Genomic DNA, 72,089 nt, shown 5'->3' on the forward strand with positions numbered 1-72,089 from the left:
ATGATACAAAATTCCAATTGGCTTTGAGGCATCTTTCACCTCTGAAAGGGGTCTGAGCCCTCTTGTTTCTCTTGTTTTCTCAATATACTTTCTCCCCAGTAAAGCAGAAAACTCACTACCCTGTAGTGAAACTCCACCCACCAAGGATCCCACAGTCAGGCCAGGGCAGCATGAAGACAGCACATGCAAGGTGCACATCATAGGAACAGAAGCGCTGATGCTTCTGAGGCAACAGTGATAGAACCAGTTCAAGTGACTGAAGCAGTTCAAACATTTAAAAGCTGCTGCTTCAGACTAAATTCATCTCCATGCCTTTTTCTCATTCAGCTGGGAACGTTTCATGGAGACAAATTGGCCACTTCACACTTCTGTGAATCTCCTAAACTACAGATGGATGTGGAGAGCCCTTTGCTTTCATCCTTCCTGTTAAAAGTCCTTTTTTCAATACTGGCAATGTCACTATGGCAAAAGCAATGTTTTTTGATTAATTTTATATAGTAGTACACTGGAGAACTAGACTTCCTATAGGTAGGCTGAAGAATTTCTGACTTCTGGAAACCTTTGGAGGTATTATATGTCTGGACACTTGACGGGATTATCTCAAATCTTGTTTCCTTTGGTAGTAATACACGAAGTGTTAAGAATTTAAAATAAAGGTTCCTGAAGCAAAGTCCTCTCAAGAGTGAAAGATATATAATCTATAAGATATCCATATCTATTTTCTATACATTTGTACATATGAAGATATGTATATATGTGAATATACATGCTATGGGATTTTAATATTTGTGTCTGTGTTTATATAAAATAGTTAATAAATTTTGCTTAATAAATTTTACTCTGTTTAACAGCCCAGTAACTCTGTCTACCTCCTTCCCAATGCTCCTCAGTTTATACAATCCTTCAGAGAGACAATTGGAACCACATTTTAAAAACTATTTTGGATAATGACTTATTATTATTTTGGGTGAGGAGAAGAAGAAAACCTATTCAGTCAGGTCTGATGTGATCCAGGTAGTTTAATTAGACATGTGATTTGGCCTTTACTGCATGCAGGCAGCGCATATTTCAGCACTACATATTGCACACATCTTTGAGGAAAAAGAAATAACATTATCAGCCAAAAACTATTGGTGCCTTGTTAAAATCTGCTCTGCATTTTATTTTTGGAAAAATAGTAAATGGAGAGAAAAGTAGAATTAAGGAAAGAAAAAAAAAATTTCTTCAGAAGATTGGTTTGAAAAGGTGGAAAAGAGGCATTTAAGGCTACACTATAGAATTTGTGGTTTACAGGAATGTCACTAAGTAGAAATGAATGTGAAAGGAGAGAGGACTGTAAAGGTGCTAAGTGGACAAAAGTAGAACATGTAAGCCTCGTTAGCCACAGAAGAGAGATGGTAGATGTCATGGATCACAGAAAGTCAGGGAAGTTTCCCAGCTCCACTTCCCTTCCATTCTTTGGGATCTTCAGCAATGTAAGTATGAAGCACAGCTAGATGGTGAGACTATCGAAATTCACAGGGGAGTTTCAAAACTTAAAACAGCTCTTCACAGCTGTGAACTTTCAAAACTCTCCACGTAATGGAGAGCAAGAGCTTGGGCCAAGGCTACATCCCAAGAAATATAACTGTTGAGTGTGCAGGTACAGAAAGTATTGTTTTCATGAACTCAAAAAACAAAATGGAAAGGTTTTGGTGAACAAGTTGACTATACAGAAAAATCAAGAGCAGAGAAAAAAAAACACCTTAAGTACACCTAATTTACATCTGCTGTGTCACACAGCTCAGGGTAAAAAGCCAGCCCTAGAGACATAAAAGCTGGTTGGCTTGGAACTTTACTTATGTCCTAATAGCATAAGGAGATGGTTTTAATTATTTAGAGCAGTCGAGCTCCTCTAAATAATTAATAAATTATTATCTGACCCAATCTGACCCAGAACGATTATTAAACAAAATAATGCTTCCAATAAAGTATGTTGTGGTAATTACATACATAATTTTATAACAGGCTACTTCTGGGAAGTGCATTTTCCAACTCAAAGCATTTAGCAGGATTCAGAAAATAACCTACTTGGTTTAGAAAAAAATATTTAATCAAAACCTCTGTATGTGGAAGCAGCATAAGGACACATTCAGATTTTAATTCACTGCTAAAAAAAAAAGTAAGTTTTATTCAGGGAATGTTACATAAGGGATCCAATAGCTTATTCATACTGCCACAGGAAACAGCACAATAGCAGATCATTCATTAACGGTATCCTGTAGGAAAGAGCCTAAAATTCTACTAACTTGTTGACTAAGAGGATTTGGCTTTTTGTAATGTGTTCAACATTCTTTGATACATTCATTAAAAATGGCATAAGCTATAAAATGTGCACAATATGGGAAATTCAGTTCTACACCTTTAATACAAAAGAAGTAACAAAATCTACATTTCCCAGTGTCATTTCTCCATCCTTCATCTGTGGTCACGCATAACCTTTTTCTTTCTCTCTCTTCAGCCCAGAAATACCAGCACTTTTGTCCCTATATCTACCTTTAAGCTGTTTCTGTAAGATAACCCTTCCTTGTTCTTTCTAGCCTCCACACACATACATGACAAAGAGCAGTGTGAAGCACAGGATTGCTCAGTTAGAAAGATATCTTATGTTTCAAAGAAATAGCATTGTTTGGTAGTTATGAATTTAGGTTATACAGTTTTTTGTCACTAAATATTGAAGAAAATTATGTTTTCGCAAACTTTCATCTGTCTGCCATAATTTCTTTAACTTCTTTCCGGAATCAATTCATCTTTAACATCTTGAAGGCACCCACTTATCAATTTTCCTGGACAACACCCTCATTTGTCACAGCACTGCTTACCACCAAAATTACCAGACTGCATCTTTTTGTCTTGACTGAGGTCTGACCTTTTCCTTTCTCTCTTCCTCCTGTGAGTCATTAGAATATGAGACAAATCTTCTGGTTTATACTCTATACAGAGACCTCAGTTTTTCAGTAGCTACTCAATGCACAGTGACACTGAGAATTGTTTCCCTTCTACAGGGAGAAGAACCCCGCTGCTCATGTAAATGGCATCATATAGATGGCCCCTTTAGATCTTGTGATTTTATTTCTGAGAGATGTTGCAAGGGTAACTTCATCTTCTGTCTCCATTACCTGATAGGAGTGGAAAACAGCACTCAAGCTGAGAATTGTTATTTCATTTATATTTCCTTTGAAAAAGCAGAACAACAGTAAATCCAAGAACTTTGGTTTCAAGAGGAACAGTACACATTTCAAGTCAGACTATAATATTTTTTCTTAGTTCTGACTGCATGTCAGTGCCAGTCTGTGAGTCATGATTCCTTACCTGTTTCCATCTTGTTTACTGGTGGAAATAATCCTATGCTGCTCCTTGTTTCCTCTGTACTCATACCATAAGAAATCAGTCTGTGCCTTTACTTTCTATCTGCTTGTCTAAAAAGCAAAGTTATATAAATAACAGCTTCCCAGAGCTTGACCTATGAGACAGTGTTAAGGGAGATTGAGAAGGATGATTAGTAAAACCAGCATAGGTGGCAGTATGTTCCAAAGTGTATGAGAGAGAAGAAATACACACATCTAAGCCTTTCCCCTGAATTTTGACTATTCTTAATACCCACTTCAAATCCTTGTCTAAACTCTCAGGATAATTCTTGTGTGATGAAAATTCTTATATGATGAGTGTTTCTGAATAATTCAGACTCATTATGGCTAGAAGCTAAACTGTCCTTGAAAGACAGAGTATTTTTATGAAGAACTTCTCAGGTCCTTGGCTGGATGCAAGGTGCCCACCAAGCCTCAGCAGGACAGGGAGAGAAGAAAATAAGACGAAAAAGACCTCATGAGTCAAGATAAAAGCAGTTTAATAAAGCAAAAGCAAAGGCTGTGCAGAAGCAAAGCAAAGTAGATTTATTCTCATCAGCAGGCAGTGTCCAGCCACTTCCCAGGAAGTAGAGCGTCAGCATGCATGGTGGTTCCTCTAGAAGAAAAATGACATAATAATGAATGATCCCTCCCCTCCACGTCCCTTCTTTCTTTTAGTTTATATTGCTAAGCAAATGTCCTATGGTATGGAATATCCCTTTGGTCACTTTGAGTCCTGGCTCTGTCTCCTCCCAAGGTCTTGCCCACCCCTCAGCCTACTGGTGGGGGGAATACATTGGAGAGGCAATTGCGATGCACTGCTCTGTAGTAGTTAAAACAGAAGAGTGTTATAAAGATCTTTCTAGCTACCAGTACAAAGCACCACACTTTAAGGGCTGCTATGGTGAAAATCAACTCCATCTCAGCCATACCCAATACAACTTCTTAGCGTTTGTAGAAAAAACAAATCATCTGTTATCTTGGTTCTAACGGTTTCTTTACTTGTGGTCCATTAATCCTTGAGGTCTTTTTCTGAGAGCTGCTCAAGACAGCAAGAACAGCCAACTTCTTGTCAAAAAGCTATTCACTGTCAAGGGGTTTGAGCCTCCCAGAGGATATATTGAGGAGTGACAAACCCTTATAATTTGCTAACAACTTTGGTATTTTTTTTTCGCAGTATTCACTGGTGAGACGCAATGTAACCCTGTGAATCATAGGGAATTCACATAAGATGCAAGTGCCTAATTTAAGATATTCTCTTAGGCTTCAGCAAATAAGGAATGCCCTTGCCACTTAAAAATATTTGTTACTTAGTTCATAGTATTTGGCAGGTTTCACTTAGAATTTCACATTTGGCATTTACCAGAACAGCTTTCTACTTCAATTTCCTGACTGTGAGACTTGAATGCCAATACATAGTTCAAATTTTAGCATTCAAAAGACAAAGTATACATAAAAAGAGAAGTATTTAGGAATAATTTTCTGATTACATTAAGAAAACAGCTGACCAGCCATACCCCTGTGCAACATCTGTTTCATGCATACACATATAAACTTAGCAGGACTTATAAAATGACAGACAGCTGCAAAAGGCTGTTTATAAACCAAAACCTGAATTCATACATTGCAAGGAATCAATCAGTGAAGCACTGCTTCAGTTCCAAAGGAGACTCTGAATAACGGCTAGGCTATGAAATTATTCCTGCCACCAGATGCTGTTTGTCTGCTTATGTGCTCTAATTGCTATCAATAATTAAACACAGGTCTCTGATTCATATGCACAGAAGCAGAGATTCTTAAATTAAATGTTTTAAAGTCATTATAGTAGATTTTATATGTTCAGCTAAACACTGCACTCAGGCTGATTACGATTAAATATACTGATACTAAATTACATATTGATTCCATAAATATCAGTGGATACCCAGAGCAAATAAGAAAACTCCTGGTAAATAGAAGGAACATTTTAATTTCAGATGACTAACAGAAAACAGATTATATTTATTTTATAAGTTATTTATAGTAGTGGTTTAAACCCTGGCCAGACAGCTTGTTCACTCACTCCCAGTAAGTGGTGCCAGGCTGAGAGCAATCGAGGCACCCCGCCCCCCCACCCCCCCCAGGCTCTACCCTACCCCTCTCCCGGAGGAATGGGGAGGAGGATCAAAAGATTGCAACTCCCATAGGTTGAGACAAGAACAGTCCAGCAAACAACGTACAACACAAATCACCACCAACGGCAACAATGATAAGAGAAAATAACAAGGGAAGAGAATGCAATACCACCCACCAAGAAACGAGTCCCACCTGGAAGGCCGTGTCCTTCCGGGTAACTCCAGAGTTACCCCCAACCCCAGGCATGACGTGCTGTAGTATGGAATACCTCCTTGGCTAGCCTGGGTCAGGTTCCCCATCTCTGTTTCCTCACGGCTTCCCCTCCTCCCTGGGAGAGCATGAGCCTCACAAAGTCCTTGGTCAGGGTAAACTTAGCACACTTAGCAACAACTGAAAACATCGGTATCACCAGCACTGTTCCCAGGCTGGAAGTCAAAACACAGCACTGCATCAGCTACCATGAAGGAGAAACATGACTGCTACTGCTGAACCCAGGACATTGTCCACCCCTTATTCCATACCATTCACGTCATGCTCAGATCCCACATTTTCAATACACCATCGCTCTCCCACATATATGCATCCATATACACACAGACCAAGAGAAAGAGATTATTTCCTTAGTGCATGGACCAATCCCTATAATGCTGCCGAATCCATTCTGTCCATGATGTCAGGTTCCATCTCTTGTAACAATCTTTCAGGGCAGGAAAGGCTGTGTGCCGTATTGGATCGTTGCCTGCTGATGCTGGTCGTTCCTTTACTGCGGAACTCATCCAGTTCTGTCAAAGTTCATTCTCTGTTGGGATGATGGTTGGAGGGAAGTCAGGGCCAGTCGCTGGTGACCTGGAGACATCTAGTTGATGGGCTATAAAAGTATTACACAGCAGGCAACAGCATACAATTAAGTTCATTGGCTGTTTTCCCCTAAAATCAAATCCCCTTGAAGTATACATCGGACTTCCCCATCTTCCTGCATTACCCACCAAGTATATCCGGGTCCCTGAGGAAAAGCAATCCCACGAGTGGGTTTGCCTTTACCTGAAGCAGGAATAACCCAGACTGTCTTCCCCAGCAAATTCTTCATCTGCACCACGGGAACTTTGTCCCCCTCTATAATATCACAGTATCACAGTATCACAGTATGTTAGAGATTGGAAGGGACCTCGAAAGATCATCTAGTCCAATCCCCCTGCCGGAGCAGGAACACCTAGATAATGTTACACAGGAATGCGTCCAGGCGGGTTTTGAATGTCTCCAGGGAAGGAGACTCCACAACCTCCCTGGGCAGCCTGTTCCAGTGTTCCGTCACCCTCACTGAGAAGAAGTTTCTTCTCAAGTTTAAGTGGAACCTCTTGTGTTCCAGTTTGTACCCATTACCCCTTGTCCTATCATTGTTTGCCACTGAGTAGAGCCTGGCTCCGTCCTCGTGACACTCCCCCTTTATATATTTATAGACACTGATAAGGTCACCCCTCAGTCTCCTCTTCTCCAAACTATAGAGACCCAGCTCCCTCAGTCTTTCCTCATAAGGGAGATGTTCCACTCCCTTAATCATCTTTGTTGCCCTGCGCTGGACTCTCTCCAGCAGCTCCCTGTCCTTCTTGAACTGAGGGGCCCAGAACTGGACACAATATTCCAGATGGGGTCTCACCAGGGCAGAGTAGAGGGGAAGGAGGACCTCTCTCGACCTACTAACCACCGCCCTTCTAATACACCCCAGGATGCCATTGGCCTTCTTAGCCACAAGGGCACAGTGTTGGCTCATGGTCATCCTGTTGTCCACTAGGACCCCCAGGTCCCTCTCCCCTACACTGCTCTCTAACAGGTCATTCCCCAACCTATACTGGAACCTGGGGTTGTTCCTGCCCAGATGCAGGACTCTACACTTTCCCTTGTTATATTTCATCAAGTTACTCCCTGCCCAACTCTCCAGCCTATCCAGGTCTCGCTGGATGGCAGCACAGCCTTCTGGCGTATCAGCCACTCCTCCCAGCTTAGTGTCATCAGCAAACTTGCTGATAGTACACTCAATTCCCTCATCTAAATCATTGATGAATATATTAAATAATACCGGTCCCAGTACTGACCCTTGAGGCACTCCACTAGTTACAGGCCTCCAACTAGACTCAGCCCCATAGACTACAACTCTCTGGCTTCTCTCCTTCAGCCAGTTCGCAGTCCACCTCACTACCTGATCATCCAGTCCACACTTCCTCATTTTAGCCGCGAGGATGCTGTGGGAGACTGTGTCAAATGCTTTGCTGAGGTCAAGGTAGACCACATCCACCGCTCTGCCATCATCCATCCACCGTGTTATTTCCTCATAAAAGGCTAAGAGATTGGTCAAACATGATTTCCCCCTGGTGAAGCCATGTTGACTGCCCCTCATAACCTTCTTATCCTTGATATGCCTTAAGATGGTATCAAGGATAAGGTGTTCCATCACTTTCCCAGGGATGGAGGTGAGGCTGACCGGTCTGTAGTTACCCGGGTCCTCCTTCTTGCCCTTTTTGAAGACTGGAGTGACATTTGCTTTCCTCCAGTCCTCAGGCACCTCTCCCGTTTCCCAAGACTTGGTAAAGATGATGGAGAGTGGTCTAGCAATGACTTCCGCCAGTTCCCTCAGCACCCGCGGGTGCATCCCATCTGGACCCATGGATTTATGGATGTCCAGATTGCTCAACTGGTCTCTAACCCATTCCTCATCGACTAAGGCAAACCGCTCCGTCGACCTGACTTCATCTAAGGTCTCAGGGGTACAGGGCTCTTCAGGACTGCCCGCAGCAGAGTAGACAGAGACAAAGAAGGCATTCAGTAACTCTGCCATCTCTTTATCTTCTGTCACCAGGGCACCCATCCCGTTCATCAGTGGGCCTACATTGCCTCTGGTGTTAGTTTTGTCTGCCATGTATTTAAAAAAGCTCTTTTTGCTGTCCTTGACCCTTCTTGCCAGGTTTAATTCTAAGGATGCCTTAGTCCTCCTAGCTGCCTTCCTACATCCTCTAGCAGCAGCCTTATATTCCTCCCAAGTGGCCAGCCCCTCCTTCCATGACCTGTAAACTCTCCTCTTCCACTTGAGCATACCCAGCAATTCCCTGTTTAGCCACGCAGGTCTCTTGGCCCTCTTCCTTGTCTTCCTACGTGTCGGGATGCTCCGATCTTGAGCACGGAAAAAGCAGTCCTTGAATGTCAACCAACTATCTTGGGCCCCTTTACCTTCAAGCAGCCCTGCCCATGGGATTTCCCCTAGCAATTGCTTGAAAAGGCCAAAGTTTGCCCTGCTAAAGTCCAGGGTTGCAATTCTACTTGGTATTCTACTAGTCCTGCCACACAAGATCCTGAACTCCACCATCTCGTGGTCGCTGCAACCAAGGCAGCCCTCAACCCTTACTGCTTCGACCAGATCCTCCTTGTTAGTGAGGATGAGATCCAGCAGCGCTCCTCTCCTGGTCGGCTCATCCACCATTTGCAGGAGGAAGTTATCATCCATACACTGGAGGAACCTCCTGGACTGTGGCTGGGTTGCCGAGTGGTCCTTCCAGCAAACATCAGGGAAGTTAAAATCCCCCACGACGACCACGGCCTGTGACTGTGAGGCCGCTCTCAGCTGCCTGTAGAAGGTCTCGTCAACTTCCTCACCCTGATCCGGTGGTCTGTAACAGACACCTACAACAGTATCCCCCCTGCCAGCCTGCCCCTTAATTCTCACCCACAGACTCTCAACTCGCTCATCATCTGTCCCTGGACAGAACTCTGTGCACTGTAGTTCCTCCCGCACATAAAGAGCAACCCCACCACCCCGCCTGGCTGGCCTGTCTTTCCTGAAAAGGACATAGCCTTCCATGACTATATTCCAGTCATGTGAGCTGTCCCACCACGTCTCTGTAATTGCCACCAGATCATAATCTCCTGACTTAACACAGGTTTCCAACTCCTCCTGCTTATTTCCCATGCTGCGCGCATTGGTGTACAGACATTTCAGGGAGCGAGCTGAGCACACCGATTTCACCCTAGGATTGTAGGAGGCCTCCCAGTCTTCATTAATTCTGGAGCGCTGCCCCACTGGGGCAAGCCCAGCTACAAGCCCATCCCCCTTCGAATCTAGTTTAAAGCTCTCCAAATGAGCCCTGCTAATTCGTGCCCCAGCATCCTTTTCCCTCTGTGAGACAAACCTTTCTCACTTGTCATTGTCCAGACTGGTGCCCTATAAAACCAGCCGTTATCAAAGAATCCAAAGCCCTGCCTGTAGCACCAGTCTCGAAGCCAATTGTTCATGAACTGAATCTTCCCATTCCTTCCCACATCAGTGGAAGATGGAAGGAGAGAGGAGAAGATCACTTGAGCCCCAGACTCTTTCACCATCCGCCCCAAGGCCCTGTAGTCTTTCTTCATCCCCCTCAGACTGCGGGAAGCAGCTTCCTCCCCACCTGTCTGGAAGACCAGCAGCGGGTAATAGTCTGTCGGGTGCACCAGGTTGGGGAGCGCCCTGGTGATATCCCTGATCCGGGCTCCAGGCAGACTACACACTTCCCTATGATGAGGGTCTACTCTGCATATCGGGCCCTCTGTTCCTCTCAGAAGGGAATCCCCTACTACAATGACCCTTCTTTCTTTCTTAACAGAGGCAGTCTTGAGGTGCAAAGTTGACTCCCTTTTCCTATGTGGCCTTGTGGGCTGGCCTTGCCCCACATTCTCACCTACCTCTCCTTCAAGATCCAGGGCCTCGAACCTATTACGGAGGGACACCTGGGGAAGCAGGGCAGGAAGGGGGGAGGGTTTCCCACGACGTCGAACTGGAACTCGCTTCCAACCCTCGTCGTCTTTTTGGTCCCCTACCTCTGCGCAACAGCTACAGGGCAGGGGCTGCCTCGGGCCATCCCCCTCTGTGTGAGAAGGCAGGGGGTCCTTCCCCTTTTGGGGGGTATCTCCCTGGAACCGTTTCGACTGGCCCGCCAGGGAGTTACTCCACCAGTCGATTTCCCTCTCACACTCCCTGATGGTCCTCAGTGTCTCAACCTCCTCCTTAAGTCTTGCCACCAGGCTAAGCAGATCTTCTACCTGCTCACACCTCACGCAGGTGGAATGCTGTCCTCCCTCCCCCGGCAGCAGCAGGCTCTGGCACTCCCTGCACCCAGAGACCTGAACAGCCACGGTCTGGGACGGGGTCTCTGTCTGAGTTGCTGTAGTCACCTTACTGCAAGCTCTCTTTCTGGAGGCAACCATATTGGTGCGCAGTCTGGGACACCAGCAACACGACCTGCTTGTTCCTCCCTGTGCCCGGTGGGCAGCGACCGGTCGCTGCCCTCTCAAAGGCTTTTTCAAGGCAAGCAGCAGGGGAGTGGTCGCCGTCACCGTGGAAACGCCCCCCGCCACGTCAGCCTCTCTCTCGCAAGGGCTGCTGGGGCTTCGGGGATCGGGAGATGTCGGGAATCGCGATGTCTCTGCGCTATCCCCTCTGATTTTCCTAATCTCCGTTGACCCTCGCGTCGCTGAAGCGTGCCGGCTGTGGCTCTAGCTAGGCTAGCTCCGATCAGCTGACTGAATGCTAGTAGCGAGTTTAGGCCGCTTTTAAATCTCCCGCCGTCACCGTGGAAACGCCCCCCGCCACGTCAGCCTCTCTCTCGCAAGGGCTGCTGGGGCTTCGGGGATCGGGAGATGTCGGGAATCGCGATGTCTCTGCGCTATCCCCTCTGATTTTCCTAATCTCCGTTGACCCTCGCGTCGCTGAAGCGTGCCGGCTGTGGCTCTAGCTAGGCTAGCTCCGATCAGCTGACTGAATGCTAGTAGCGAGTTTAGGCCGCTTTTAAATCTCCCGCCGTCACCGTGGAAACGCCCCCCGCCACGTCAGCCTCTCTCTCGCAAGGGCTGCTGGGGCTTCGGGGATCGGGAGATGTCGGGAATCGCGATGTCTCTGCGCTATCCCCTCTGATTTTCCTAATCTCCGTTGACCCTCGCGTCGCTGAAGCGTGCCGGCTGTGGCTCTAGCTAGGCTAGCTCCGATCAGCTGACTGAATGCTAGTAGCGAGTTTAGGCCGCTTTTAAATCTCCCGCCGTCACCGTGGAAACGCCCCCCGCCACGTCAGCCTCTCTCTCGCAAGGGCTGCTGGGGCTTCGGGGATCGGGAGATGTCGGGAATCGCGATGTCTCTGCGCTATCCCCTCTGATTTTCCTAATCTCCGTTGACCCTCGCGTCGCTGAAGCGTGCCGGCTGTGGCTCTAGCTAGGCTAGCTCCGATCAGCTGACTGAATGCTAGTAGCGAGTTTAGGCCGCTTTTAAATCTCCCGCCGTCACCGTGGAAACGCCCCCCGCCACGTCAGCCTCTCTCTCGCAAGGGCTGCTGGGGCTTCGGGGATCGGGAGATGTCGGGAATCGCGATGTCTCTGCGCTATCCCCTCTGATTTTCCTAATCTCCGTTGACCCTCGCGTCGCTGAAGCGTGCCGGCTGTGGCTCTAGCTAGGCTAGCTCCGATCAGCTGACTGATATGTAAAAGTTCTGACAGGACTGGGCCAGCCCTGTTGGCAGATCCTCTGGTGTTGCCCAACCAGGCTGCCTTTGGTAAATGTGTATCCCAATGCTTGAAAGTTCCCGCACCCATTGCTCTCAGTGTAGTTTTTAACAACCCATTGTACCGTTCGATTTTCCCAGAGGCTGGTGCATGGTAGGAGATGTGATATACCCACTCAATGCCATGCTCTTTGGCCCAAATATCTATAAGGTTATTCCGGAAATGAGTCCCATTGTCTGACTCAATTCTCTCTGGGGTGCCGTGTCGCCACAAAATCTGTTTCTCAAGGCCCAGGATAGTGTTCCGGGCAGTGGCATGGGGCACAGCATATGTTTCCAGCCACCCAGCGGTTGCTTCCACCATGGTAAGCACATGGTGCTTGCCTTGGCAGGTTGGTGGCAGTGTGATATAATCAATCTGCCAGGCCTCCCCATATTTATACTTCAACCATCGTCCTCCATACCAAAGAGGCTTTTACCACTTCGCATCTTTAATTGCAGCACATGTTTCACACTCATGAATAACCTGGACAATAGTGTCCATTGTTAAGTCCACCCCTCGGTCACGGGCCCATCTATATGTTGCATCTCTGTCCTGATGGCCTGAAGTGTCATGGGCCCACCGGGCCAAAAATAATTCACCTTTATGTTGCCAGTCTAAGTCCATCTGAGCCACTTCAATCTTAGCCGCTTTATCCACTTGTTGGTTGTTCTGGTGTTCCTCAGTGGCCCGACTCTTGGGTACATGGGCATCTACATGACGTACCTTCACCACCAGGTTCTGCACCCGGGCAGCAATATCTTTCCACAGTGCAGCAGCCCAGATGGGTTTACCTCTGTGTTGCCAGTTGCTCTGCTTCCATTGCTTCAACCACCCCCACAGGGCATTTGCCACCACCCATGAGTCAGTATAAAGTACTGGCCACCTTTCTCGTTCAGCAATGTCCAGGGCCAGCTGGATAACTTTCATCTAGGCAAACTGACTCGATTCACCCTCTCCTTCAGTAGTTTCTGCAACTTGTCGTCTAGGACTCCATACAGCTGCCTTCCATCTCCGATGCTTTCCCACAATATGGCAAGAGCCATCAGTAAACAAGGCATACTGCTTTTCACTTTCTGACAGTTTATTATATGGTGGGGCCTCTTCAGCGCGCACCACCTCCTCCTTTGGTGACATTCCAAAATCTTTGCCCTCTGGCCAGTCCATGATGACTTCTAGAATTCCTGGACCAGTGGGATTTCCTGTTCAAGTTCGTTGTGTAATTAGTGCAGCCCACTTACTCCATGTAGCATCAGTTGCATGATGTGTAGAGGAGACCCTGCCTTTGAACATCCAGCCCAGCACGGGCAACCGGGGTGCCAGGAGAAGCTGTGCTTCAGTGCCAATCACTTCTGAAGCAGCTCGAACCCCTTCACAGGCTGCCAGTATCTCTTTCTCAGTTAGGGTATAGCTGGCCTCAGATCCTTTGTATCCCCAACTCCAAAAGCCGAGGGGTCAACCTCGAGACTCCCCTGGAGCTTTCTGCCAGAGGCTCCAGGTAGGACCGTTCTCCCCAGCTGCAGTGTACAGTACATTTTTTACATCTGGCCCGGTCAGGACAGGTCCAAGGGCTACTGCGTGAACTATCTCGCGTTTAATTTGCTCAAAGGCTTGTTGTTGCTCAGGGCCCCATTTAAAATCATTCTTCTTCCGGGTCACATGATAGAGAGGGCTTACAATCGAACTGTAATTTGGGATGTGCATTCTCCAGAACCCCACTGCACCCAAGAAAGCTTGTGTTTCTTTCTTATTAGTTGGTGGAGACATTGCTGTTATCTTGTTGATCACACCTGTAGGGATCTGGCTACATCCATCTTGCCATTTTATTCCCAAAAATTGAATCTCCTGTGCAGATCCCTTGACCTTACTCCGTTTTATGGCAAAACTGTCTTTCAGCAGGATTTGGATTATTTTCCTCCCTTTCTCAAAGACTTCTTCCGCTGTATCGCCCCACACAATAATGTCATCAATGTATTGCAGGTGTTCTGGAGCTTGCCCCTGTTCCAGTGCAGTTTGGATCAGTCCATGGCAAATGGTAGGGCTGTGTTTCCACCCCTGGGGCAGTCGGTTCCAAGTGAACTGGACACCCCTCCAAGTAAAAGCAAACTGTGGCCTGCACTCTGCTGCCAAAGGAATTGAGAAAAATGCATTGGCAATATCAATCATGGCATACCACTTGGCTGCCTTTGACTCTAGTTCATACTGAAGTTCTAGCGTGTCCGGTACGGCAGCACTCAATGGTGGTGTGACTTCATTCAGACCACGATAGTCTACTGTTAGTCTCCATTCTCCATTAGACTTTCGCACTGGCTATATGGGGCTATTGAAGGGTGAGCGGGTCCTGCTGATCACCCCCTGACTCTCCAGTCTACGGATCAGCTGATGGATGGGAATCCGGGAGTCTTGGTTGGTGCGATATTGCCGCCGGTGCACTGTTGTGGTCGCAATTGGCACTGGTTGTTCTTCAACTTTCAGCAACCCCACAGCAGAGGGATCTTCTGAGAGACCAGGCAAGGTGGACAGCTGCTCAATTTCCTCAGTCTCCAAAGCAGCAATACCAAAAGCCCACCGGTACCCTTTTGGGTCTTTGAAGTACCCTCTCTTGAGGTAGTCTATGCTGAGGATGCATGGAGCCTCTGGACCAGTCACAATAGGGTGCTTTTGCCACTCCCTCCCAGTCAGGCTGATTTCAGCCTCCAGCACAGTCAACTCTTGGGATCCTCCTGTTACTCCAGAAATATAGATGGGTTCCACCCCTTGACAGCTTGATGGCATCAGGGTACACTGTGCACCGGTATCTACTAGAGCCTTATACTTCTGTGGGACTGATGTGCCAGGCCATCTGATCCACACAGTCCAGTAAATCCGATTGTCCCCTACCTCCACCTGGCTGGAGGCAGGGCCCTTCTAATGGTCGTCACAGCATTGGACACTTAAGTCGTGGTGAAAGGGATTATTCTTCGTTATCACAGGAGCTGGAGTAAAATCAGCTCTTCCATTCCATCTGGGAAACTGCTCACCAGAGACTGAAGCCGTAGCTCTCATGGGATGATCAGTCTTGGCCCTTGCTCCCCTCTTCAGTTCACTCACCCGTTCCTCCAAAGCTGAAGTAGATTTTCCATCCCACTTTGTCGTGTCTTCTCTGTGATCCCGCAGGTAAAACCATAGGGTACCCTGTGGCATATACCTCCTGTATCTCCTCTCTTGAACAATAGGACACCTTTTGTTAATAGCTGAGACTTGTGGTGGTATACGTGAGGAGCTGGATAAATCAGATAGATCGTCCCTCAATTGTTTGAGGTCCTGGGACAGTTTTTCCACAGCTGAGATGATGGAAGGGGTGAGATTGTCTTCGAACTCTCGGAGTTTATGAACCATTTCATCCACTGTTAGTGGTACTATGTCATTCCAGGTCACTGTTGCCAATGAATGGGCATATGATGACGGTGCATTCTGTGTAAGTTTTCGCCACATGGGTCATGTGCATTCAACTTCATCTGGGTCTATGGTTATATCCCTGTTGTACAGCTTGATGTGACAGATCATCTCTACGATGGCTGATTCCCTCAGAGACTGGATGACTTTGTCTATAGTAGTCCACTTGGCCGAACGACTCATAACATCGTCCTTGTATGGAAATCTTTCTTTCACAGCTGCCAAGAGCCACCTCCAAAGACTGAGGGACTTTTTCTCTCTTGCAATTGCTTTGTCTATTCCCCCTTCTCTAGCAAGTGATCCCAGCTGCTTGGCTTCTGTACCTTCTAGTTCGTGACCATCGGCCCCATTGTCCCAGCATCGGAGTAACCAGGTGATGATGTGCTCCCCTGGTGGATGGGTAAAATCTTTTCGCATATTCCGCAGCTCGGTTGAGGTCCGAGGTCGAGAAGTTACCTCTTCTTCTTCTTCTTCGTCATGTGATGATGACTCCTGATCAGATTCTGGACCGGGTGGTGAATTCATTGGTTCTTCATCTTGCTTCACCCTTCTTGCCTCTTTTTTGATTTTTCTCTTGTGTACAGGGGCAACCGATATTGGTACGAATTGGTCCTCTGGTTTGGCTGCAGTGATTACCACTGTGGTTTGAGAAGCGACTGTACTTGTTGCTGGGGGTGGTGTAGCTACTGTGCTTGGAGCTGGGGTAGCTGCGCTGTCTGCTGCAGTCAAAGTCTGAGCAGCTGCTGTACTTGCCACTGGGGTAGTTGTGCTGTTCATTGCAGCCAAAGTTTGAGTAGCGACTGTACTTGTCTCTGGGCGTGGTGCAGCTGCTGTGCTTGGAGCTGGAGTAGCTGCGGTGACTGTTGCTTTGCCCTCAGATCCACCGACATTCTTTTCCTTTTGAAGGTGCTGGATAGTGTTGAACAAGGCCCTGTAAGCATAGACCAAGCCCCAGCACGTTGCCGTGATTTGTCCATCTCTGGTATGGCCAGAATGACCACACACCTCATTTAAGTGTTTTACTAATTCTTCTGGATTTTGCAGTTGTTCGGTAGTGAAATTCCAAAGTACTGGAGGGGCCCACTGACCTAGATACTTGCCCATACTATCCCGCACACCCTGCCACTCATGACTGTCCAGCCTCAGGGAAAATCTCTTGGTCCTCCTACATCATCGTTTGACCCCAGACAAGACCCAAACCTGACTATGCTTAACTCTTGAAATCGGTAGTAGGCAAAACACACTCTGTATGCGTGCTAGCATGGTGATTCCCATCACGATCAGCAAATAAGTCTTAACAGCATTAAAAGGCCATTCAAAGACTTCAAAACTCTCAAATGTAAATGGTCTGGGGGGAGGACTGGGAGGGTAAAAGGATGTCTCTTTCACAGGTTGAGCACCTGAGAAGGAGAAAAAAGATGTGTAATTGCTAAGCACTTCTATTATATGCCTCTCAAAGTATAAAGGTGGTGACCACACTGGGAACATAAGCCAGATCAGTTTCATGATCGATGATTTTATTGTATTACAAGTCATTACCATAAAGTACAATGGGACAAAAACCTTAGCCCCCAAGCCCCACACTTGAAAAACACTAATATAGCAAATACCGGATGGAAGTAAGTTATGATATACTGAAACTGTGAGATCAAGAGAAACAACTTTGAGAGCCAATAAATCAGCATTGTGACAAGTGACTATTAATCCAGACAGATCTGTTGTTAGCTCAACTCCTCCTGCCCCACATTGGGCGCCAAAAGAACTGCTGTGGTTTAAATCCTGGCCAGACAGCTTGTTCACTCACTCCCAGTGAGTGGTGCTGGCCTGAGAGCAATCAAGGCCCCCCCGCCCCGAGGCTCTCCCCTTCCCCGTTCCCATGACGGATGGGGAGGAGGATCGAAAGAGTGCAACTCCTATGGCTTGAGACAAGAACAGTCCAGCAACCAATGTACAACACAAATCACCACCAACGGCAACAATGATAAGAGAAAATAACAAGGGAAGAGAATACAATACCACCTGCCAAGAAACGAGTTCCACCCGGAAGCCTGTGTCCTTCTGGGTAACTCCCAGTTACCCCCCACCCTGGGCATGATGTGCTGTGGTATGGAATACCTCTTCGGCTAGCCTGGGTCAGGTGCCCCATCTCTGTTTCCTCACGGCTTCCCCTCCTCCCTGGGAGAGCATGAGCCTCACAAAGTCCTTGGTCATGGTAAACATCACTTAGCAACAACCGAAAACATCGGTATCACCAGCGCTATTCCCAGGCTGGAAGTCAAAACACAGCACTGCACCAGCTACCACAAAGGAGAAAAATGACTGCTACTGCTGAACCCAGGACAATAAGTTATTTCATAAGGCACATTTTGCAAAGAAGTGGTGTCTCCCAGCTGACTTGCAGAAGACAAAAAATAATACCCATTCGTTTGGAAAACAATAAATGCAGACAATGAACTATACCCAAGTTTGTGACAGCCACTTTTAAAGTCAAGTTTGAATGCAACTGAAGCTTGCACTTGTTAATCAGTCTGTGACAGCTGTGATCTTTTCCAAAAGTATGTCCCCAAGGTGATTCTCACCCTTTTTTAATAGAATATGGTCTGCAGTATGTCTGCAAGAAAAAGAAATTTACACTCTTTGAAACTGCCCGCACTTATCCTTTGGCAGGCTGTACCGTTTGATGACATACTTTCTTAAGATGATTGCTATTAGTCATATCACTGTCCTGCACAAAGGTCTGGCAGACTTTGAAACAGAAGTAGGGTGATGAGCCATCTCTGGTGATTCACTCTTTCTGCTACAGCCAGAGAGGTCAGGGCAGTATGACTCCTTTTACCACTTTTACCAGCTTTGCAGTGCACAGATTCTCTAGAGTCTTATGCCACTGTAGAGACACTCTTCACCTGCTTGTCCCAGACCTCTGAGATGGTTATCCTCTGTTTCCAGAATCCCATGAGTTGCTTCCTCTGACTTCTGGTCAGTATGACAATGGTTCAAACCATTCAAACCCCTCAGATCCTCCTTGGCTAAGATGGATTTGAGATACAAGTTACTATTCAAGGCAAATTGCCATTTGAAATCTACAACTAAGTGGGTCCTATTCAAAGATGTATTAACTCCCTTTGTTTCTTTCAATAGGTTGCCCCTAAACAGTTCTGGGAAAATAAAAATCAGAGAATCTGTTGGACAAAGGTTACTCAAAGACAATAAATTCAGTTAGACTTCGAAAGGCCCCCATTCTTTTTTCAAAATAGTTTGCAAAACTAGTTTATCTGTTGCTAGTAAGTCCCGTAAGTATTAATGTTCATGCAGTATCTGGAGCAACAGCGTGCCCAAAGCGTAGTGTGTGTCATGGTATCTTATAAAGGCATCTCCATTGGGCACTGTCAGGTGGAGAGCAGTAGGTGACTTTCAGTCTGAGACATTGGCAAAAGATCTTTTTAATAAAATTATATATTTCAAAGTTCTTGTCCTTAACATACACTCACAGTCATGTAGGTTCTTTTCCATAGTTTTTTTTTATTAGAAGTGAAAATCCCATCTTCTGAAAAATTAGTTTAGATCCTAAGACAACAAATGCAAATCAGCAGTTGTTTCTACAGTTAACTACATTTCTGAAAGGAGCTGTTGTTGTTCAAGATTTGAGATAATTTAACTTTATTGCTTAACATGATATGGGTACTTAAACATAATTGTCTAATGTCACTTGTCATTTTAGATGCACTATGGTTTTATGTACATGCCTCCAGCTACACTCCAAAAGGGTATAGGTCTCTTTTAGGTCCTGTGCCATGCTGATAAGCCCAGCTGAATGTCTCTGATTTCTATGATGTTGTAAATGACATTAAGCAAGCTGACTAATTGGCGTGTATCGCTTCTAGTTTATCTGTTGCTCATAGAGTCCTATAAACTTTAATGTTCTTGAAATATTTGGAAAAATAGTGTGCCCAAAGTGCAGCATGTGTCAAATTACAGTTAATAAAAATAGAAAAGTGAATAGTAAGCAAAGTTGGAGCAGGAAAGAATTAAAATATAATCTGAGAATGTAATGAAGTCTTGTTTGCAGTGAATTGGTTATTAACGACTTCGTCCTGGGTTCAGCAGTAGCAGTCATTTTTCTCCTTCATGGTAGCTGGTGCAGTGCTGTGTTTTGACTTCCAGCCTGGGAACAGTGCTGGTGATACCGATGTTTTTGGGTGTTGCTAAGTGATGCTTACCATGACCAAGGACTTTGTGAGGCTCATGCTCTCCCAGGGAGGAGGGGAAGCCGTGAGGAAGCAGAGACGGGGCGCCTGACCCAGGCTAGCCAGGGAGGTATTCCATACGAGAGCACGTCATGCCCGGGGTGGGGGGTAACTGGGAGTTACCCAGAAGGACATGGGCTTCTGGGTCGGATTCGTTTCTTGGCAGGTGGTATTGTATTCTCTTCCCTTGTTATTTTCTCTTATCATTATTGCCGTTGGTGGTGATTTGTGTTGTGCATTGGTTGCTGGACTGTTCTTGTATCAATCCATGGGAGTTGCACTTGTTCGATCCTCCTCCCCATCTGTCACGGGACCTGGGAAGGGGAGAGCCCCGGGGCAGGGAGGGGGCGTGGGCTCGATTGCTCTCAGGCCAGCACCACTCACTGGGAGTGAGTGAACAAGCTGTCTGGCTAGGTTTTGAACCACGACATAAACAAAATTAAAACTGAAGGTTGGAAAGCAATGTCACCCCTTTGCAGACCTCCAGAAATATCACAGAAGGAAAAGGTACCATGTGGGTTCCAGTGAACAGATTTCAGGCATATTGGATATACTCTTAGAGGTCAAAAGTTGACTTGGGACAAATCCTGTTTGAGGTATGTATTGACTGACATGTGAAAAATACAATATCTGATACCTATCTCCTCCTGTGATTAAGAAATCCACAGTTGTTATAGACAGGTGAATTCTGTAATTTCTGAAAGGACATGGGTTCACCATTCAGCTTTTTTCCTGAGAGATCTTCCACCTGCCCTATTACCTCTGTGTGGCCACTCATTCTTGAACTATCTTCTTATGAGTTAAAAGGTATGATAGGCTACTAAAGACTTCCCCTTAACAATGTGAGGCTGAAATTTCATCTCCTCCTTTGCCAAGACCGTCCTTGTTTCTGCCGCATGCTTCCTACAATTTTCCATGTCCCTATCTCTTATTGACCTGCCTATTAGGCAACATGCATCATGGGTAGTGCTGTGAATGTGGTGAATGGTCATCTGCCTTTCAGTTGCTGAATTGGCCAGGCAGAATGTGTAACATTTTGGCAGCCACATGTAATCCTTAGGCCATATTTTTGTACAGCTCAGTTGTGAGTACTTCAATATCTTTAACATTCCTACTCCTCTGTCTAGTTTGGTTGATATTAGCCACAGGGATCAAAAGTTATTGTGAGAAAGAGGTCTGAGAGAAAGACTCAGTCACAGAGATAGAAGTGTTGCCATCACATCAGGTTTATCCCCTTAGGAAATCAGACTAAAATGTGGGACACTTCAGTATTAAGAAATTTGATTGCTGCCCTGGAGAATTTCCTCACTGAATCTGCCACAGCTTCCTTACATTATCGCTGGCACATCACTTCAATCATCTGTGTAGGACTTCAAATATGAAATGCTGTGAAACTGAGCTTTGGCAACTAGAACTGCAATAACTAGAGGCTGTGCTTTAAAAACACATAAGCTACTATATAATGCTAAGAACTCGAAAACATGGGTCCTGTGGGATTGGTGAGGACACTGAATTAGGTCAGACTCATGGCTTAACTTTTCTGGCAGGTATTTAAGGAAACATTTGGTTTCCTGAAGTGACATTTGGGTGAAATTTAGAAGCTGAAGTTTAGGAAGACAGTTCTGAAAAACTAGGCTTACTTTTTACTACTTCTTACCTGAGTGAAACTGGGGTCTTTAGTAAGATATTAAGGATTTGTTAAGCCTGATCATATTTTTTTTTTTTTTTCAATTTCCAGTGATTTCTCAAGGCAAAATGGCCAATCTGTCCTTGAAGAAAACTATTCCCTTCAACAAAAGTTCTCCAGCACAGTTCAGTGGTGGGACTGCAACTGGTGGAAGTAATGTCAAGGTCAGTCACAACAGTAGCAACAGGAGGTTGTGGCTATTTGTTGGTCTAAAACTCATGATTATGTTCTCCAACTTCAGCCTACAACCATCAGATTATAAACATAGTCCCAGATCTTGGTCTTCCACATGTTCCTATCATATTTTGCACTCCTATGACCTATATAAAGTCTACTGATCAGCTGACTAGGGGTAACAGTCCCTGGGCACATGCGTACACTGAAATTATTCTACGAATACTTCTTTTTACAAGTTTCCTATAGATGCCCACACAGTACATACTGTTGCTGCATCCCTTTTTGAAAGCAGATTGTATATTAGACGATTGTAGGTATTGAGAATCATCTTATATTCATACCATATTTTCTTAACGTATTTAACCTTTTTGATTGCCACAGGAAACAGGAGAGAAGACAGCTAAAGGAAAGGCATCCATTATTAACAGCGAGGAACAGATATTTGTGACACCTTATTTTCCAGAAAGACAGACACAATTCCGTTTCTATAGATCGCCTTAAGGTAACTAAAGCTGAATGCCAAGCTGAAGTCATATACATACAGCCAATTAGACAAAGAGCATACTTACATTACTTTAATTTTCATAGAATCATAGAATAGTTACGGTTGGAAAGGACCTTAAGATCATCTAGTTCCAACCCCCCTGCCATGGGCAGGGACACCTCACACTAAGTCATATCACCCAAGGCTCTGTCCAACCTGGTCTTGAACACTGCCAGGGATGGAGCGTTCACAAGCTCCCTGGGCAACATATTCCAGTGCCTCACCACCCTAACAGGAAAGCATTTCCTCCTTATATTCAATCTAAACTTCCCCTCATTAAGTTTTAACCCGTTACCCCTCGTCCTATCACTACAGTCCCTAATGAAGAGCTCCTCCCCAGCATCCCTATAGTCCCTCTTCAGGTACTGGGAAGATGCTATGAGGTCTCCACGCAGCCTTCTCTTCTCCAGGCTGAAAAGCCCCAACTTTCTCAGCCTGTCTTCATACAGGAGGTGCTCCAGTCCCCTGATCATCCTCGTGGCCCTCCTCTGGACTTGCTTCAACATTTCCATGTCCTTTTTATGCTGAGGAAACCAGAACTGTACACAATATTCCAGGTGGGGTCTCACAAGAGCAGAGTAAAGGGGCAGGATCACCTCCTTTGACCTGCTGGTCACACTGCTTTTGATGCAGCTCAGGATATGGTTGGCTTTCTGGGATGCAAGTGCACACTCAAACCGGCTCATGTTCATTTTCTCATCAAGCAAGACCCCCAAGTCTTTCTCTGCAGGGCTGCTCTGAATCTCTTCTCTGCCCAGCCTGTAGCTGTGCCTGCGATTGCTCCGACCCAGGGGAAGGACCTTGCACTTGGCATGGTTAAACTTCATGAGGTTGGCATCAGCCTATCTCACACACGTGTCAAGATCCCTCCAAATGGCATTCCTTCCCTCCAGGGTATCAACCGAACCACACAGCTTGATGTCATCGGCAAACTTGCTGAGGGCGCACTCAATCTCACTGTCCATGTCAGTGACAAAGATGTTGAACAAGACCGCTCCCAACACTGATCCCTGAGGGACACCGCTCGTTACGGGTCTCCAGCCGGACACTGAGCCGTTGACCACAACTCTTTGTGTGCGGCCATCTAGCCAGTTCTTTGTGCACTGAGTGGTCCATCCATCGAATTGATGTTGCTCCAATTTAGAGACAACGATGTCGTGTGGGACAGTGTCAAATACTTTACACAAGTCCAGGTAGATAACATCAACTGCTCTACCCCTGTCCATCAGTTCTGTAGCCCCATAATAGAAGGCCACCAAATTGGTCAGGCAGGATTTCCCTTTAGTGAAGCCATGCTGGCTGTCACCAATCACCTTGTTGATTTTCATGTGCCTTAGCGTGCCTTCCAGGAGAATCTGCTCCAAGATTTTGCCAGGCACAGAGCTAAGACTGACCAGTCTGTAATTCCCTGGGTCATCCATTTTCCCCTTCTTGAAAATGGAGGTTATATTTCCCTTTTTCCAGCCGTTGTGAACTTCACCTGACTGCCATGATTTCTCAAGTATGATGGACAGCGGCTTAGCAACTTCATTCTCCAGCTCCTTCAGGACATGTGAATGGAATTCATCAGGTGCCATGGTCTTGTGTATGTTCAGATTTTTAAGATGGTCTCAAACCAGTTCCTCTCCTACAGTGGGTGCAAGGTCTTCATTCTCACAGTCCCTGCATCTGCCTTCCAAGACTTGGGTGGTGTGGTCAGAGCCTTTGCCAGTGAAAACCAAGGCAAGGAAGTCATTTAGAACCTTAGCCTTCTCCAAATCCTGTGTAGCTAGTTCTCCCGAGAGCTTGCTGAGGGGGCCTATGTTCTCCGTAGTCTTTTTTTATTTGCTAGTGAAGCTTTCCATAAAACAAGCAAGCGAAAAAGATGAGGCTGGAAGGCCAAGATAGATTGATCTGTACTGATGCATCCTCAATACATGTGTAATAGACTTACTATCTTAAAGGAGTATTGAGAGAAAAGCTAATGTTAGAGAAGTAGAAGGGTACTGTAATAATGAGTGCCTGAGCAAATTTTCCAAGAAAATTAATCATCTTATTCGCAGAACAAGGTTTTATTAGCATCTGGTAAGACAGATCTGAGGCTAAATACAGAACAATGAGCATTAACCAAGAACCACTGCTCATTAAATGAGCACAGCCCATTCTGAATGAGCCAAATGTCTTGTGGATTGATGATAAAGACAGCCTGGACTCTTACATACCTTAATATTGAGTGCTAAAGTGTGCAAGTTTTGCTAAGAGTATTTTGTGTAGTTATTATTTAAATTCCAAGATGGGTATTAAGAGTTTTCCACATTTGCTTCAAGAAAGAGGATTTAATTCTAAGAATCCAGTTGAAAATTATTCTGGGATCCTGGGTAAACTAATGGGTATTTCCAACTCCTACAAACTAGTGATAAAGTTTAAAAGTATTATTTGGACTGGTATCTTTAACATTACCAAGTTTAGAAGAACTCAAGTCTCCTTATTCAGGGAGTTACTAAGTATCTGACAAGTAATGTAGATGGCACATTGAAGTATTGAGCATCATCTGAAAACATAATAGCAGAAGATATTTCCTGTCTGCTGCTTATGAAAACAGAAAATAAGAACCCATATAAACTTATTTTCTGCTATTTCTTATTGAATTTAATAAAATTCATTGTTCTTCTTTTCTAACAGTATGTCTCTGCATCTGAGATAATTACCTTCTTACTTCAAAATCTTCTGAGACTATTACAGGAAAAACTTTATCCTTTTCAACAATTCAAATATTGTCTTGACTTCAACATAAAAGGGTTAGACTGCTATTGTCTTTTTTTTTCTTTTTTTTTTTCCCTAATATTACAGCAGTTGGCTCCTTTAAACTTACCTACATGAAATGAAAGCTGTATCAAGCATTCTTTATGTGCTGAAGAATCTCTAACAAAACCAGCTACTGAGAAGTGATGCATACCATATTAAGCGGAAAATCAGTGGAGCAGAATTGTAGTCGTAGTTTCCCCTTTTGGCTTGTCAGCCACTTCTTGCATCACTACATTATTAATTTTTTCGTCCTTGCTGTCCTACAGAGCTGAGCAACCTCTTTTCCTCCCTTCTTTCATTCTCTCTCACTACTTGTGCTCTGCTATTGAATTAGGTTGCAATAAAATTTGTTCAAATTCAGGCTTCAAATTTTACCCAAACATTTCAGAAGGTTTTACAGATGTAATTAAAAGTAAATCTTCATTTCTACCTGCAGCTGGTTAGTATATGAATCATCTGGATGCATCAATGTACAGGATGTATAGTGGGAAGAGACAGTCGTAGAAATAAGAGGGAAAGAGTACCCACTTTCTCACAGTACTGAAGAATGGAACTGTTCACCATTTGGCAGATTCATATGGCATAAAAACAAAGAGCTCCAGGCTGATTGCTTAAAGGCATCTACTTTACTCTTCATAGTGACATAGAAATAAGTTGGCTCAGAATTCCTAGTGCTATATTTAGTTAAATGAAAACACTTCTCATAAATTCTCTTATCTGGATGGAGTACTTGTTTTTCATCTACAATTTCAAATTACTCCTGTAGTAGATCCAGAAGCTCCATCCCACCTTCAAAATTTTAGATTTTACTGACACTGTGTTTCAATTTATTTTCTTGGTCTGTTTCTCTTCCCCAAAGAGGACATGCTGCATTGGGAAAACATCACTCCAAATAGAGCGCAATATGTAACACTACTGGTGTAAGATTTTCAATGAATTTTCGGAGTACTTGATTATTTAAAACTACACACTATAATATCAATTTGCATGCTTAAGCTGAGGCATGTTGTTAGAACTTCAGTCAGATCTTTCACATGTGATGAAGACACCCACTAATTGCATAATATTTGGAATGAAGAAGTTACCTCTAGGTCTGGATTTTTACAAGGCTTTTCATTATCTAAAAATAATCTTCATCATAGTCTCTCTCCTTCCCTTCCTCTTTTATTTACTATGACTCCAGTTTCCTAAGGCTTGCCTGTGCATGCATAACAGTAAATTTTGCACCATTTCTACAATTAAACTCTACAAATCTTAACAGTAACAATTTGCTTTATTGTACCATGTAATCTTTAAAGTCCAGACAAAGAGCAGTCCTAAGAAAGAATGGGATATATAACACATTGGTTGCACTTGCCCTTTGTAAATCCCTCTATAGGGCAGAGTCTTTAGTCTGAGCTTCAGAGAATTTCTGCAATGTTTGAGGCTCTAAATATTGAATCTCCCACTTGAGTGAAGCACTTTGACAGGTAGTATTCAGCTTCCACAGATACTATACTAAAGCACTGCTTGGAAGGTAAATGGTAAAGTAGGTCTCCATCCTTAGTGTATTACTCTAAGTGCTGCATTCAGATTGTATATTTATTTTCTGACTCAGTGCATCACTGCATTAGAGAAATGTCAATAGATACATTTATTCCTTTAAAGAATGATATGAAGGATATTCCTGTGCAAAAAAAAATAAAAGCACAGGAAAGACTTGAACCTGGCTATGAACTCTCTGGTGGAAAGCTCTAATCTCTATGTCCTAGAAGGAAATAAGATTTTCTTGACATTTTTGTCTGGTGCCTGCTCCATCAGGCATGTCTGGAGAATGGATACAAAACAGGTGAGCAACGTGAAGAAAGTAACTAGGTATTTAACTTCTTCACATACCAGGGCAAGTTTTCTTGAATATGGCCAGAAGATAAGACATTTTACAAGAAGTCCTTATTGTTCTAAGGTTTCTTAAGAGATTCCCAGTCATACAGCAGCAATTTCAGGGTTTAAATTTTAGATTAAAGATCATAAAACTGGATCTAGGTAAGGCTTAAGCATTCAAATCCTTGTTTTGGCATAGTCCTCAGCCCTTATATTTATTGATTAAATAAAAGTCTTGTTTTCTAATTAAGGCTGAAGTTTCTAAAGATGTCTGAATGAATTAGGTAAGAAAATCAAATTAATTTGAGCCCTCTAAGACCATAATAATTCCTTAGAATCCCTCCTAATTACCTAGTGGTACCTTTCTTCTTTATTTGAGTTATACTTTAACCACTAATGCTAAGTAAAAGGCAAAACAGATTCCTGACATAAATAAAGTTCTGATTCTGCTCCCTATTTTCAGCACTGCTGGTATCAAGATGTGTACTTGAAAAGGAAATAAAATAGCTTTTTCCTCAACAGTCAGAGGCTCCCAAGACATGAGTATCCTACCTCTTGAGGTATCTACAACCCTAGCTGATAGCGTAAGAGTTGTTCTGACTTTACCTGGATTGCAGAGCCTATAAAATATATGAACACAGTAATTTTACCAGCTCAGGCACACTACCATTCCTGAACCTTAGCGCGTTAAAACCAGGAGAATCTGGCTGTTATTGAAATAAAACTGTCACCTTAAGGGACATATTGCCAGAAAAAAAATATTTTAAAAATAAAGGAAAAAGGTAAGAAATGTCATAGGAATTATTAGCAGCTGCTGCCTCCAAAACCAAAGTCTGCTGCTTGATACTTTTTTACTTAAAGTTACCCGTAATGCCCAAAAAGCCAGTCTGCAGACACTTTAGAAAGACTGTGCATGCCAATCCATACAGAGTGAAATCACTCTGGAGCCTTTGCTGAAAAAATTTCATTGCATCTGTGATCGTTTTCCTTTTTCTCTCTTCATCCACCACGTGCAACTGGGTGTCTGTGTGTGATTTACAAGGAAAAAAAGAAAAACAAAATACATGTCATAGTGTGCTTAACAAAACATTGTGCAAGCTGCCCCAGATTCTGAAAGAACAGTGATATTTATCATTCTTGGAAGAAGCTTGTCATAGAACCAATCAGTCATACAACCAGTGGTGCTTTCTTAATACAAACATCACAACAAAAATACTGAAGTTTTATCAAGACACTGATCTACACAGTGTCAGAGAGAAGAAAAATACCTGGGTTTAATATTTTTTTTTAATGAGTAAATAAAAAAGTAACTTCAGACACCTTACCTAGCCTTAGGAATGGAGGTCCTAAAAGCAGAATACCAAATTTCATGTCTGTATGTGTAACAGATGTTCTGAATTTCCCAATAGAAAACAAGTGTCTGGTCAATACAGCCAATGGTGTCAAGAAGAAAGTCCTACTCAGCCTAAAGCTGATCCCTAGGACATGTCTCAATTTCATATTTAATACATTAATTGAGACTTCAACACATCTGGGAATTTATTCAGTTGCTTAAATGTCCTTTTATGCTGACATTTGAAGCACTTTACCTAGACCGAACCCTCTAGCAGCCACTCTACCCTACCTTCATCTGCTGCTCCAGGTTTGTACAGGTCACCTGTTCATCCTAGCTTGTATCCATTAGTTCTGTAGTGAAACTTAAGGCTTTTCAGTAACTCTAGACGCATGTTTAGAGGCAATTCAACCAAGTCCCAGAGGAAAAATTAATGTCTAGGCCTGAGATTAGAGGCTAGATGTGGTGTATGAGCTAGAGGATGAGTCCATTACTCCAGAAAACCATATCTCTTTCATTTCAGGAACTCTGTGGTATCTGATGTATCCACATCTGGAAAACATACACTATTGTAAAACAAAAACTGGAGGTAATACTGAAGTATTTCATGTAGCATTGGGTGTCAAGATGCATGAAGCTGAATTCAATAACAACCTACGGAGGAGCAGCAAGTCTGTAAGGCCAAATAGGCAACAGGCTGAGACTTCAGGTGACAAGTCCAGTCTTGTGGGTATGTGTAGCACTGAAAACTTTAGGCATTTAAGGAGTGTCAAAGGCAGAGAGATGAGGCAGAGAGGAATACCAGCCCCTTTTCGCTAACTGCAGAGTGAACTGAAGTGGAAATTAAGCAGTGTAACTACCTATATAATTTGTGAAATCCTTTGAAGCTTTCAGAAGCATTGGATGCTCTGCACTTCCCCATATCAAGGACCAATACCTGTGTTCTCACTGAGGTTTTATTTTGCAAGCATGGCTGGAGGGCTTGATTTTCACAGGTGCTGAATAGTAGTAATTAATGTCTGTAGTTTGGCACCTGGCAACTGCACAACTCAAAATCAGATGCTATTTTTGAAAATGAGGAACTCTGTCTTTAAGCTCCAGGGAAACACTTCACAGAGATAGAAGGGGGCTGTTTCACCAGCTTCACCTCATACATATAAATCAGAATTTTATTTTTAAATGTTGGTTGACTTTTAGGGTGGAGGGGAGATCTTGTTTAGAATATTTTTTTTTCCATTTTTTAAAGGGAGAGGATTAAGTTTAATTCACACACAAGCTTTGGGATGTGAAGAATGGTGACTGTTTGCAGGTAGAAGACCATCTTTTCCAGCCCCATATGCTTATTTGAGGAATGTCTGCTTTGGGAAGGGTATGGACTCTGTCGCTTAGCAACCACCCTCCCTCTTCTTGGAGCAGCAGGAGGATGCTTTGCGCATGCATGTGCACTAGTAATCTGATTTTGAGACCACAGAAGGCCTTGTTGTGATACAGTCAAACAGATCATATACAGATATTTTGCAGGCGATCAATCCATTTCAGCTCAGGGCAGACAAAATCTGAATCAGCTTCTTTTAATGTTCTGTGTCTGAACTGAAAGTGTTTGAGGTCATTGCAACTTGTTTGCTTGGGAAAAATAAATGAATATTATGTGGGCAGTGAGTCCCTAGTACAAGTTTAAACTAAAGAGTCTCTTGCAAACTGTGTGAAGTTTCGCTGAAGTATCCAGGATGTTTTCTTACAACAGAGGGAAGTACAAGGAGCATATAGTGACAAAAATTAAGCCAATACTGTTGCATGGAACTAAACTGAAAGATACTCACTTAATCTTTTAAGAAACACAGTGTTTGCATGATGATTTTTTCCCTCTGGTCATGTGTCAGAAGTATAATGAAGCAGGAGGGAGTAGGTTATATACCTTTGTGTTTGTACTACCTACATGGGTGTAGGCTAGTCATTTGATGCTGATGGGTCTAAGACGTACACTAGATGGTGCTTGCACAACACAGGGAGCAAAAAGTGCGTCTGTCTCAAGACGTGTCAGCAGCTCAATGCTCCACCTTCTCCTCTAGTGTTTTCTGTGATGTGCACTTTGTTCTATTAAGTGGAGTCATATAATTAAGTATAGAAAGTTCACAAGATATATATATAAAAGAATTGGTTATTTGCTATTTATCTGACCAATGTAATAAAGAGATAACTCATTTGCTTATCTGTATATATGTTTAGACATAGTTATGTATGTACATGGTCTTGGTAGCTGCAAATTTCTAAAGACAGAGAGCTGGTATTGTGAAACCTTTTCTATACGGTTTTAAAGAGCTAGACATAAACAAACCTGAGATGAAAGGAAAAGCTGTTTGTACAACACTATTAAAATCTTAACCAGTCTCTAAAATCTATTATAAACTATCAGGAATTGTGGGGATCAGGCTGGGGGGGGGGGGGGGGGGGGGGGAGGAGGGGAAAGAAGAAAAGAAAATGCTGAATGCTGAAGAGATTTATCTTTGTTCACTATATAAAGGTATACAAACTGTGTGAAAGCTTTTTATATATCCTTGGGACATCAGAGCGACTAAAAGGAAGAGGACCTGAATCAATCATTGTTGTATTTCCATGTTCTCCGTAAGTTTTGCTTATATCAACAAAGTATATCTTGGATTTTATTACAAAATAATAATAAAAAGCTTCAAATATTATTGACAGTAATTTAAGTGTCAATATAATATATATTCTCACAGTATCCCCAGTTCAAATAGGATAAACACACTACAAAGATATACCACATATTGAGTCTCAGTCCATTGTTTTTAAAGTCTAGACATAGTAGCAGCTTATAATAATCTAACACCCCAGTTAAACATGTTTAACTCTTTATTTTTTTTAAGGGTCTTTCAGTCATGTCTGGAGACTCATATACCTGCAATGTTGTCTAAAATAAAATGTAATTACTTTCGATGGATGCACATTCTGGGTGAGGCTTGATTTTGGGCAGATGAAAGGAAGTGGATAGCAGGGCTGGAGGGAAAGAGGACTGCCAGAAAGAAGAGAGGTGAGCCCAATTTGCTTGAATTAGTGCCAACACATGAACCCAAACTTTCCAAATCAAATTGTGCTGCCAAAACACAAACAACAGTTTCTGCCCTCTTCTAATACCTGGGTTCACTGTAGTCCAGTATTTGTAAGAGGAACAGTGGTGGCAAGATATCTGTGTGTTTTACTAAATGAGATGGGATGCAATGAAGATTGGGGTAGTGGATATGGCTGTTTCTGGAAGAGTTGTTCAGGTGCACAGGCTGTTGAAGTTGTAATAGGAACAGATAAGCAGAAACAATATTAACCAATAGGTTTTCAATCTCGGGATAAGCCAGGCACTTCATTCAGCTGTGTTTTGACACTAGCCTGCTGTGACTCTATTGCTTTGCTATTTTAATTTTTCTAAAAGCAAGGAGCTTCACTGACTTAACTGTGAAGCACAAACATTCTTTAAATGGGCCAAGACACACTAGTTTCCTAGTGGCTGATTGTGGAGCAGGGTCATGCCAGCCTATGCCTGCATCTGGATTTTGTTATTTAGAAAAGCAAGAACACCTGTTTCCCATTTATGCAGCAGAATTAACAATTGGGCTTCAAACTTGGCTGCTATGATTCCTTCTGAATCCAGGAGAAGTCAGATGCCAGATGTTGGCTTTTGCAGTTCTGCTGCACCAGGAGTTAGCTCGGGTTACTATACACTCCAGCAGTTCTAGTTACATGCAGCCCTGCATTCTTGCCCTGCTTTCCTCATTCCTGCTGCAGCCAGGCTCCCCCTGCCTCTCCACCGTGTTCTCAGTCCAGACTGGGAGACAGACATCTAAACCTGGCAAAATCTAGAAGTATTTAGATAGATTCAGTTATTTCCCTTGGCATACAGGAAGGTCAAGAGGATTTCCAAAGTGGGGTCTGACTCTTTATGTGGGGGTGGATGGTGGGAAGAAGCAGCGAAGAGGGACAGGGAGAGGGCACATTAGAGTTTTTATGACTCAAATCTAGTAAGTGAATAACATCAGTCATAGGAAAAATGTGTGCCTTGCAGTTGGAGCCAAGGTGTCTGGACATCTGAGTTGGCATCTTCTTCACACTGTTGTGGCTGTCCAGCTGATAGATAAATAAGCAAATAAATAATCTTACCCCAGCAAAACAGACACACCCGTGTATTACACAAGGTGCATTGAATCACAGACATTAGCATTTCACTGTCTGTGTCCGATGGAGGGTGGGAGCTCATATCCTGCAGCAGGGCAGTTAAAATAATCGATGAGTGTACGTTCAGTCCCCAGAAAGGGGAAGGAGGGGGGAATGCGGGTGCGGGGTGGGCGGGAGGGAGAAAGAAGGAGGAAGGAAGGGAGGGAGGAAGGGAGGGAGGGTGTGGTGGTTGGGGAGGGGGGATGGGAGGTGGGAAAGGTGCTGATTTCAGCCCTGTAGCGTCAGGATTGCGTCAATTTGGGTTTCAACCACGTCTTCAGTCTCCGAGCTGAGCTACTCAGAAGAGCCAAAACAGGAAGGGGGCTGCAAATCAGTGAGCAAAGGGGAGGACCGAAGCTTCCCCTCCCCCGTCTCCTCTAGTCCCCTCGCAACCTCCTCCTTCACCTTCCCCACTAGCTCTTGTCTCCGGGTCTTGTTTGTTGTTGTTGTTGTTGTTTTCTTTTTCTTTTTTTTTTTTTTTTTTTTTTTTTAATAAAAGCCCTACAAAAACACGCTGGAAGAGGCGATTGCCCGGGTGCTGTGAGAGCGCAGAGCAGGGGAACAGCAGGGCAGCGCATTCAGCGCTCCGGGTAGGTCGCCTGTCACTCTGGGAGGAGGCTCCCGCGCTCCGGACGGAGGCTTCAGCACCGCGGACAGCGCACGCCGCCAACATGGCTCCGATCGCGGCCAGCCGCCAGCAGTTCGGTAAGCGGGTCCCGGCCCCAACTCTCGCCCTCGGCGCTGGGGGCTGCTCCCCTTCCCGGGAGAACTGCGTGCAAGCAGCCTCTGCTGAGCCACCCAGAGCCTCCCAGCACGCATCTTGCTGGGAGGAACCCGTTTTCCCTCAGTTCTCCTTGGTCTCAGAAGTTGTGTGAATTTTCTTTCTGTCTCCCTTTCTTCCTATCCGTTCCCCAGCCAGTAGGGATGGCTTGTGGAAGTGCGTTTTCAGATGAGAGAGGTTTGGGGTTGTTTTCTCTGTCTTGGTTAAAGTAGCGTGGCTTTAGAGTTAAACGATGTAAATGCATCCTGTGCCAAAACCTTTGCTCAAGACGTTCTTGGAATAACTGACATTCCTGTTTTCTTGTAGAGAAGGACTTGCCAAATGTTAAAGTGAAAGGTACTTTTGTAAAGGAGATTGCTAGGAAGATGAAAATATGGTATCCCCGTTTTTTTAGCTGAACAGCTGCATTTTAGTCCAGCTGAGTTCATTGAGGACTTTTCAGTTTAGTCATTTCTGGATGTAGGGTGATTAACTGATACCAGAAGTTTCAGAGACAGCCATATGTATGCACTGATAAAAGAGATGCATTTTTACTCAGAAAAGTAGCAAGTAGAAATGTTTCTGAACTCTCTTTTACAAATATTGACTGTCGTCTAGATTATATTTGCTTTAGCAGTGGTTTAATTCAAGGATCATTCCACTGACTTAAGTGAAGTGACTCCAGATTTTTATCATGTAAGTGAAATAAAAACTTCTCCCAGAATCAATAGGTAATGTTTTCTATTAATACACTGTTTTCAGTGTTAACCCATTGATTTACATTATGGAAACTACAAGAAATGCAGGTTTCAACATACTTTGTTATAAACCCATTTCAGTTACGGTTTCGTCGTTTCCTACCCCACCCATTTGATATTTCTAGCTACACTTATGACATCATGCTTATCTAATTACTTATTTAAGAAAGGAAATTAATATTTTAACCATCAAATTGATTCTACCACTGCTTTCAGTAGCTGTAGGATTAAAATACAGCATAATATCCATTACTGTAAAAAGTCTATCATCTCATGAAAAAGTATACAAACGTGCAAATCATTCTTAAAATCTACTAAAGTATTCTGATTACTTTTCAATTACTTCTTGCTTTCTACCTTTCTACCATGTATATTTAAATTTTTGCAGCTCAGGGAATCCTTGAAACTCAGAGCCACGTGCTTAACTTATAAAAAAATTCTTTTTGGATATGTATATAATGTTCAGGCATTTCATTAAGTTCTTGCAATTAAGCATGCAGACTGATAGAGCTTGTGGGCAAGGGGAAAGTTACATTAATATTATCAGAAGAAATTAATAGAAGGCTTTATCCTTTCTGTGCTGTAACACTATGTCCTACTTTGCTCTGATAATACTGTTGTAGATTTTTTAAAATCATCCCACTAAAAAAAAGGTATAGTGGGGGCACAACTATCTGCTCAGCTTTTACCTGGACAAAGCTGTTTTAGTAATACATAAAGGGGGATAGATTTGCTTTTCTCATCCAGAATGGTCTCATACTCATTTGCAAGAGAAGCAGAACTGTTACATAATTGCCTTTATGAACAATGTCATTCCATTAATATTCTACTGGCCTTCCTCTGTTGCAGGGAATAAAGGTTAAGCTCTGACTGTTATGTTGTGGGAGGTTTAAACTCACTTAAATAATGTTACGTATTGGTAAAACCGGATTTCCAATTAGGTGTGCTCACTTATCCTCTGATGCATGCTTTGAAGGGCTAATGATACTCTATACGTGACTAATGTATCCGTATGATAACTGAGGCTGCAACACTTGCTCAGTTTTCTCATTATTCACTTTAAGTACAGGATTCATGTTGAGGTAGAAAAAAATTATGTTTTCATATTTTTCTTACACACCCCTAAAAAGTAGTGACCCTTCCTGTAAACACCCCATAGCCTTGATTCATGACATCTTAAATGCAAAACTTAGTGGCTATCAATTATACACTTAATAGTTTCTTCAGCTTTGAACTCACATATGACTGCCCAGTGTCACATTGGGAAAAGACACTTGGTATATAATTATTCTAAATTTTCCTGATAGACTTCCTCCTGCAAAGTACTGAAAATCCCATTGATATTGTTAAGTGTTATAACCTCCAATTAAACTCAGTTCTTTCAAGAGGTACCTCCAGGCAATTATAGGATTAGACCATAAAAAATTAGTTAATTGAGTGTACAAAGTATTCTTTGAAACAGTGTGAAAAGCAGATGATGCATCTCTAAGTAATGTGAATTTGGGAATCTGTTTTATCTAGCCAACAAAGCTCCCTAAACTCAAAGCTGAAATCTTCTGAAAATTGCTATTATTCCCAGACATGTAAACTCAGAAACTACACACAGAGAGAGGAGATAGTCAAGCAGTTACTAATGGTTATTACTATTAGGATGGGAATAGTATTTTCCTCCCAAATACTGTGTATGGAAAAGTACTAACACAGCAAGCACGCCCTAGTACAGGACTACTACACATTTATGCCAGCAGGTGGCGAGCAATATGTACAGTGAAAAGCAGTCTGTCGATCCTGGGATTACCACCTCACGTCAGGTTTTGTTTTCCTTACTAAATTACTACCTTACTAAATATCACACAGAGTCCAAGGTATTACTGCTTATGTGCTTGTTGCTATTTATTTGATTTGCAGATGAAATTCCTACAGTGGTTGGGATCTTTAGTGCATTTGGCCTTGTCTTCTCTGTCTCCCTTTTTGCTTGGATCTGCTGCCAGCGTAAATCTTCCAAATCCAATAAGACACCTCCGTATAAGTTTGTCCATGTTCTGAAGGGGGTTGATATTTACCCTGAGAATCTCAACAGTAAGAAGAAGTTTGGAGCAGATGATAAAAGTGAATCAAAGAACAAGTCATCTATGCCAAAGAATTCTCTCCATCTTGACCTGGAGAAGAGAGATCTAAATGGCAACTTCCCCAAAGCAACCCCTAAAATCCAGAGCTCTTCAGATCTTGAAAATTTGTCTCCTGAGCACTTTGCAGAAAGGAAGAAAGATTCGGTATCCCCTGACAGTTTAAAATCAATCACTTCCCTGTCTTCTGAAGATAAACAAGACAAGCTAGGAACCCTGTTTTTCTCCTTAGAGTACAACTTCGAGAAAAAGGCATTTGTAGTGAACATCAAAGAAGCACGTGGGCTGCCAGCAATGGATGAGCAGTCAATGACTTCTGATCCCTACATTAAAATGACCATCCTGCCTGAGAAAAAGCACAAAGTGAAAACCAGAGTGCTGAGAAAAACTTTAGATCCAGCTTTTGATGAAACTTTCACATTTTATGGGATCCCCTATAGCCAAATTCAAGACTTAACACTTCACTTTATGATCTTGAGCTTTGACAGGTTTTCCAGAGATGATGTCATTGGAGAAGTCCTCATTCCCCTTGCAGGAATTGAACTGTCAGAAGGAAGACTGCTAATGGACAGAGAGATCATCAAAAGAAATGTTAGGGTAACATATTTCTTATTTAAACATTAAAAGCATTGTGCTAGTGTTAGCTATGATTCCTATGTAATGCTGCTGCCATTTTGGAAAGAAAAGGGACCAAAGCAATCATGCAAGTCACTGAGATGCTTTCATAATGACAATATGAGGAAGCAATTACACAAATCTAATGAAAGAACATTACAATGAGCATGTTGCAAGAAATTGCTAAGATCCTAAACTCTACATGCTTATTCAGCTGGTTCCAGCAGGTTTGAGTGGACACATTTACATTAGGTCAAAAGGCCTCAGTCCACATCAATTTGCTTTAAGAGAAAAGAATGCAAACATATATGCATTATTCCACTTCTCCTCCCTCTCCTTTTCTGTTTGAAACCATTCTTTCTTACAAGTTATTGAAGTCAGTGTAAATCTTTCATTTCAGGGTTTTATAGCAGATTCTTAGTGAATGAAGTCTTCATTTAAGGAATTGGAACCTGTTAGAGACCAGTGTTGATGCAGTAGTATGTTCTTGCACTTCAGTGCTATTACTACCTTCTCTCTTAGGAACAGTGACAGAAGCTGCAGGTCTGTTAAGGATAGTAAGACACAAGCGAGAAGCCAAAGACTTACTGAAGGCAATGGCAAAACATACTGACTTCACTGGGATAAAAAAGTTTTGTATTATATAGTATTAGTTCAGAATGTAAAGATCATTTACAACCACCACAGCTGAATCACAGAAATCCACATGCATCACACCCTTGTCTCCTAATCTCTGCTAAGGAAGTGGAATGTGTATTGACTTTCAATTTGGTTGTTTTCAGAGAGCAAGCGTACTGCCAAATCAAATAAATGTCTACCAGACAACATACCTATAACTAACGCTGTTATTTTGCAATACTGTCACAACACTAGAACTATAACTATGTCAGTGATATTTTGTTGATAACTTACTAGGTTTTCTGGTATATAAGGTATTATTTTTGTTTGTTACCTTTGCTTTCCTTTATTTTGTGAAGTAAAATACTCCTACAAATTAAAATAGAATAATCATAGAGAAAGTCTTCAATCTCATCTTTATTTCTTGTATACGAGGCTACTTCAGAAAGTGTCAAGGATAAAAATTCACTAACCATTTGAAACCTTCCTGTTTACAAAACTTCAGTGAAGATTATTTTACCTTAGCTAGATTTTTTTTTCAATATATCCATATGAAATTTTGATTTGCTTAGTATCTTTTACATTCACTAAGACTTTCTTATGATGTAGTGTTTCATTTCTCATCTTTGAAGACAATGATGTCATGTCAACCTATATTTTCATTTATTTGCTAATTTATTTTTGTTCAGTCTAATAACCAATCATAAGAAGAGTTATATAACTACAGTTGAGGGAAATTATATTTGCTATGTAAAGCAGCATACCTCCACAGATTTTATCCTTTTACACCATTTTTGAGAATACAGTGATGTGACATTTCGTAAATCTTCTTAATTCTGTTTTAAAGCTTGGTCAATATAAATTGCTTACAGATAGTTTTTTTCTTTTTTTTTTTTTTTTAATTTCTTCAGAAATCATCTGGGCGTGGAGAATTACTGATCTCTCTCTGTTATCAGTCTACAACAAACACGCTTACTGTGGTTGTTTTAAAAGCCAGGCATCTACCTAAATCTGATGTGTCAGGATTATCAGGTAATGGTTTTACTCATGAATATGCCCCAAGAACATAAACCAAACAGACAGAAGTGAGCTGAAATGTGGCATTTCAAAGACAAAAAATATCCCATGAATTCAGAAATATTCCCTATTATTTGTAGTCTATTAATTTTGTTATATCTGGGTCAATGCTTTATTTTTCAGGGTATGTATTTTACAAATTTGTTCTTCAATCACATTAAAAAAACATGACATCTGTTCACAGTGGAAACGGATGAGTTTTGTGATTGTCTTAAACGAAACCCTTCTGCCAGAACTATGGGATGGTGCTTTCAGATACAAGAGGCTTTTATTTATGAAAAAGAAAAAAGAAAAAAAAAGTTTATTTGTAGAAGATCAGTGTTGAGTGAGATCATCACATGGGTTATTTCAGTTTAGCACCAAGAAAAGCAACCAGTTAGATCTGTGCTGAATCTGGCCCACAGAGCACTAACACTTATTTGCATCACAAAAAGGTGAACTATGCCAGGACTGGCAGTAGGTTGTAACTTAACATCGGTGCTTTATCATGAGCTGTACTTGGGGCTCACTAATGAGCGGTTTCTGCATTGCCTTCTCCTGGTCCTGTGCCATTCCATGGAACCTCCTTTGAGGTTAATGCTAGAATTGTACTTAGATGCACATTAATTCCAGATAACATAATAACAGAATAAAATTTAATGTAAAATATACTAAAGGAAAAGAAAACCACACAAAACAAGCAGTACATCACAAAAGACTATACAAGTAGTAGAACATTGCCTGTTAATTTTGTATGGGACCAATTTCACTGCAGAGTGGGTTTTTTTTGAAAGAAGCTGAATAGGAAGTAATTTTGGGAACCACTGAATCATAATTACTACAGTACAGTCCTACTTCTCATACCAAGAAATCCTGCCATTTACTTAGCAAGTTAACACATCCTGGTTCCAATACAACAAATCTATAGACAACTCCCTTTTTTTACATGGGAAAGTCCTCCTGATCTCGATTTCATTCACATACCGTAAAGTAAAAGGATATAAATGGAGCCCAACAGTTCAGTCCACTATAAGATAGTATACATACTTTCAATAATCAACCCCAAAACAGCAGATAGTGGAGGTTTCATGAACACAGCATGACAGCAAGCTGGCCTCAACGGACCAAGTCTGGCTGAGGTTCACCCAGGTGGGAAAATAACCTGACAAGAAAAGCCCTTCTAGTCTCAGCAGCCCCTGGATCCTACAGCACATGCAAATTTTTGTTTACTGTATCTCTTTTTAGAAAAGCTATAAATTTTGTTTGCTTTTTCTGCTTCCCTCAATGCAACCTTGCTAACTCTAATAGGAATATAATACTTCTAATAGATACAGGCAGACACGCTACACCTAGACGGTGTATATAGTTAATTCAGACAGTTCTTCACAATTTGCTGTTCATCAGCAAGGGTAGGTTCAATAGATATTTGGGTGTCAGTAATATTCTGCACTCATGAAAGTCCTTACTTCCTCTGTGACTTTCCCCTCAGCCCAACAAAAATCGTGCACAGGGAAGAATGCGAAGCAGTATTTCTATGGAGTAAGCTAACAATTTACCTCACAGAACAACTGCATAACTCAGTCTCCTAGGGAAGATGGGAACTTTTTACTCAGAGGCTGACAACCTCCTTGGTTCCTTGATCACTGGTTTTGAGGTCTCCTAATGAACCTAATCAAATGAATCACCAATGTGTCTGATCAAACATCATAGGTGTCTCCTTCATGAGATAAATCCTGCCCTGTAGTACATTAACCATAATAACATCTCTACTACATGCAAAGGTAGTCAAATGAATCATGCCCTAAACTTGACTATCATGATTAGTTCTTTGGTGACCATAAAGGGAGCTAAAATTCAGATGTAAACACAGCTATTAGATGAGATGAATCATCTTTAATAACTTGAAATATCTCCTCACTGTTATGTAATTATGTTGGCATGTTATGAAATTTACCACTAACTAGATCAAGGAATTTCTAAGCAACACTGTTCAATAGCTGATCTGTGCTGTTTCTTTTCATTGCAGACCCTTATGTCAAAGTGAACCTGTACCATGCTAAGAAGAGGATTTCTAAAAAGAAAACCCACGTGAAGAAATGCACCCCTAATGCAGTGTTCAATGAATTGTTTGTGTTTGACATTCCTTGTGAGGGCCTTGATGATATCAGCATTGAATTTTTGGTCTTAGATTCAGATAGGGGGTCAAGGAATGAGGTTATTGGCCGGTTAACCTTGGGATGCTCAGCTGAAGGAACAGGTGGAGAGCACTGGAAAGAAATTTGTGAATATCCTAGGAGACAAATTGCCAAATGGCATATGTTGTGTGATGGTTAGCAGCTTAGAGAGGGGTTGGAACTTGAAGAACTACATATATCCATAGGCAAGGAACAGTTTTATTTCTTTATTATGTATAATTACAAGACTTTTTTTAGGGAGGAGTGGGGGAGTAAAAACTGGATTGGATTTTCAGAGCAGAAGGTAACTAAATTTTCACAGCAAATAAAGGAATTTCTATTTCTTTGGTTTTTAATGTAATTGGATCAGATTTGTATTATTCTAGAGTTTAAATAGCCTGAAACTTTTGAAGCACTACAAACTCATTAAAATCAGACTATGTTTTATGAAAAAGTCACTGAAAACCTTATTAATACTGCTATACAGAAGATAACCTCATTGAAACATTAGATCTTAAAACACCACCTGTGGCTTACTGGGGAAGTGGCTGAGTCTGCAAAAGCCATGGGGAATAAGGGTGAGCAGGAGGGGAATTCCTTCTGCCTCTCCATCAAAAACCTTCTTTTATGAAAATTCAATCACTATTTGTAAGATTTTGTTACTTATACTTTGATCATCCCAAAGACTTAAGAGATTTTCAGCAATTTGCTTTACATACCACATTATGTGCAACTAGTTGTTTTACATGTAGAAATACTCTATAATTACTGGATTTTTTAACACACATATATATAACTTGTTTTATTACAGTGAATGGAATAGACACATTCTACAAATCACTGAGTAAGTTAACACACATTGTTTTGCTAAAAGGGCTCCTTTACGGGTGACTGTACATGTTACAGTATAGCTAGAATTTGAGTTTATATATGGCTTGCTTTTTTTTCCTCTAGCAAGGATTACACTTTAAGCATTTCAAGCCATGGGAAAGCATTTCAGTTTAGATGAGGTAACATACAGGTTATTACAGTCAATGACTTTTCATCAATCATATTTTAAGAAATTCAGTAGTACTTAAAAGAGAAGTTGTTTCTTCTTTTGCTTCATTAAAGAACAAACAAAATAGTAAGACAGAGAATGAAACCTGACTCTGCTGTTTAACTTCCTGAACTGTGACTAATACTATTACAGTCAGTAAGACTACTCCCAACATACAAAGTTTAATATATTTTTAAAGTTTTTCAGGGTAGAAAACCAAGCCCACATTATAATATATCCAATATTATGTTAGACAAAAGACTTGAAAAGTGTGTTTCACTTAGGTTTTATGCATTAATGTCCATTTCCAATTGTACTGAAAACTGATGGTGGTAAGGGAAAATAACATGCTGATTTCATGTTAGTGTGACATAATATATACATTTAAACTTAAACTGCATCAGGCTGGGGGAGTATCAAGTCTAACATAAGTATATAAATAAAGTGTTTAGACCTGTGAAATTTATTCTTGGCCCCATCAGATAGATTTTTAGGCTATCAGAACTACAGCACAAGTATAAGCAGATTATTTCCTAAAGTTTGTACACTGATTTCTGATACAGAATTGTTTGCAGATATTACTCTTACATAATTTCAGTTACAATATACATAAGGAAGAATATAATGATGCTAACTGTTGACATCAGAAGGATTTAAAAAGTGGGAAACCATATTTTTGCATACATCATTTTATCGTATGAATGGGTTAACCCACTGAAGTGAATGGGACTATCTGGAAATTAAGGTACTGCTCAATGACAGTAAAAGTAACAGAATGGACATGCCAGGTAAAAAACCATACATCGGATGTCCAATTACTTCCATTAAACAGCAGATACATGTCCTATTCAGAACTATTGGGGATTTGTTGTCGACTTTACCTGTTCACATATGGCTAAATTATGTTTGCAGGAAAGGACACTGAAATATGAAATATGCAAGTAGACAAATAGTACTGGAAGAATTCCATTGAGGATCTTCCAGGTTTTGTGTCGGTATTTTCTCCAGTTTTTGAGAATGTGTTTGATATAACAGTGTTTATAAATTTCTGTAAAAATACATTTTCAAAATAACATAAACATGCTTTTTACAATAATGCTCAATGTAAAAAAACCCTGCGTATTGTATGTATAAAAGAGAGGAATCTTTTTTGATTATTTCTTTAGAAAGCTGACTAACTGCTTAAGGGCTAGAGTTTACAGCCACGTTCAAGCAGAGCTAATCCAAAGCCACCAAATCAAAGGAAAGATGCCCACAGGCTTCAGTAGGGTTTGAAGGGCAATCACAGAGCAAAACTCTTCTTGTGAGTCAACCCACCAATGTCAATAAGAAAATTGACACTATTTGATCTAATGGAGACTGGGAAAGCTTAAGTCAGTACCACACAACTAGAGTAGTTACAATTTCTAGTAAGGAAAGAACTTTCTACTGAAAGTGATTGCATGAAAGAGTGGGAGAGCTTGTAATTAAAAAACCTGAGGTTTTGTATGTTAGCCCGTATGTAGTATGTTATCCTAAAAAACGGATGAAAGGAGTCATATGCCTCCAATGGACATTCTAACATTAGGAGAAAAAAAACCTCCACCTTTTTGAATTAATGATGGGCTGTGACCACCTTTCATTTTGCATCCAAAAATTTGTCACCAATTTTTCTTTCCAAGTTTCTATAGCAGTTTAAGGGTCAATATTTCTACCAGCTAAACGGCAGTTGTTGTTGGGGATAGGGGATAGGAACTGAGAAGAGAAGAAAATACAATTTTAATTAAATCTAAAAGAACCCTGTAAATAGAGCTTCATTTAAAGCAATGCTTAGCTTGGAAAGTTGAGTAAAGACGACTTGAAACACATCTGTAAAAGGCAGGAGTGAATGTGGACCTGTACTGAGATGAGGAATTCTGATGTTTTATAAAGTACTCAATTCTCATTGTGAATATCTTGAATTCTGTTAAGGATACTGTACTGTATTAAACATGTAAAAAATGATGTTTGTCTAAGTAGCTTACAAAAATAATAACTCCTTGAATGGGAGACTATCCATGTCTGGAGATCTGTCGTAACTAAATACCTGATTTGTTATGGTGTTGTAACTTAATAGAAGCTATTCAAGAGGAAGCATGGTGTATGAGATTTTGTAAGTAAGTTATTTGTGCTGGTTCTGTATGTTGTGCCATGTGTGTAAGACAAGAATAAACTGCTGCTTTTGTTCATCCCATCCCAAAACAATTATCCCATCAATGTATCTTTTCAGAAGATTCCTGCTGTTGCTTATATTCATGACTTACTCTCTCTTGTTTCTGCCCAAAAAACATTTGACTTGCAAACACTTTGTCTTCTCACAGAGGTGGATTAGACTTGTACTGCCAAATACTACCCAGGCATATCAGAAGTTCCTTATTCCTAGTTTCTTGATGCATACTTACCTTTCTCTTGAAAGCTACTGTATGCTCAGGCTAAAACCTGAGACATGGCCCATGACAAAATCTGAGCGCTATAGAGGCCCTGTGGGGACTGATAGATAGATGTAAACAAGAAGCAGCTCTAGCATATTGCATGGAAGAAGTAAAATGTAAGTCATACTGCAACCAGAATCCTGGTGACATTTCATTTGTTTTCCAGAAGTAAAAAATATCTCTTGGACTATCACACTGTACCGCACTTACTTCCTTTGATGTAAGGAAGTCATGTTAGGCACTGGCTTGTCAGGTGAGTCTGGAAGATAAGGTAGAGAAAGCATGCTTTTAATGCTATACACCAGTATAAACTTTGCTGCTGTGGTCTCTGACTTTATCAGAGTATTTTACCAGCACAGACCAAAAGCTGGGGAAAGAAGAAGGTAGTTGTAACTGGGGTACAGATTGCCATTTACTGACTGCCATTGCGTGACTACAATTATGTGGAAGGGATCCCTGACCCTTGTCACAAAAATAAGTGAAAGGATCCACTAGCCAAATGCATGAAATGGATCATCTTTTAGGGTATAAGCTGGTATATTCTGTCTGGTGAATGTCGTGTCCCAAACAAGCAGGTATCAAGTGTGAGACTGCTCTTTTCCATCCTATGCAGTCACTTCTTTTTTCTTCCTTGCATTTTATGGTTCTCCTCCAACAATACTGACTCATATGGGTTATACATCAGACCCTCTTCTTCAGGGCAGCGACCAAGAATATCTTTAGATTCTTCAACCATGCAGCTGAGCCCCAGGGGAAGTCTCAAGGCTCCTGTCATGATTGCTTTTTGTACTTCAAATTGCTGCAACAGATAATTCCTCCTCAAGAGAGCCTTTGCAGATGTCCTTCTCTTTGCAGGAGATGTGATTCCTGAGGTGTAAAACTATTCAGTAAAGCCCTTGTATTTATACAGCATCACGGATAGCAACATGCTGCACACACAGTAATAATACATAACCACAGATGACCATGAAGGACACTTCTTTTCCTCAAACAAGATTCAAATACGTTCTATATAAGCTGCTACCTTCTTATCTGTGCTCTCTTACTCATGAGGTCCCATGAAGCTGCTCATGGTAGTCATACAGCTGCTGTGACTGGCACTGGCACTCATTTGCATTGCTCTGCTGATGACTCCTGAATGATTACCTTCATTCAAAAAGTTCTACCCCGTTCTCATGGGTTTTCCCATAATATCTTTAATCTTCCATCACTAAAGAGCTGTTGTAGTATGACTTTGGGTCTGAAGGCAGCTTTGGAGCACTGATTGGAGTTGCAGCATAGCAGAAATTTCCATTTCAGAATTGTCCTGGGTTCAGCAGTAGCAGCCATGTTTTTCCTTTGTGTTAACTGGTGCAGTGCTGTGTTTTGACTTCTAGTTTGTGGCAGGGTGTGTGGGATAGTATGGGCAAGTATCTAGGTCAGTGGGCCCCTCCAGTACTTTGGAATTTCACTACCGAACAACTGCAAAATCCAGAAGAATTAGTAAAACACTTAAATGAGGTGTGTGGTCATTCTGGCCATACCAGAGATGGACAAATCACAGCAACGTGCTGGGGCTTGGCCTATGCTTACAGGGCCTTGTTCAACACTATCCAGCACCTTCAAAAGGAAAAGAATGTCGGCGGATTTGAGGGCAAAGCGACAGTCGCTACTCAAACTTTGGCTGCAATGAAATGCGCAGCTACCCCAGTGGCAAGTACAGCAGCTGCTCAAACTTCAACTGCAACAGACAGTGCGGTTACCCCAGCTCCAAGCACAGCAGCTGCACCACCCCCAGCAACAAGTACAGTCGCTACTCAAACCACAGTGGTAATCACTGCAGCCAAACCAGAGGACCAATTCGTACCAATATCAGTTGCCCCTGTACGCAAGAGAACAAGCAAAAAGGAGGCAAAAAGGGTGAAGCGAGATGAAGAACCAATGAATTCACCACCCGGTCCAGAATCTGATCAGGAGTCATCATCACATGACGAAGAAGAAGAAGAAGAGGTAACTTCTCGACCTCGGACCTCAACCGAGCTGCGGAATATGCGAAAAGATTTTACCCGTCAACCAGGGGAGCACATCATCACCTGGTTACTCCGATGCTGGGACAATGGGGCCGATGGTCACGAACTAGAAGGTACAGAAGCCAAGCAGCTGGGATCACTTGCTAGAGAAGGGGGAATAGACAAAGCAATTGCAAGAGAGAAAAAGTCCCTCAGCCTTTGGAGGCGGCTCTTGGCAGCTGTGAAAGAAAGGTTTCCGTACAAGGACGATGTTACGAGTCGTTCGGCCAAGTGGACTACTATAGACAAAGGCATCCAGTCTCTGAGGGAATCAGCCATCGTAGAGATGCTCTATCACATCAAGCCGAATAATGGGGATACACCTATAGATCCAGATGAAGTTGAATGCACACGACCCATGTGGCGAAAACTTACACGGAATGCACCGTCATCATATGCCCATTCATTGGCAACAGTGACCTGGAATGACATAGTACCACTAACAGTGGATGAAATGGTTCATAAACTCCGAGAGTTTGAAGACAATCTCACCCCTTCCATCATCTCAGCTGTGGAAAAACTGTCCCAGGACCTCAAAAAATTGAGGGACGATCTATCTGATTTATCCAGCTCCTCACGTGTACCAACACACGTCTCAGCTATTAACAAAAGGCGTCCTATTGTTCAAGAGAGGAGATACAGAAGGTATACGCCACGGGGTACCCTATGGTTTTACCTGCTGGATCATGGAGAAGACATGACAAAGTGGCATGGAAAACCTACTTCAGCTTTAGAGGAAGGGGTGAGTGAACTGAAGAGGGGAGCAAGGGCCAAGACTGATCATCCCATGAGAGCTACGGCTTCAGTCTCTGGTGAGCAGTTTCCCAGATGGAATGGAAGAGCTGATTTTACTCCAGCTCCTGTGATAACGAAGAATAATCCCTTTCACCACGACTTAAGTGTCCAATGCTGTGACGACCATTAGAAGGGCCCTGCCTCCAGCCAGGTGGAGGTAGGGGACAATCGGATTTACTGGACTGTGTGGATCAGATGGCCTGGCACATCAGTCCCACAGAAGTATAAGGCTCTAGTAGATACCGGTGCACAGTGTACCCTGATGCCATCAAGCTGTCAAGGGGTGGAACCCATCTATATTTCTGGAGTAACAGGAGGATCCCAAGAGTTGACTGTGCTGGAGGCTGAAATCAGCCTGACTGGGAGGGAGTGGCAAAAGCACCCTATTGTGACTGGTCCAGAGGCTCCATGCATCCTCAGCATAGACTACCTCAAGAGAGGGTACTTCAAAGACCCAAAAGGGTACCGGTGGGCTTTTGGTATTGCTGCTTTGGAGACTGAGGAAATTGAGCAGCTGTCCACCTTGCCTGGTCTCTCAGAAGATCCCTCTGCTGTGGGGTTGCTGAAAGTTGAAGAACAACAAGAGCCAATTGCGACCACAACAGTGCACCGGCGGCAATATCGCACCAACCGAGACTCACGGATTCCCATCCATCAGCTGATCCGTAGACTGGAGAGTCAGGGGGTCATCAGCAGGACCCGCTCACCCTTCAATAGCCCCATATAGCCAGTGCGAAAGTCTAATGGAGAATGGAGACTAACAGTAGACTATCGTGGCCTGAATGAAGTCACACCACCATTGATTGCTGCCGTACCGGACATGCTAGAACTTCAGTATGAACTAGAGTCAAAGGCAGCCAAGTGGTATGCCACAATTGATATTGCCAATGCATTTTTCTCAATTCCTTTGGCAGCAGAGTGCAGGCCACAGTTTGCTTTTACTTGGAGGGGTGTCCAGTTCACTTGGAACCGACTGCCCCAGGGGTGGAAACACAGCCCTACCATTTGCCATGGACTGATCCAGACTGCACTGGAACAGGGGCAAGCTCCAGAACACCTGCAATACATTGATGACATTATTGTGTGGGGCGATACAGCGGAAGAAGTCTTTGAGAAAGGGAGGAAAATAATCCAAATCCTGCTGAAAGCCGGTTTTGCCATAAAACGGAGTAAGGTCAAGGGACCTGCACAGGAGATTCAACTTTTGGGAATAAAATGGCAAGATGGACGTAGACAGATCCCCACAGATGTGATCAACAAGATAACAGCAATGTCTCCACCAACTAATAAGAAAGAAACGCAAGCTTTCTTGGGTGCAGTGGGGTTCTGGAGAATGCACATCCCAAATTACAGTTCGATTGTAAGCCCTCTCTATCATGTGATCCGGAAGAAGAATGATTTTAAATGGGGCCCTGAGCAGCAACAAGCCTTTGAGCAAATTAAACGCGAGATAGTTCATGCAGTAGCCCTTGGACCAGTCCGGACCGGGCCAGATGTAAAAAATGTGCTGTACACTGCAGCTGGGGAGAACGGTCCTACCTGGAGCCTCTGGCAGAAAGCTCCAGGGGAGACTCGAGGTCGACCCCTCGGCTTTTGGAGTTGGGGATACAAAGGATCTGAGGCCAGCTATACCCCAACTGAGAAAGAGATACTGGCAGCCTATGAAGGGGTTCGAGCTGCTTCGGAAGTGATTGGCACTGAAGCACAGCTCCTCCTGGCACCCCGGTTGCCCGTGCTGGGCTGGATGTTCAAAGGCAGGGTCTCCTCTACACATCATGCAACTGATGCTACATGGAGTAAATGGGCTGCACTAATTACACAACGAACTCGAATAGGAAATCCCAGTCGTCCAGGCATTCTAGAAGTCATCATGGACTGGCCAGAGGGCAAAGATTTTGGAATGTCACCAAAGGAGGAGGTGGTGCGTGCTGAAGAGGCCCCACCATATAATAAACTGTCAGAAAGTGAAAAGCAGTATGCCTTGTTTACTGATGGCTCTTGCCGTATTGTGGGAAAGCATCGGAGATGGAAGGCAGCTGTATGGAGTCCTGGACGACAAGTTGCAGAAACTGCTGAAGGAGAGGGTGAATCGAGTCAGTTTGCCGAGGTGAAAGCCATCCAGCTGGCCCTGGACATTGCTGAACGAGAAAAGTGGCCAGTACTTTATCTCTATGCTGACTCATGGATGGTGGCAAATGCCCTGTGGGGGTGGTTGAAGCAATGGAAGCAGAGCAACTGGCAACGCAGAGGTAAACCCATCTGGGCTGCTGCACTGTGGAAAGATATTGCTGCCCGGGTGCAGAACCTGGTGGTGAAGGTACGTCATGTAGATGCCCATGTACCCAAGAGTCGGGCCACTGAGGAACACCAGAACAACCAACAAGTGGATAAAGCGGCTAAGATTGAAGTGGCTCAGATGGACTTAGATTGGCAACATAAAGGTGAATTATTTTTGGCCCGGTGGGCCCATGACACTTCAGGCCATCAGGACAGAGTGCAACATATAGATGGGCCCGTGACCGAGGGGTGGACTTAACAATGGACACTATTGCCCAGGTTATTCATGAGTGTGAAACATGTGCTGCAATTAAACAAGCCAAGCGGTTAAAGCCTCTTTGGTATGGAGGACGATGGTTGAAGTATAAATATGGGGAGGCCTGGCAGATTGATTATATCACACTGCCACCAACCTGCCAAGGCAAGCACCATGTGCTTACCATGGTGGAAGCAACCACCGGGTGGCTGGAAACATACGCTGTGCCCCATGCCACTGCCCGGAACACTATCCTGGGCCTTGAGAAACAGATTTTGTGGCGACACGGCACCCCAGAGAGAATTGAGTCAGACAATGGGACTCATTTCCGGAATAACCTTATAGATATTTGGGCCAAAGAGCATGGCATTGAGTGGGTATATCAAATCCCCTACCATGCACCAGCCTCTGGGAAAATCGAACGGTACAATGGGCTGTTAAAAACTACACTGAGAGCGATGGGTGGGGGAACTTTCAAGCATTGGGATACACATTTACCAAAGGCCACCTGGTTGGGCAACACCAGAGGATCTGCCAACAGGGCTGGCCCAGCCCAGTCAGAACTTTTACATATTGTAGAGGGGGACAAAGTTCCCGTGGTGCATATGAAGAATTTGCTGGGGAAGACAGTCTGGGTTATTCCTGCTTCAGGTAAAGGCAAACCCACTCGTGGGATTGCTTTTGCTCAGGGACCTGGATATACTTGGTGGGTAATGCAGGAAGATGGGGAAGTCCGATGTATACCTCAAGGGGATTTGATTTTAGGGGAAAACAGCCAGTGAACTCAATTGTATGCTGTTGCCTGCTGTGTAATGCTTTTATAGCCCATCAACTAGATGTCTCCAGGTCACCAGCGACTGGCCCTGACTTCCCTCCAGCCATCATCCCAACAGAGAATGAACTTGGAACATCATGGACCGAATGGACTCGGCAGCATTATAGGGATTGGTCCATGCACTAAGAAAATGATTTTTTCCTCTTGGTCTGTATGTATATGGATGTATATATGTGGGAGAGCGATGGTGTATTGAAAATGTGGGATCTGAGCACGACGTGAATGGTATGGAATAAGGGGTGGATAATGTCCTGGGTTCAGCAGTAGCAGTCATGTTTTTCCTTTGTGTTAACTGGTGCAGTGCTGTGTTTTGACTTCTAGTTTGAGAACAGTGTTGGTGAAGCCGATGTTGTCGGTTGTTGCTAAGTGATGTTTACCCTGACCAAGGACTCTGTGAGGCTCATGCTCTGCCAGGGAGGAGGGGAAGCTGTGAGGAAGCAGAGATGGGGCGCCTGACCCGGGCTAGCCGGGGAGGTATTCCATACCACAGGACGTCATGCCCGGGGTGGGGGGTAACTGGGAGTTACCCGGAAGGACACGGGCTTCCGGGTGGAACTCGTTTTCTTGGCTGGTGGTATCGTATTCTCTTGTTATTTTCCCTTATCATTGTTTTAGCTGATAGTAGCGGTGGTGATTTGTTGCTGGACTGTTCTTGTCTCAACCCGTAGGAGTTGCACTCTCTCGATCCTCCTCCCCGTTCCTCCGGGAGCGGGGAAGGGGAGAGCCCCGGTGCGGGGCGGGGGGGGGGGAGACGGACACGGACCTCGATTGTTGTCAGCTCAGCACCACTCACTGGAAGTGAGTGAACAAGTTACCTGACTGGGTTTAAACCACGACAAGAATAAAGAATCAAAGTTGGTAAGAAGAGAAAAGGGAGAAGTTAAAGTCTTTACTGTGTTGCTGTTATGTCTGCACTGGTATGCCAGTTTTGCTATTGTGCATTTGAAGTACTTTGTACTTGACTAGAGTGTCCTGCAGTGACAGATGTGAATGCTGTAATTATACCACCAGCAACACAATCAGGTGTTGTCCTGACAGATGAACTGGCTCCTGCTCAATCCCTAAAACCTCAGTAACAGGTCCCAGGAGACACCAGTTAGGCTTCTATGCCTTACCCCTGCCCCAGAGCTCTGCAGTTAACCTTGAAATGCTCTGGATTACCTATAGCAGTACTGTTGGCACCCAGGTAGAAGAGGTGTAATAGTCTGACAGCTAGACAAGCTCTGGCAAGATCCTAGATCCTAACGTTATGACAAGCACCAGCAGATTAGGCCTCCAATCCCAGGGGGAGCGTATCTCCAGTAAATACCATGCTCCTTTTCTCCTCTGTGAAGGAACAAAGTTTGGGCTCAGCTGACTCTGATAATAAATCCCTGATTGTTATTCTCAGGGCAAGGTACTTGTACTTGTGCCAAAAGCTGACATGGATGGTGGGGTCACTTGCTCTTGCGGCTGCTGCCAGAAGTTACAGGCTTCTAACTTTCCCCTCTCCAAAAGCCACTCTCCAACAAAGGCCAGACTCCTTCCCAGCTCTGTTTGGATCTAGACAGAGACAATGAGCACCATGCTTATAAGCCATTAAAGAAGGGGTTGGGCCTAACTGGGAAATGCACAGCTTCCTCTGGTTCTGACAAAGGAGGTTTCATTCATTATTGAATCTTATTCTTCCTCTTTGGGCAGTCTCTTACAGGGGAATTTTTTAGAGGTGACTGATCTGTAAGAAGACGTGATTTTGCATTTTTCTAAGTTGGTGATGCAGCATAGAGTTTGAGTTTAAGAGAAATATGAAGGAATTTAAAGTCCCACTGGGTGTGAGTAATGCTGGGTTATTGCAAGCAGCTTTACTAGGGCTGTAGTAGGATATAAGGATGATGTAGTAGTAGTAATGTGTAGCACTTCTGAGTCATACCATTCTGGATAATGAGTTAATCAGCAAATATAAATTAGAACAGAGTGTTTGCAATATAAGTTAATGTTGAAAAAACATCCCTGTCATTCCACTACATCAGAAAAAATGCATTATGAAAGGCTCCAGTTCTAACAAAAAAAAAAAATTGAATACAGGAAGAAAGCATAGAATCCAAGGTGGAGAAGGTTAAAATGCACAAAAAATCATGTTAAAGCTATTTTCTTTTGAAATCACTAGAGAAGAAACATAATTTTAAAATAATACTATTGTTTTTACAGTTCTTTTTTCTAACCAGACAATGGTGCTATATGGTGACTGAAAGATATAATTTAGTCTTGAAGACAGTAACACTTGCTGTAAATATTTTACATGGCTCTGAAAACAGAACTGGGTTACTGAAACAACTAAGAAGCATTTCACAGTATCACTAGTGATATTGATTATATTTCAGTAATACCCACCAAATGAGATTGCCTTCAGGACTGTGAATGAAAGTTTCTAGTTGGACACTAACAGATTCACAGGGAAACCTCTGTATGTTTGCATCTGAGGTGCCTATATGCATTGATTTGTAGGGCAAATAAACAGTATTCTAGCCTCTCTTTAAGTACCATGGGATAAAGCTTAACAACATCAATAGTAGCTACTCACTTTTGTTATGAATTATTATTTTCATTATTCTCCAGGGTTCAAAAGCTGCTCTGGGGACTGCATTCTCCTGAAATAAATTCCTCAGAGCTGTATTTTGCAATGGATATACATAAGAGAACAAAACAGCTCTGAATCACAAATAGGCATGTAACAATAGAGAATTATCCCAGGTTAAAATCAGAAGTTATATTAGGCAGCAGTATGGCAGCAATATTACTTGGATAAGTAAATCAGTATGAAGAAAGTGCAGGACTAAAATGTCAACAGAGGAAAGGAGGTAGAAGTCTGATGCTTCTTTATGACATGCAAAAACCAGGTGTATTTGACCTCTGACACACATAGTTGTTTTCCCCTTTATTCGCTCAATGAAAGCAATACATCCTTATTTTAGCCTGCTTTGATTCACATCAGTTAATGGACACTTGTTCTAAATAAGTTCGCTGTGTGTGTTTGGTGTTGAATTTGCTTTAAACAAAGGCTGCAAGGGTTGAGTGTTGCATTTCTTTGCTTATACAAAAATTGCCTATAGAGCTGCCAGGGCTTTACTTTTAGGAAGGGCTTGGGACAAGGCTAATACTGTTGAGTTGGGACTGATATGGTGATACCAGGAATCTCTGTTTGTCCCAGGAATTTCTCTGCTATCAGGGAAAGCACTTTACTTTCATTCCTCGTCAGGAGAACAAAAGAGAGGAGTTCTGACCTTGGGTATGGTCAGAACAAGAATTGGTTTATTGGTCTGTTCCAGGCTTTGTGGATTTGTACTTGCATTACTTACTTTTTTATTTTTTTTCTTGTCAACCCTTGTTTTTGCTGTCCTGGTATGTCCTTTGACTAAGTGTTTACCCAAACAGACAACCTGCCTCTGCTACTCCCTCCATCCCCATTTCCAGTAGTCCCAGCTGTGCTGCATCCACAGCAAAATTTGGAATTTCCGACACAGTTACCCAGGTAACATCATCCTAACATGCTTTTATTTATACCTTTTCTTGGACACAGCTGACACTACACAACTTGACTCCCACAAAGTTATCCAGTGCTTCCCTCCAATGCTTAGTGAAATGTAGCTATTTCTGACTCTAACTTCCCCTTAATCACTTCTGATTTCCAGCCCTCCCTTATAATGCTGTCTGCAGCTTTTCTCAGCTTTTTACATTACTGTTGGTTGCATTCAGCAATTTATTAAGTTATGTTCTGTAGTTTTCCTGTGGAGTTGACTAAACCTCAGGGCAAGAACTAGTTCCTGGCTAACTATTTGACTGTAGTCCTACCATTAATTGCTATGTTCCTCCTGTGTTCATAAGTTTTTGTAGGATAGAAACGAAGGTTCAAGAGTTAGACCAGGATTCCTGGTGTCCAAGATATCGGTATTAAAAGACTAGCTAGTTTGTCTTGCCTTTTGGAAAAAAGGAGAAAGTTAGGCACCATCAGATGACATTTTAGCTCTGATCCAAATTAGTAAGATCACCCCAGAGTCTTCTCCAGGAGGAAGAATAATGCTTATTATGTTATTCTTAATTTAGATCAATGTTGTTACCTCACAGTTAACACATAAATTCTGAAAAAAATACATTACTTACTGTAACTTATTCAACAGGAAGCTTCTGTTTTCTCCCTGTCTCCCTAAAGCTAACATTACAAAGTCAGAGAAGGAGATAAAAATGACCTTTCAATACTCAGTGGAAAATCCTGGTACACAAGGCTGGAGAAGCTCTGAGATTTCACAAATGAAAGTTCATCTATTTCTGATTAAAACTATAGAAATGCAATTAAGGTGAAAGCAAACTTGTGCCTAATCTCACAGTAAAGTATCTTGGAGTAATCATATGACTGTCTCTTGAATAATGATACAGGAATATTTGTAGCAGAGAGGCATTATCTTGCCCACCAGTTTTGTTGTAAGCAGAATGCTTTAATTGATATATTTAATATTCACATTCAGGCAGGATAAAAAATCTTGCTGCATAGCATCATATTGCTGGACATGTCTCTGTCTCAAGGGGTTGTGTTCCTTGCCCAAGGCAAGCTTCACACAGCATTCTCTGGAGCCAATCTTCTGAGTGAAAGAGGATAGTTACCAAAATTATACAAAGTTCTAAAATATATTCTAGGGATGGAAATTTTACACTGCATAAGCAATAATATGGCCTTGGAGTTTCTACTATATAAAATTGAATACCCAATCTTCTAAAGCTAGCAGTGGCATAAAGAAGTTATACATGTCTAAGTGTAAATTAACAGGTTTTATGTATACCCAATCTTCTAAAGCTAGCAGAGGCATAAAGAAGTTATACATGTCTAAGTGTAAATTAACAGGTTTTATGTCTCCAGACTCAAGAACAGTATTGACCCCATGTATCCTAGTATTTTATTCTTGGCTACATTTGGTTGTGTACAGAATTCTCAGGGAAAAGAATTCAAAGAAATGATGGGGACTCATCCCAAGCATTCATACATGCACAGTATGGATGTATCTGGTGATGTCTGTTTTATTCTGACGGTATAGCCAAGTGTTTTCATAAAGAAGTATTGGTCAATCTGCTCTCAGTGAAGAGAATGTGTCAATGCTATATAGTTCTCAGTGTGATTGTGAAGCTCAATGAAAGAACACTTTCAAAACGTATGTAGGTGGGGATTGCGAAGAATTGCTATGAAAGTGGTCAGGTTCGAACTTGTGCTTGCTTCACATTTTTTGCCGTCTCAATGATAATTTGCAATGTAGAAATGTGAGGAAGTTATGATACCCAGAATTAAAAAGCACCTGCAAAAAAAAAAAAAAAAAAAATTATAATTTCAGGCAGCATCAAAAATTGTGGTTAAAAACTGATGCAAAAATAATGCTTGTCCTAGAATCCCCTTGTTGATATCTCTGCTATAGATACATGGCACTGAAAAATTGCATTCATCCACAGGCACTTAACTGTACTTTCCCCTTTGCCTAAATCTGCAATATATAGTACCCATATGAAGCAGACAGTACTTGATATGAATCCTCTCTGAAATATGGTCCATAAAATTGATATGCAACATGAACAAAGTCAATGCAAATAAAAAATTTACAGTAAGTCATTTATGCTGATAACATTAATTTCCTAATATTTTTTTTCCTGGTACTGTTGTGTTTAATACCAAAACTGTCCTATAATACTGAGTGAATGAGAGAATTATGATATGGTAAATAGCATTCATGTCACTTTTATTCTGTGCAATAAATTTAAATGAAATACATGTTATCTGAATTTGTATCTGCTCTCTGAGCTGAAAACAAACGTTCTCCTACAATATTCATGTTATATTACCCCATTTGTGCTTCATACTTGTCATTTTTTCCACCCTTGTGATTAAAAACATCTAAAAATGGTATCTTGCCCAGCCACTAACGGAACCACATTGATCAGCCTGAATTTCTGATTTCTGATTTCATCAGAGTACAGGAATTACTCTAAACCCGAGAGAACTTGGTGGGAGACAATTGTCTCTCAATCAGCCATGTAAATATCAGACTGTGAAAGGGACATTTTTCTTGTGTCCATTGCAACCTGCCCACTACAGTGCCTGATCTGACATCTTTGCCTGGCTGGGCAGATATGCTGCTATGCTGCTACTCCAGTTCACTTGCTGAACATGCATAGAAGCAGTCATGCTCAGTAAACTACACAATCAGCTAGTTTAAGAGATGGCAGAAGGTGAACGGCATGGGGCACAAGTCTTCTGAGAAGCAGCTGAGGGAAGTGGGGTTGTTTGGAGAAAAGGAGGGCAAGAGAGACCTCCTCCTTCTCTACAGCTACCTGAAAGGATGTTGTACCAATTTGAGGGTCTGTCTTTTCTCCCAGATATCAAGCAATAGGACCAGAAGAAATGAGCGTCAAGTTGCTCCAGGGGAGGTTTACATTGGATATCAGGAAAATATCTTCACTGAGAGGATTGTCAAGCATTGGCACATGTTGCCTAGGGAATCGGTGGAGAAATCACCCCTGGAGGTATTTAAAAGATGTGTGGACATGGAATGAAGGAACATGTTTTAGTGATGAACTTGGAAGTGAAAGGTTGGACTTGCTCGTAAAGGTCTTTTCCAACATAAATGATTCTGTGATTCTAAGGAAATGGGTGTTCAGGAAAAAAACAGATCTGGGTTTTGAGAGCAGACTCTTTCAGTGGTATAAATATACAGGTATTATTGATGAAGTAGATGTACTTCATGCTATCTGAAAATTTTCTTTAAGAAAATTTGTAACACATGGTTCTCACATATGTATCAGAAAAGTACATGAATCCACCATTTAGAACTGGAAAGCCAGGGTGTTGTTGTGATGATAAGGATTACGTATATTCTCTGATTAATGGAACAATACAGTAATACAAGTAACAGGGAACATGGCCAGCACACATGCCAGAGCAGGTCCTGTGGTGTGGTGTATGGTCCATACATTCTACAGTCATTTGGAGGTGATCTCTATTCAGAGATTTGCTGAGCAGCTCTGAATAACGGAAGGGAAGAGATCTCTACTTAGCATTGCGCTGCGTGAGACAGTAAGAGGGGATTAGGAACCTCCTAAAAGGGCTTTGCTTGGAAGGCTGAGCTACGTTAGAATCCATATAAAGAGCAAGCCAAAATAGATAGTGATAAATTCTGTCTAAAAAAGAATAATGAAAAAGAATAGGTTTTGAGAAACATAATTCATGCCACTGACATTTCAGAAGTGGTGTGGGTTTATTTTTTATTTTGTTTTTAAAATAATGTTGAAACTATTTTATTTGCCAAGATGTAAATCATTTGTTTGAGGAAGTATTGGTGTTTGACTCCAACTTCATTCTTTTGATTCATTTAGTAAGGTTTTAAAGCATTTTTAATATTGTATTTGTATATATAGTAAGTAGGAAATATACTTTGTCATTTTGACAACATATAAATATTGCTTCAGTGTTTCTGAAAAAAAAATTACTTACTTGTCTTTATGATGCACATAAGAAGCTTTGAAAATTTAGATTGCTATATCGAATGAAAAGTTTTTGAATACTTTTTTTGTTCTTGCATAACAGAAGTTACACTTTCTGCACATCTTAGTTGCTAGGAATTTGATTTTACAAATTTAACCTGATTAAAGCAAGAGAGAATAATCCCAGTCTATAGATGTGAATGTACCTGAAGGAACTTCTTAGTTTTCAGGGACTTTTGAAACTAATTTGCTCTTCAAATTAGTTTACTACAGTCCAGAAGGGAAGAGAACAGTATTCACAGCCTTCTTACCTATTGCCCTGTATGTAGTAAAAACAGGAATAGAAGAATTCTGGGTAAGCTCAATCTTTTTAGGTGATTATAGCCCTGTCTTTTATATACCACTCTTCGGATGGGTGTGTCTCCTAGGGACAACACAGAGATCTCTTGCAGATTTCTGGGCTGGAACACTGCAATTATTTATTACTTTGAACACGAGCTTGATTTGCTGTTGTTAAGAAACCTAACTGTTCCCTTATCTTCTTCTTAGGGCAACGGGACTAAAGAGTTAAATATTTTGCAAAATCTTTAGGGATTCCTGAACATAGGCTCCTGACTACTTGAAGCCCAGTGGCTTAACAAGATGTTATGCTATCATTGTGTTCAGCTCTGCAACACTGCGACAAAATAGAACTCAGAGCCTCAGGGGATGCAAGACAGGAGTTAATATGAAATTGTTACGTGTGACTTTCCTCCACATAATAGACAAGTAATGCACATATATTTCTAGCAGTGTATCATGAAGTAGATTAATAGAAGCCAGCAGAGCTATACCAGATGGGTATCTGAAAATATTTCAGGTAGTGCTTTTCGATTGTCAGTAATTTTCTACATTTTAGAGTTCAAAATGTAGGAATACAGTTTGTTTTCACAGGCATTACATTTTAGCAATTTGCGTATGCTATCAACATATTGCCAGAAAGAAACACTGCTACATAGGGTTATACTGTTAATTCTGATAAAACACTGGACTCCCAAATTGCTGCATCAATGTGTTTATTTTGATACTATATAGAAAACTTTATACAGGAAGAAAAGTGCAGACATTCTTCATAGCCACATTTACAGATTTGATAACATGAGCTGAATAGAAGAAAGGTAGTGTGCTTCGAAGTGTGCTGCAGAACAAACAAAGCAACAAAATGTTTTTTCTTGGTCTTTCTGTCTGACAATTTAAAATTTATCAGCCCTCATTTATTAAAAGGCAGCATCTCTGAAATTTACCACAAATATATGCACACTGCTCTCCTTTAATATCAGAACAGATCCTTAAAAGAATAATGCATTAGGCAAATGTGAGCCTGACAGTTATTGCACATCAGAGGCAATGAGTGTAGGAAACCTTCAATTTTTAAGAAGCATTCGTGATCCTAACACACTTACTCACTTTCTGTAGCTTGTTATCACTTAAACACAAGTACAGTATTAAAACGAAATTACAACTTGTCAACTTCCTCTGCTGGCTTTCTGCCTGAATTTATAGGAGTCAGTACATTTGAAGTGTTCCCAGGAATCACAGGGGACTAAGCCAATGCCAGTTGGAAAATGAAGGTCTCTTACAAGCTCATTCATTCTTCATCCCCTGCCTAGAGAAGGAATTTGACTATACCCTAGTCACCGACTTCAGACAGAATAGTTACGATAGTTGTCTACATAATGTATCAGGAAAGTAACACAAAATCTTTTTGCTTTTGCATCTCGGACAAAACTTCTTTTTCATTTGCTAGACAGAGAGAGGATACACTGGGTGCCACTCAGTATGAGAAATTACCCTTATTTTAATCAAATAGAAACCCATATTTTTGTGGCTCTACAAAATAGCCATTGATAATATTTAACATAAACACTACCTTTTTTTTCCAAAATGATGTATTTTGAAGGGAATTAGGGACCAGATTAAAGAAGACACATAAAACCAATAAAGGTATTGTATGGCAAGTTATCACTGTTTTCAAGAAGAGTTCCATATTTTTTTTTTCACCCACAAATGAATGATCTAGAAAAATAGCTCTCTTTAGAGTGAAATTTTGACTGAAGAGATAGCTAAAAAGATGAAAATGTTATTTGAAATTATTGTCATCATGGCTACATGAATTTTTCACAAAAACAACCAAACCACAAAATTGTTACTTTACTGGAAACAGGCACCATAGCAGCTATTTTTGTAAAAAAGTGTAAGTACAATATAGAATATTATAGAATAGTATAGACTGAGAATTTATATCTTAAAATGAATATACTAATTATATTTAAACAGTTAAATATTTCATCGCAACAGCCGTATATGGAATATATTTTGATCCAATCTGTAGCAGAATAATGTGACCTCATTTAGTGTTTTTCAATGGCCTTTAATAAGTATGTGATCTGCATCCTCTTAAAGGATTTTCTTTATGTAGATTACATTTTTATAGAAGACTTATGTGAGATTTGTGAACTCATGCTTAACCAGGGAAGGTGACATTACAGCAGTGTATGAAATAGAGACTTCAGTTTCTCTGGGTATTACTTTCGGCGGGATTGTGGAGTGAATGAATATCTAATACTGAAAGACAAAAATACCAAGGATAATCTAATGAAGAAATCTTGGTGGTTTTTGGTTTTGTATTTTTTTTAATGTTATTAACTAATCTTTTAGTGAGAGAGGCATGTATTTCCCTGGTTTTATGACTTCCTGTGGAGTAGTTAAGATGCTACTTTTTCAGGTCAGATGTGTTTAAAATTCATGCAATTGCTTGGATGAACTTGAGAAGCAATGTTAAAAAGTACCTCATTTTGCACTCTAGTTGTATCCACAAGGAAAAAGGATACTGCAGCAAGTGCAGTTGAGAGGTATGAAGCAGCCTTCCTTTTATTAAAAAATAAGTTGCTATAGAACAGTCTGCACTATCCTAAGGATGAATAGATCCTCTTTCTGTAACTGGGGTAACAAAAGACTTCTTTCTTGTAGTTCAAACTTTCCCCTCATAGAAGTGTCTGTTATGTTTTCCAACTGGATGGGACTAGATAGGTTTCTACCTCTAGGTTTCTGTTGCAACCCTCCAACACTGCACAAGCTAGATGAAATAACAGTGAAGAATTCAGCAGAGGTTGAAGATTTACAGGTTTATAAGGAAAGGTATTTAGAAACTTCTCAAGAAGAAAAGTTTTCAAAATGTTCTCCCAGAGATTGACATGTAAATGCTAATATAAAATTATATTAGGCTGTTCTGCTATGAACAGTCATTGAACTTCCAATGTGCACTATTTAGTTGGGATAAACAAAATAAAAGGCAACCAGCTGAAGAAGCAGGAGAAACCATATCCATACATATATCCCGTTCCATTATGGGATGCCTTTGATGGGAAGTGACATTCAATGACTCAAGAAGGGCCTTCCAGCCCTTAGATCCAGAGAAGATCAAAGGAGATGTAATTAAAGTATAATTTGACTGGAGAAATTATTCTCAAAAATTACACTGAAACATTATTAGTGCTTGAAATTTCTGTTGATTTTCCCAATATATTGGCTCTGAAAAGACATGTCAGTAATAAAATAATGAAATTTCGATTTGCTGAGCTTATACAGATTCATTAAAATCAGGCTGGAGTTGGCTTTGAGCAACCTGATGTAGTGGAGGGTGACCCTGCCTGTGGCAGGGGGCTGGAACTAGGTGAACTTTAAGGTACCTTCCAACTCAAACCATTCTGTGATTCTGCAATAACAGGTTCATAGTGGCTTCACTGTAGCAGAAACATGATATGCAGGAAACTTATTACAGAAGGTGATCGCCAAGATGGATTTCTATAACTAAGTGAGGATTCTAATTCCTGACTTTACTTACTTACCACCATCTCCCCTCCAAAAACCCATCCCTTTACTTGTAATTATCAGACTACAACAGAAGACGTGAGGGTAATCTGAAAGAAAGCTCCGAAGTCTCTGTACAGAAACAAAACTGGTGCTAGTATGACCTTTAACAGGAAATCTGGAAGGCTGTATAATCCAATTGTCAGATTTTACTGCAGTATCAGAGGCTCATATTTATATGCTCAGGCAGGTATTCATGTAATGATCTGATTTATTCATCCATGCCAATACTGAGAATAATTTGTAAAAATAAAAGCTGGAAATGTGCAAAAGGAAAATACAGAACACTGCATTGTTCAAAACCCCATTCTAACATGCAGAGAGAAAACATTGCCATAACTTTATGGATCAGTCCTAATATTTTAGCGATTTTAAACTGGGTACTATTATTTTATGTTCCAAGGTTAAAAAGCCACACCAATAACAAAAAGTTCATTCTGGCTTGCTATCTGAAACAAACATAACAACTTTGTGTCTTAAGGGCTGAGGTGAGTATCAAAATTGTAAAGAGAAATAGTTTATCTTTTAATTAATTATGTAAAGACTTTTTTTTTTTTGTTTCGAGGCTCATGGAGCTATAATGCTCCTCTGCACTACAGCCAAGCATATCATTTGACTGGCAAAGAGCAGCTATGTTTGTGTTGCATTCAGATGGAACCAAACTAAAGTGGCTTAAATTGTGCCTGGCATTAAACTAACACATTAAGGATTATGTGTTTGGCCTAATGCCATTCTCTGTACTTGAATAAATGAACAAACACAAAAGGAGTTTCAGCAGAGGATGTTTTTGAACGGTTTTAATGTTTGTAAATAAAGAACTCTGGAAGCTACAGTCCTACATAACTGATTGGAGGAAAGGATACGCGAACGTGTCTCTAGCTAGATAGACACTGTGCTGTTGCCGTATGGATTCTCAAAAATTTCACTGTAACTTTCTGAATAAGTAAACAGCCACAAAAACAGTGTTGTGTCTGAGACATTCCTTCTTTGTTGCTCTTCTCACCTAGACTGCTTGCTGAATCAACAAAGACCTCAGAAAAGTCGTACAGAGGTTCTCTGTGCTCTGGTTCAGATATTGGCTAAGAAAAGTAACATAGTATACACTTTGCAATTTCTGAGATTTTTTTCCATAGCATGTATACACCTATCCATCATTGTTAAAATGGGTTATCCAACGTGATTACCACTTTGAAGAGGTATATTGACACTTTCTTACAGAACTGAAAAAGAATAATTTCACAGAAGCGTTTTTTTCCCACCTACGTGAGGATTCATAAGGTGTATACGTCTACTGAACCAGAAATTCTTTACTGTAGGAGTAACAGGTTACAGTAGTAACAACAGGTAATCTGCTGACACACCTTATAACCTGTTAATACATATATTAGTGTATTCATGTACAGGGGTTAGAAATAACTTTTACATTTTAATAGTAAGTTATTATTAGTGATTATTTTTATACCAGAATGTTTACAAGACTAGTCAAGTACAGGAAGGATAGTCCAAGCCAAGAAATTTTAAGTACAGAATGCAAGACCTACTAAATGTTGTCCAATCAAATGAACTAAATGGCATCATACTGGTCTTTCATTGAAATAAAGACTTGATAGCTATACATCTCTCTTTCCAAGGGGCTAATCCCATCAGGAAATATGGAATACAATGTCCCTACAATGTTAGGACATATAATCTTTGTCTATTCACCTAAATACTGTTAGAAATTAAACAAAATTCTAATTTGTTAAGCTGAGCTCACACTTTCTTTCTGCAGAAAATTAGCTGAACAGCCTAACAGTCACCAGGATGCCATGAAAGTCAGAAATGGATCTCTGAGTCTTCTGTAATGATAGAGCTTAAGTATGTGGAATACCTAGTGGCAGCTGCTGTAGGAAAATAATCAGGCTTCAATCAGTGGGAATGATCTCACAGCAGGTTTGTATTGTTTAATAGCAAATGTTTAGAACATATTTTTTATTGGTGCTGAAAGGAAAGAGAGTTAGGCAATAAATAGCTTGTCAGAAGCCCCATAGCAAGTTTGATTAGGGTTACACTGTTACAAAAACACTTGAGAGACAGAATAATATTTGGGATTTTTTCATCCAAGACCTGACCACACTGCCATCCTTCCCTGTTGATTTCATTTTTCTTCCTTTTTTCATAAATGCTCAATAACAGGACATGAATGTTTTATGAAAATAGAGACTTTAAGTGCTGACCTGCAACTTCAGTGTAATATTACAAATCAGTGATTTTACTACCCATAACTAACAAGCTCTTGTGTTTTCCTTGAAAGTCACGGACTTTTTCTACTGAGAGCTGTTGACGCGTCTGTATCAACCCTTAGCTTCTGCAACAGGTGCAGCAAAGGCTATAATAATAAGCACAACAAAACAACTGACAATATAGATGTGGACGCTTACAACACATGCTTTTGAAATAGGATTATAGGATAGTCTTGCTAAACTAAAATAATTCTAATAACACATTTTCAATGCCTGAAAAAAACACACAATAAGTTAGATTCTCTGGTACTGCTCTATGAGCTTGAAGCTTCTTCTTAGATGAATAACCTTTTTACAATTAGAAGGATAAAATGAGCCCTGATTGAAAGAACATAACAAAATTATTATCTTGTATGAGATATAGAGTATTTTTTATTGCTCAATTGTCCAAGTAACTAGAGTGATAAAAGTGAGTGTGTAGGGATAAACCCATTGCATCCCTTACTACTATTTGATAATGTCATTGGGTTAAAAACAGTGGCAAATAATGACTCAATTAATTACGTTTTTTTCCCATCTTCAGTTTTCTTTTAGCAACCCTTTCATGTTAATTTAGACAAACCTTCCTAATTATTGTGATCTCAGAACATATGGAGGCCTTCTTTCTGTGCACTGAAGAGATTTACCACTCATAAAGACTAAGACACCTTTTGTAGAAACAAGTCATTGATTGAAATATCCTGTCTGGGGAACATCACTGAACTCTGGTAGAAATAAGACTAGGTTTGACTGAACAGATTTTTCTAGAACATATACTATATTCTTATGACAGAAGTATTTTCAGATATTACTGGACTAAAGAAACAGTGGCCTTGTTGTTTTGGTTTGGGTAGATTTGTTTTTTTATTCAGAAAGAAAGTGAATTCTTCACAAAGAAACATTTTTTACTGTACATGCTATTTAAATTTGCTCTTTGTTTTATTAAATTTGTCTTATGTCAGCCAAAAAACTGTGTGTTGTGAAAAACTGCATGGGAAGGTTTTGTCAGGTTACTGTCTGATCACTTGACTCTAGGCAAGAACAGCTGTAGTTATGCTCAAACCCAGGGAATGCTTTTGAAGTGAGGCGGTGTTTACTGAACAGTTATGTCGTTGCTATGAAATTAAACAAAGAGAACCATAGAATCATAGAATGGTTTGGGTTGTGAAGGAACCTTAAGACTATCCAATTCCAAGCCCCTGCCATGGGCAGGGACACTTTCCACTAGACCAGGTTTCTCCAAGCTCCATCCAACCTGCCAGGGTCGGGGCACTGCCAGGTATGGGGCAGCCACAGCTTCTCTGGGCAGCCTGCGCCAGTACCTCAGCACTTGCAGAATAGAGTGGAAAAAGACAGCTGGCTCCCTCACAATTTCTATAAATTCCCTTTCATAAAAAATACCCAAACCTAGCTTTGTTTCAGGTGAGATTACAATTGCTCTTACTGTAACTGCATTACTGTTCAAACTGCTTAACCATTTTTTTTTATTTAACTCTATTTTTTCTGTAGCTATTGTGTTCTAAGTCCAAAATACACCACTGTATAAGCTACTGAGAAAAAATCAACTGTATGCTAGCAAAACCAGGATATGATGGTGTTTGGATACCACTCAGGAAAGACATATCCCAGAGCATTTGGTTACAAAACACATTAGTACATTGTTCTGTTCCTAATTTCAGATGATGAGTTGCCTGAAGGAGGATAAATGGCTCATAAAGTTCTCAATGGTGGAAAAGCAGGACCATCTGTTTAAGTCATCAGTGACTTTGTGGTTGAGCTTAGCATCTGGGAAGTCTTCAATTCATCAGGTCTTCTCTAATCAGGTAGGCAGCTCTGAAGTTAGTGGGAATTATAGCAATAGATTCCCAAAGTGCTTAGACCATCCTAAGAGTTTCCCTCCTTTGACATGATATTCATGTTTCAACTTCTATACACAGATTTCTACTTATTCAGGTACCTGGCACTCTCATGGTAAAACTGCTCCTCATCCGTCCTTTTTGCTCAGAGATTTTTCAGAATACTAGAAAGTGATAAAGATCCACTGGGCCCTTCGTTCTAATACTGCTGGTAAATCTGAATACTCATGAGTCACATATTTTCTTTTAATGAATTATTCCTTGTGAATTTCATCATCCTTGGAAAGGCAAAGAAGGGGGATAAGGTCTCTCTTAAAGAAAAGAAGAATGTGGTTTCATGGCTCCTGAACATCAAAAAGTTGTTTTCCATTTCTACTTGAGCCATAGAAATGTTTTCATATACAGATTAATAATTTAAAAAATTAATTTAGAGACCTGAAGTCCTATTTAAACTCTTCAGGCACTACACAGGGAAAGTGCTGTGAATCAGAGTGAAATGCAAAATAATGGATGCTGAGTGTAGGCTGTTTTAGCTATTTACTAAGGAAACAATTAGAAAAGGAGTGTGCCTTAAATCTGCCTTCTGTGGGAAGTGGATTGTTTTGAATTATTACGTTGCATATTCTCAATGAAACTCTTCTCAAAAAGTAGGAAACTGTTCCATTACCTTTGAAACTTATTTCAGGAAAGTGGGGGGAAAATGGAGGCTGATCATTCCTGCAGAAGGTCTCAGCTGCTCTTTTCCCCAGCTTCACAGAGTAAATTACTCACTTTTAAAGTTACTTAAAAATAGTAGTAAAATACAAAATCCCCTTCTTTTTTGACAGGATATAAACATAGAATTCTTATATTTTAAACCTCTGTGTTGGATAAAAGTGTAAATGACAACAGCTGTTGAATAATACATTTTGTCTCTTCATGTATGTGTCACAGTTGTTTATTATATGGCAAATCAGTTAGAGTTTGTAGTTCACCTCTGTGTCTTCTTTGCCTGGCAGCTACACTATACAAATCCTCATCAAAGTATTGGCACCGAAGTTTCAAAGAAGTTCTTGAGATAAAATTATAACACCTCATGTGCTGATAACATAATTCTGTTCACCTAAGTGAAAGATTCTGACATAAATTTGTTTGAATGATAATTGCTATTAAAACTGAAAATTAGTTCGATTTTCATAACATTCAAAGTCAAAATGTATTAATGGCAAATGTCAAATCTGATGTGTAGGAAGAGGGGATCCTGCAAAAAAAAAATCTTTATCCTTTCGCAAAAAAAAAAAAAAAGATATTAGAAAAATTAGATCACAGTTGTCTTCCAAGGCCCACCTCAAAGCCTACCAAACTCAGAAAGCAGAAATCCATTAGCTGTGAAGAATTTCAATTGAAGGCTTGTGGTTCGTTTTGTTGGTTTGTTTTTTTTTTATAGTTTGCTTGTTCAGACTTTGGTTTGGTTTGTCTGGGTTTTATTGTTTGCTCTCTTTTTTTCTCATTTCTCTGATTATGCACCAGTTCAGTAAAGAAAAAGTAAAAAAATCATGAGAAATAAGCACATCTGTCTTGTGTTTTAACACATGCATTTCTAATGCAATAATCTTAGGAAATGATAAAAAAATATACAACAGTTTTGCACTACCTGCTATTTTCTTCCTGAAGTTCCACAGGTTGAGGATGAAAGGTTTCTCATGGAACACAAGAACATTCTTTTTTGTGTTATTTGAGGAAAAATTTTAACCTCTCATTTTACAGAGAAGAACTTGAGATACTGCAAATAATCTCTCCCATGATTAACACTTGATAGGGAAAATTTAATTTTAATTTATCTCAAGATTTTAAGTAGGTTGGAATTACAGCTTCTGCATTCTTCATTTGTCAATACTAGATAAATATCTTAAAGACCACAACAGGTTAGTAACTGTCTTCTGGACTAGGAGGAAGACTTGGTATTTGAGTCTCTTGTTGTACTTTGTATATTAAAATGTGTTATCCCATTAAGAAGATTTGTGTAATTTTTCTTTGAAGGAATACAGATAACCTTTTTTACCTTCTCCATGAAACTAACTAAATGTAACTAATGTCTGTTGGTGAGCAAATGTATGTGATCTGTTCAGCAGCAGCTGCATGCTACAGACCTGTCTTGTGTGATTTCTTGGTTTGAAATAGCTGTCCTTCACAGAGTGAGACAAAAAAGTCACAAAGCAACTTATAGATAGTTAACAGATCTCACGGCTCAACTGGTAGGAATAACCTGGGAAATAAAATGAGTTATAGAGAATCTGAAAGATCAGTTTTATGTTTTATGGAGTTTTTTCCCCCTTTTTAATATGTATTTCTTTCCTGCTGAGAAACTTACAAACTACGGGTCAGCTTCTTTTCAGTTGCTGGTTTTGTGATTGTTTGCTGGAAACAAGCCTTGAGACAAAAAGCCCTTGAAGAATTAGAAACTCATTCCCTTGCAATCAGCCATTACCACACATAAACCTCATTGGGAGAGTTAACTGCTGTGTGCTGCATCTATCAGGGGTAAGTGTAGCACACAAACGGGTGAGTCACTGACAGTTTCAGCTTTCTTTTCTCACTCCACAAGAGCCTGGAATACTGAAGCACTAATTCACAAAACTCTATATCTCCCATGTGAAGTATTTTCCTTCCATGTGGAGCAGCTTGTATTCAAGATTAGATAAGAATTTCTTTTAGCCGTATGATGCATAATGCAGGGCACCTGGGGGAAGATTCTGGTTCCCTAATTGTCCAGGCAATCTCCTGTTAAGTATATCACACACTGTGGTTTGTGAACAAGAAAAATGATGGAGACAGGGGAAAAAGGACTGGGAGAGTCATAGTTCACAGGGATTCAGAGGCACACACCCAGTCCTTGCAATAGGGAAAGCATTCCACACTGTATTGTTGAAGAGGCCATATGAAAGTCGCAGCCTATTGCACCTTCGAAGGGTACAAGCTCCTGCCTGTCACTGAGTTTTGAGCAGCATAAGGACGAGATATCCCTCTGTCACTGTTTAAGTGCAGTCAGTAACTCAGACCCATGCAGCCCGCTCTCTCACTCCCCTCCCTTCCCCCCCTCATCCTGCTCCCGGAGGATGGGGAGGAGAATTGAAAGAATGTAACTCCCACAGGTTGAGATAAGAATAGCCCAGTAACTAAGGTATAAGACAAATCACTGCTGCTACCACCAAGAAATAACAAGGGAAGAGAATGCAACTGCTCACCACCCACTGATACCCAGCCCAACCAAGCAGTGAACTAGCCCTTCTGGGTAACTCTCAGTTTACATCCTGGGCATGACGTGCTGTGGGTACCTCTTCAGCTATTTTGCGCCAGGTGTCGTGTCTCTGCTTCCTCCCAGCTTCCCCTGCTCCCTGACAGAGCATGAGACTAAGAAAGTCCTTGGTCAGACTAAACATTTGAGCAGTAACTAAAACCATCAGTGTTATCAGCACTGTTTCCAGGCCGAAAGTCAGGAACACAGCACTGCACCAGCTACTAAGAAGGAGAAAAAATGATTGCTGCTGCTGAACCCAGGACACCCTCAGAGATAAGTCAACCTACTTAAACCTATACAGCAACAGCAAAGCAGCTGAACAGAAGTGACTTATTTGTCTGACATACATCATTGGCTCCCCAACTCTGTTGTAGGACTCCTGTATTATAACTCTAGCAAAAGAATGGTGAGAATTAGTCAAAAGAATCCTGTTTAATACCCTCCTCTCTCTTTAAAGTTTTCTTGACATCAATATTCCTCTGCTTCTTATTTAGCACTTTCCACACTATCTGGCAGACCTCCAAATCACCCCTTCTGTTTTATTATACAGTATGACTTCCTCCCTAAGACGTATTTCCTCTTCTGACTGCAGTAACTAAGCTTTCTCCTTTGCACTTTCAAACCTTAAATGATACCCATGAATCACTCCATATAGTTTGCCAATCAAGTGGAGAGTCAAAATGTCAGGCTTTCCTGTTACTCAGTGCTGTATGGTCCTATTCCCTGCTGAATGACTGTGCAACTACTAGTCCTGGTAGCTGTGACCCTTGGCTGCTAAATGTTTGACCAAGTTGTAGGAGCAGGGGTACATTTGAGAGCTGCACAGTCTGGCATGGCGGATGTGTTACTTGGTAGAAGTTAAGACTGCATTGTTAAACTGGCCTGTTAATGTCATTCTCCATATAGATGGCTTTGAATCATTGAAGTGATCTCACTGGATTGCCTGTAAGACAGCTAGCACATCAGGGACCAGCAGATTATGATGACCTTGGTAAAGAAAACTGTGATCCTGGCTTATACTTAAAAAAAAAACAAAAAACAAAAAACAATTCAGAAGCATTTTCGATGACCTTGCAATTGAAAGATAGTTTCTGCAGAGAAAATATTGCAAATCTGAGGCAATCAATGTGCCTGAGGCAAAGCCTTGCAGGGGAACTCTAGATTGAGCAAACACTTTCCAGAAACTTAACTTTCTGTTACTAAGTCCATGCATAAACACTGTGTGAGTGCTTCTGGAGAAACAAAAGAAATATCCTATGGAGCTTTTTGAAGTCACATCTCTGTGTGAAGGAATTTTATTTCACATGAAATAAAAAGTGATTACCAGGCAGTTGTACCAGGGCAGTTACAAGTGCCTGGGTGAGAGCTGGGGCATGAAGCTTTTGAGTAGTTTTCCTAAAGGCAGAAGTAAAGAAGAAAAAAGTAACACTCCTAGTAGTACAGTTTAGAGGAAAAGGTAGAAGGATGCTTTAAATTAGATGTGTTGGGGGAGGGGGGCATCATTCCATCCCAACACACACGCTCAGTTGTCAGCACCTATAATAAATGCTTGGAGCAATGTAGAGACATTCCAGCTGCTCCATCCAATGAGCCGGCTTCATTTGGAGCTTGGTTCAGTTGCCTCTATACAAATACCCGTAGCATGGGGAACAAAGAAGAGGAATTAGAGATGTGTGCACATCTACGGGTGTATGATATAATAGGCATCACAGAAACATAGGGGGATGTCGGAATGGAAGGTTACATGCTCTTCAGAAAGGACAGGAGTGGCAGGCGGGGAGGGAGAGTTGCTATTTACGTTAGGGATAGGCTGGAGAGTATGGAACTCTGTCTGGGGACAGGTGAGCAGTCTACAAAGAGTTTGTGGGTCAGGCTTATAGGGAGAACAGCTATGGGGGACATTATTGTGGGGATCTGTTCCAGACTGCCTGATCAAGAGGAGTCTGTGGATGAACCAATCTACAGAGAGATAGGAACAGCCTCACACTTGCAGGCTCTTGTTCTCATGGGGGACTTCAACCACCCTGATACCTGTTACAGAGACCGTACTGCCTGGCACAAGCAATCCAGGAGGTTCCTCGATTGCATGGAAGACAACTTCCTTCTGCAAGTAACAGAGGCGCTGACAAAGAGAGGTGCCGTGCTTGACCTAGTGCTCACCAACAGGGAAGGGCTCATCGGAAATGTGAAACTCCAGGGCAGCCTTGGTTGCAGCAAGCGTGAGATGCTGGAGAGGGACTCTTCACTAGGGACTGTAGTGCTAGGACAAGGGGTAATGGGTTAAACTTAAACAGGGGAGGTTTAAATTGTATATAAGGAAGAAGTTATTTACTATAAGGGTGGTGAGGCACTGGAATGATTTGCCCAGGGAAGTTGTGAATGCTTCATCCCTGGCGGTGTTCAAGGCGAAGTTGGACAGAGCCTTGGGTGGCATGGTTTATTGGGAGGTGTCCCTGCCCATGGCAGGAGGATTGGAACTAGATTATCTTAAGGTCTTTTCCGACCCTAACTATTATATTATTCTATGATTCTAAGCTATACAGATTGAATAACACAGATAATTGTTGAAGGATCTATTTTTTTTTTGTCTATTTATCTTTTTTTTTTTACCTCAAGTTGTTCCAGAACTGCTTTTTTTTTTTTGAAAAGATTATATTCTGTAGCTCGTTCAGAAGAGTGATATTGTATGTTGCTATATTTTTGAAGAGCCAGCTTCCCATTAAAAAAAAAAAAAAAAGGAAAAAAAAGTCAATACTATCACATGGATTGGAAAAGACATTGTTTTTTCTTTATTGCAGAAGTGGATGTCAGTGTAATTTCATAAAGTGAGATGATATCTTGAGTTACCAAGCTGCGTGCTTGCTTACTTGTTTATGATACCATTTTTCTTCCCTCTTCCTAGCCACCAAGGAACACATTAATATCACACTAAGTGAAGCAGTCTCTACTCAATAAGAATTAATCACCCTCTACAATACACAATACAAATTTTCTGAAATATTTGTCCCTCTTAGGTCCAGTTATACCTACATAGCCCCCTATAAGGCTCAGGGCACAAAAAAAGCATGGACAAGGCTGTTTTAAGTATTCCACTTTAAAATCAAGCTCTTGGGTATGATTATTATTGGGTATGATACCATAATGCTCGAG

The 72,089-nt window shown here is 41.5% G+C and overlaps 1 protein-coding gene across 2 annotated transcripts; it reads left to right on the forward strand.

Annotated features, from left to right (window-relative positions):
• The first annotated feature begins 32,550 nt into the window (after positions 1-32,550).
• SYT4 (synaptotagmin 4) lies at positions 32,551-43,693 on the forward strand. Of its 2 annotated transcripts, none has more exons than XM_061450571.1 (4): positions 32,551-33,040; positions 35,762-36,570; positions 38,124-38,244; positions 40,295-43,693. In XM_061450571.1, the coding sequence occupies exons 1-4, from the start codon at positions 33,007-33,009 to the stop codon at positions 40,600-40,602; spliced, it is 1,272 nt and encodes a 423-aa protein (XP_061306555.1). In that variant the 5' UTR covers positions 32,551-33,006; the 3' UTR covers positions 40,603-43,693. The 2 variants fall into 2 exon arrangements, with proteins under 2 accessions (XP_061306555.1, XP_061306554.1); XM_061450570.1 differs by having other exon boundaries at positions 32,553-33,040; positions 35,762-36,576.
• Positions 43,694-72,089: the final 28,396 nt, after the last annotated feature.

This window comes from Pezoporus flaviventris, unplaced genomic scaffold, assembly GCF_033815535.1.
Source record: "Pezoporus flaviventris isolate CSIRO_AGI_PZ_B2104156 unplaced genomic scaffold, CSIRO_AGI_Pfla_v1 ptg000010l, whole genome shotgun sequence".
Lineage (NCBI taxonomy): Eukaryota > Metazoa > Chordata > Aves > Psittaciformes > Psittacidae > Pezoporus > Pezoporus flaviventris.

Excerpts from the sequence above, each read along its gene's own strand:
- SYT4 (XM_061450570.1), top strand. The coding sequence starts at position 33,007 with ATGGCTCCGATCGCGGCCAGCCGCCAGCAGTTCG. Across the intron at positions 36,577-38,123 it reads TCATCAAAAGAAATGTTAGG|AAATCATCTGGGCGTGGAGA; the intron begins GTAACATATTTC and ends TAATTTCTTCAG. Across the intron at positions 38,245-40,294 it reads TGATGTGTCAGGATTATCAG|ACCCTTATGTCAAAGTGAAC; the intron begins GTAATGGTTTTA and ends TTTTCATTGCAG.